At 47.8% G+C, this 72,089-nt stretch overlaps 2 pseudogenes; both read right to left on the reverse strand.

Annotated features, from left to right (window-relative positions):
• Positions 1 to 12,676: 12,676 nt before the first annotated feature.
• Positions 12,677 to 33,820, reverse strand: LOC149371079 (uncharacterized; annotated as a pseudogene).
• Positions 33,821 to 34,594: 774 nt separating this feature from the next.
• LOC149371080 (uncharacterized) lies at positions 34,595 to 36,263 on the reverse strand (annotated as a pseudogene).
• Between the last annotated feature and the right edge of the window lie 35,826 nt (positions 36,264 to 72,089).

The following is a 72,089-nucleotide window of genomic DNA, read 5'->3' on the forward strand; positions in this document are numbered from 1 at the left end:
CAATTATGTGCCTGGCAGAGTATCTGGTACGTTAAGAAATTCTTGCCGGCTTTATTTTTGTGGAAAGAGGTTTTGTTTATGACAGCTTCCTAAACCCTTATTCATGTGCTCTACTTCATTGTCAGGGTTTCTAGTGTCTCATTACCCGAGCGTTTAATTTTTCCGCCAGGAAGCATGGCAGCTTGGAGGACGTTCCGGAAAGCGCGGCTCTGAAACTTGTATATGAAAGGGAAAAAGCAAGCATAGGCACCAGGTGTTAGACATATTTAGTTGCAAAGCAAGATGAACGTATGAACTGAGGCAGGAAAAAGGCCTTCAGAAACAAGATCGTCGCTTTACAGAAAGATTATTCTTTTAGAAAAGGGTGAAACTAGCGTTCAATGAAAGGAGTATAGAGGTGACGGTTTGTGCGCCGTTATAACCACCGCGATTATCAGATACACTATCCTCAGGAATGATTCTTGCCTGCGGAATCCTAAAATACCTGTGTTCTGGTCGGTATCGGCGCAGGTTATAAAACACAAGGTCATAAAAATTAATCCTGAGCACTCCACTACGGCGTCCCCAATAGCCTCATCCCTGACGTGTCACTTCAGGAAATTAAACCACATGAACCGATAGAAATCATTATAAATAAGTGCTTTTAAGAACAGTGCTCTACCCAGTGATCTGCAATTACATTTTGTGCCCAGCCATTACCGTTTTTTGAAATAATATCTAATATTTTGCTCAACCCCTCCAACCTCATTATGCCCACAGGCAAAGGCCTCTCTAATATCTCTCCAATTAACCTAGACTTGCGCCAGCTTCAGCCCTCTTAATCGCTGAAACTTCCTAATCTAATCCGCCCATAGAACTTTCTGCCAGCACTCACTAAGCTTGCCTTTTCTTTGTACCGATACCCTTCACCCTCAACGGCCATATATTATTTTGCCTTCGCTATTATACTTGTCATTATTAGTAAAGCATAGTTATTCCAATAATCATGGTTGGTATTAGTTAAGTGACTAACAGACGACGACAGCTTAGAAATGTAGTATCTTGAATGCGCTCCTCCGCGTTATGGGAACTCTTGGAAATGCAAGAGAGGATGAAGAAAAAAGAAAACATTAATTATTAGTTGGTGTTTTGAGAGGCACTATTCCCGTGATTCTTATCATTTGTTTCAGTATTGATGCAGATTTAAGTCTTCTTATACGCTTATTATTCAAATCAGCTGATTTTTCGAAGCTGACGCGTATGTCAACAACAGAGCTTCGAAGGCAGAGATTTTCTCCTCCTAGTTTTGGCGACACTATTTAGTATTCGAGCCTGTGCCATATATGAGGACCAGGGTAGCACATTGCAAGTTTTACGTGTTGGGGGTTGGATCTGCGGGGAACAATGTATTGTATGCTGTCTTAGAGGTGTGTAGAAAGCTCTCCCTTGTGCCAGTCGAAATAGTGATTTTTGTTCCGTGCTGAGTGGTTTGTGCAAAACGAACGCACAGTTAAAATACTGCTGTGCTTTGAGTGGGCTCTGTTACTTCTCATTTTGTTTGTGGAGAATACTTCTTATCTATTGCATTCATCGATTAACAGCTAGTGTGCATATTTAAGAAATACCACTCTAGCCATTACTTTGTCTTCAGCTAGCATTTCTACCTCCTTTCATGCAGTTCCCAAACCTAAATGGTCACCAAAAACGCTAACTGCATTGCATTTTAGGTTTTCAAAAATTGGGACTGAGGTCGCTGATTGCGGAACTTTCTTGCTTGCAAGGCAAAGTGCCACTGAGCTCGAGGGCCTATGGTGCAAAATTTAGGCTTAGGGAGACATTTTCCAGGCCTTTTCTGATAATCTCTCAGTCTTCCCCTTTTGTGCGTTCCCTTTCTTGTCCATGTTTGTTGTGTGCGCAAAACTTCCATCCACTTCCTCGTGACGCTCAGCCTATGAGAGGCTTTACAGAAAATAAATTCGCGCAGGAAAGGTGCTTAGAAATTATGCCGAAATGCATTTCCGCAGGGATATACCTTGCTCAATTTTGGCATGCATTTAACCTCACAATTATTACGGTCCCCCCTCTCCTAAAACATTGAGATCAGTCAGTAACAGTCGTTGCAAGTGAAAACAGCAAGGCACCGATTGAGGAAAAGCTCAGATCTTGCAAGCAGCTGCAATGCACCAAAAGCGAAGCACAAATTGCCGCTGAGGAGAACACACGATGGCAGCAGGCATTCAAGAGAAAGGACGCAGCGACGAAATCGCCCGCGGCTATTACGTCATGATATAGAGAGGGTGTTAGGTAACGGGCCCGAGAGAGCTGGGATGAAATAAGAGCGGATCTCCGCCAAGCTCGGCATCTGACGACAGCGGCTGTCTCCCACGGTATGCACCTCCTAGAGAAGATACGGACGCTCCCGCTGCCCGAGTAACGAGGAACCCGCCGGATGTAAACAGGTGATCGGGAAAAGGGGAAAGAAGGGAGGGTCTCAAGGAATGCCGTCGAAGGAAACTTACATTTATGCGTGTCACATCACCATTTAAGGACCATGCCTTGCACTGAGACGCCAATGTTTCTCGAAGACCAAGGATGAGGACTAAAAACGAAAAGCCATAATCACCGAAAGTTCGCAAGGCAACGAAAAGAAGGATGATGGACGGAATACGGGAAACGCAGACTTAACAAGGGTGCTGAAATGTCCATCGTTAAAACTCCTGCCGTTCGTGCGGAATCTGCGGCTCTTTGTTTTTCCTGCTCGCGGCACAGAGGCTTTGTACGACGGGTATTCCAAGAATTATCGTCTTGAGAACTCTGACTTCCTCTTTCAGCCAAAAGGCTTATTATGAATTTTTCTTCCTTGTCAATGCAAGAAAACATGCCTCGCCGATGGTAGGGGAGAAACCATGATACGCAGCATTATTCTTAAACCAGGGCAACGGTTAAGAGCTAGATTAAAGAATTCGAGAAAACACTTTCGTGGCAGAATTACAAGAGGGAAACTAGCATTTACCGAACGGCATAATTTCATGCAACCCAAGGTGACTCGGACAGTATGGACAGATGCTCAAGCGGTTGTGAATGTAGTACCACTATCGATTATTCTAATAGGACATGGAAAAACATAGAAACGGGAGACAAGACAAACTGTCTCATTACTACGGCAGATGTGACAGAAAGTGTGCTGTCAAATCATTATCTGCGAACTTCAAAGTTGGCCGACCGAAAAGCTGGAGCTTCGTCTAAAGCTAAACTCATATGCACCATCACACGTACACACGTAGTTGCACGTGCGCAGTGAATAAGAAGGGCTATATCTTTGAATAAAACTGAAGAAAGCTACTCAAAGCAGCTGAGGAGTAGAATCAGCCGCTGCGTTACTGGAACAATTTTATAATCTCATTTCAGCAAGTAAGACGACGGGCGACAGGAAACGCTCTGTTTTAGCAGGATGGACAGAAATGGCAATAGGAAGAAGAAATCAGTGCGAATACACTGGACTTTCAAAACAGTATAAATGGTGCAACGATAACATAGCTTCTCAAAATTAATAAATTACAATGCAATAGTGTTAATATTCACTTAGTGTGACCTGTACGTAACCTGCTCGAAACATCATACCGCTTGTTCTAGCCATCTGTCTTAGTGGAGAAGGGCAGAGTACCGCCGAGGCGGTACTGACATCCGCCTGGCGACAATATTCGAAAGAACTGACAGGATATCATTTGCCGCTTTTCCTTAGTCTTTGTTCGAGTTGATGACGTTCTGGCTCCCATTTATTGCTGTATAGGGTTCCTGTACGTTACCTGTACTGTGTCAGTGGCACAAGAGGTGCAGGCTGGCTTAAAATTTGCATTGTTGATCATCATGCAGGCTTGTTGTATAATACGACATATGTTACGTCCCAGGTGTCGCTGAGACAAACTTAGGGAAGAGGATCTTAGCTCCACTTGGAGCATTTGGCTAACTCGGCCTAACACTTCAACGGACCGATTTGCTGTTCCTTCTTTATATTTCGGCTTCACTCATGCTTTGCGATGACCAGTCATGTGCGCATAATTAATCTCACGCACACAAATGCAACGCGAAAGGCTGCTGCGGCTGGCTCCCCTTTCAGACGTACCTAGGAAGTCCGCCGCCACCAGCGCGTATAGCCATTTCATATGGGGTGTAACATGCTTGCTAACTCTGGAAGTTTACTAACCGCTTACAGCGTCTACATGACAGGCGTGTAAAGGAGTGCGGTTCAGTCATTGCCACACAGAGGTGCATGCTTCTGGCGTATCTTTTCTTTCGTTTCGTTCGTTCCTTTGCTCGCACTGTACACCCACAAAAAGCCATTCACTGAAGCGATAAGAAAAAATAAGAAAGGAAACGGCCGGAGTAAATTTTCTTAACGCAGTTGCTTTTTGAGCGTTAATACAAAAACTTTTAAGAACTCCGTTACCTGTCTAAGCTGCTGACTTTCCTTTGCCGCTTCACTCGAGCAGTTTTCGAGCGATAAAGGGAGCCAACTTTGGCAACCAGCTGAAACGGGTCGTCAAGAGCAGCTGCCAAACGCAGCCAAGACGCCGTTCGGTGACGTTTGTGCGAAGCAGTTAATATCCCTGGCTCGAGAGACGGGAGCGAAACAAAAAGTAAAGAAAAGATAAAGCGGTAAACGGTACTGACGTTCGACTCAATGCCTTCGGGTAAATAACGTCTCTGTATATCACCAACAGCAGCGGTGACGACAGGGACTTGGGCGGCGTCAGACGGTCCGGATATACTCCGAGTGAAAAAAGAAGTAGAAAGAGCAGCGGCGAAATGGACGGTAGGAGCACGCAACACAAACATACGCATTCGCCATTGTAACAGCGGTGATACATCTATCCTCCCTAAGGACGAGGAGCCTATCGGAGCCACGTCCAAAGAGCCAATGTTCCAAGGTCCAATCAAGCTGCTGTTTCTTTCGCCATAATAGGACAGCTAAGGTTCTCTTCTCCTCTCCACCCATGAGTACCATTCGCCTTTCCTTCTGCCCCTACGCAATGAGGGAATCTTCAATGCTGGGGCACCTTTTCTTTGTTTCATCGGAGTGCCGGAGACCGCGCCTGGATATGCGTGCATTCCTACGTTGGGTGTCAATGGTCGGTCGTAGATATTTCGGTGAGCAAGCTCAAGTTGTGGACTCTAAAAACCCAAAAAGAGGACAAATCACGTAATACTGACTAAGGAGAATCGCGAATAATTTATTGCCCGTATGCTATGACTGCCTCTTTCCGGAAAGTCTGTTTTCTTCAAGGCCTCTCGCGTGACCATTTTTCTTTTGACCTCTGGGCTTCCATCCCCTTCGAAGGAACGTTTGATGCCGATAGCAGCTAGAGTTGAAGCTGCGATTTGACGAGCAGTAACACAGCCCGACCCACCTCGGGACAGTGACAATGCGCTTGAAGGTGAAAAGGAAGAGCAGTGCAGAGAAGAGGTATAAAAGAGGGCGAAATAAAAAGCAGTAGGGACTGAAAGCGGCTGGCGCCAATATTGGAGCCATGGCCACACACTGTTCACAAGCACCAGCCTAAAGTAAGACGGATAGTCGCTTTGTTCTTCTTTCTTTCTCTTCGCCCGATTTTCTTGCTTCTTCTTTCTTGTTTAATCTTCTCAGTGAACGCCTTATTGGGAAAGCGCCGGGGCCTTCAGTGGAGCATTGTACTTACGGCCAGAGGTCATGACTCTACACACTGTCACCTATGTGAGCGCTAGACAGAATTGGGTCTGCTTGACGTCGTGCCAGCAGTAAACACACACCACGCTAAGGGGAAAGGGACAGCGAGGAATCAAACTCTTAATCGAGATGTGGTAGATAGGAAGGGGGGACGCAAAAAAGAGACAGGTGCTAGAGGGAATGGTCCAAGGAATTCCCGATTGACGTCCGAAAGAAGTGTTTGGACGACTCGCCAGTGTCTCGACTCTACAGGACGGCAGAAAGAGAAAATCTTGTCTGTACGCAAAATGGCGCAGAGGCGGCAGCCGTAGAGCGTGAATGATGACGGCGACGAATTCCAGGGGGCGCAAACAATGGAGAGGTGACAACGGAGACGGCCTTATTGAGTGAAATGATGAAATGGGCTAGTTTCAATTTTTTTGTTCTATGATAATTCCATTTGCCCTTCTCATTTTCTTGAAGCACCGTATAAGGCGAAAATGATGTTGTTAGCGTCGGTGCTTCCTTTAGTGGTTGGTTGGGAACTAAAGCAAGAGGACGAGGATAACATGCGCTCTTTTATTTCGGTTATCAGAAAGATAAAACAATGGTTCAAAAGAACGACTCAGTTGGAAAGGAGTACTGAGTGATTCAGCTCTCCGTTCATGAACTGGTAATGAACGCAGACCACAATACTCACAGCGAATGTTAATCAAATAAAACTTAAAGGGAAGTGCACACTTTCTTCATTTTTGTGATCAAACGGGGCAAAACTGTCTTTTATTGCATTCGAAGTTGTCTTCGTTAGACCAGAACCAGCGACGACCATTTCTATGACTTCTTCTTACCAGTTATGCTATTATCACATACACTGGGTGATAGCTTCAGCGGCCCAATGAAAAAAATAATGAGAAAATTTCTTCTTCCGTACATCTCACCTTGCACAGATAATTTTATCAGGGACAGATACTCTCACCTCGGGAGATCGTGCTTCTTATGAGGTCCTGGTGCAATTAACTCCTGAGTGTTGTCTATTAGTTTTCGTTAGCGCTGTCTTACTTATCCCCACGCAGATAAGTTACCTAGCAAATAACTGAAATCATAATAACAAACCAATTCAAAATATTAACACCAGCATTGAAACATCACCGGCTCTTGACAGAAGTTAGAGCCAGTTTTAATTTCCCATCCCTGCTTACACCAGGTTGTCATCTAAGACATCCAAGAATTTTTAAGAGGGTCCTTTTGAGTTAGAGAGCGAATTTTACGGCATAATATTGTCAGTGGTGCAGTGCACCTTAATACAGCTAAGGCGCACTAACTAGTGGAATGGTCGACTAATACTGAGTGGTTAACTTTTTAAATCTAACGTTCAGTCTGCTTATATAATGAGAAGTGTGTAGCCAACCGTAACTAATATTCATATCTGCTTTTAGAATTAGGAAAACGCAGTTACTCTCGGCACTGCAGTCCAACAAATGTTTGCTATTTCGATGATTTACACTGAGTTACATGGCAGTTCGATGAGCTTGTTGAAAGTACTCCGCTCGTCCCGTTCCCTCACTACGCCCGTGTTCGTATTTAGCGCTCCTGTGTCTTCCGCGATAATGCACCAACATGCCGCGATTCAAATAGTTCTCTCTACACCTTAGGTAAAACACTCGGTACAATCTCGGAAACAGTAATTCTCTTTCCTGTTCGGAAAATAGTATGAAAGAAATAAAAACATCACGCTCTCTTTTTGTCATTCAAAAGGTGAACGTATATTTGTCACGAACAGTGCGATCACAGCGAAAACCTAATCGGAAACGAGCAATCTCGTAGAGCGCGTTCTCTAGAGCATCCTCGCCTCGACTCACTTGGAAAACATTTTCTTTGGCATGCCGGTGAGGCTGGGTGCCTTTCGCGACGATGTACGATGCCCCCACAGTTTTTCCAACGAAACTCCCCTTTTCTTTATTTTCATGATGCGGACTCCTCATCTCCTAACAGTCGCGGACCACTGAATGCAAGATCGAAGCAAGCGGAAGAGCTTTTTTTGCTGTGTAGCATAAGCAAATTGGAAGCATTCGGACGTAGTAGTCAGAATTTCCAGGCGAAAACAATATTGATAAAGCGCCACTGCAAGGACGCTTGAAAGATAACGAGTTGAAGCAGTTGGGAGTTGTCACTTTGCGGGTCCTCTTATGCAGTTACTCGAAAAGACAGAAGCTCCGAAAACAGAAACTTTTGACGCTGTCTGCAATGAAACGCAAGCGCGATTTCATCGACGGGAGATGGCATGCCCCAGATTACCTTAGTGTGGTTTGCTTTCCCCGGAAAGCCAGAGAAACTTCAATACAGACACGTCAGCAAAGAAGTCGCTAAAAAAAAGGAATGGTCAACAATCATAGCTACTCATGGTCTCATTCAAAAAAAGTGTGCTTGCCCGGTAAGTTACCTACTCATAGATCCTGTGTAGCAAAATTGCAGGGAAATAACGACGGGGTGCATACTATGCCACAAAAATGCACACCCGAGAGAGGAGAGAATAAAACAGAACAAAAGTAAGCACCAACGGAAAGACCAACCGCTTGTTTTTTCGCATGTGTGAGCACAGCCACGAGTGGCAGGTCTAATTCTAAAGCCTTAGCATCGTAGGAAAATACAGTTGCTTTCAATTCAAACGACCAATGAAGATTCCACTTCCACATCCAAGATATCAATTTATCGGCGCTCTATCTTATCAGAAACACGAACGGAATGTTGAGAATGGTTCCATTCAATATATCTGGCGTAGAGTCTATCTGTCTTAAGGGTGTCAACGATGCCATCCTCCTCGCATTGAAATGCCTCCAGAGTCAGTCGAGGAGGCTGTTCCGTCGAAGCTTGAGCTAGCCCTGGCTACAAGGCCCTTCTGAGCGTTGTCGGAGGTGTAGTTGGAGGTTGCAGGCTCGGTGCGTAGCTGCCGTAGCCTCTATTTAGCCACGTGAGGTATCGAACGGCCTCTAGCAAGAGGGAAAATAAAGGCTCTGCTGCCTGCAGAGCACACATTAGGAAACACTGCTAGATCATACGGAACGTTGAGGTTAGCGCACAACAGAAGTAAGTGTATTAAGGCGGAAGCCTTTAATGCCTCGTCATTGTAAGCAGGAGTTGTCGACAGAAATGTCACGCTTTTTAATTGGTCCAAATGGTCGTGTCGTCACAGTGCGTCAATTTCAAACGAGGCCAATTGTAGTTCCGGATTCACGTCGAGGCAGCGGTAGGGAGCGGACGTATGGTCGATGGGCTCCGTCGACCACGGCCACTTCGTACGAAAATATTGCGGTGCGGAAACCGAAAGCCTTCCGAATCGACAGAAGACGACGAGCGTCCACTGCGGATATCAAATTTTCTGGGGTGGGAGCCTTTTTTGTTTCGTCTGTCATTTCTGGAACTTTTCCGCGGAGAGCGTCCGAGCCGAACGCTAGGCCCAGTGAGGTGCAGCCACCGACGGCGGCCCAGTCCCGCCCAACGGCTGATGCACGATGATGGAAACCGTCGAAGGGACGGAGATTGATCCGAGCGAGCTAAATCTTCCAGGGCAGTGGTACACTAGCAAGAAAAAAGGCAAAGCGGCGCCGAAGGAGGCTAATCCTAACCTTAGCCCCAACCAAGAGACGCGCATCGTGGAGCGGTGGCGGGCTGCCGAGAAGCTCGCGAGAAGGAAAATGGCGGCGAAGTCGGTGGAAAGGCAAAACATCAGGCTCCCCAGCGACGCCGAAAAGATAATCATGAGACCCAGCGGCGGCGTCACGAGGCTGACGAAACACGGGAACGCGCACTTGGCGAACGCTATAATCCAGGCTGCCGGAGTCGACAAAAACGCAGCGGGAGAGGACATCGTCTCCATAAACACACGCCAACAGACCATTCTCGTGGCGACGAGAGACGCCGGGTGAAAAAAAATGGCTGAGGCTTAACTTGGTTAAGCCTGGAGAATGCGAAGCATCATCGTGTCGCGTAATTTGGAGGCGCACAACCACAGCGACGGCGTGAGGTGGGCCCCCGTTTCTCCACTGTCGTGACGTCATCGTGTCACGTGGTGTGACGTCATGTATCACGTGATTTGGAGGCGCAAAACCACAGCGACGGCGCGAGGTGGGACCCCGTTTCTCCACTGCCGTGACGTCATCGAGTCACGTGGTGTGACGTCATGTATCACGTGATTTGGAGGCGCAAAACCACAGCGACGGCGCGAGGTGGGCCCCCGTTTCTCTACTGTCGTGACGTCATCGTGTCACGTGGTGTGACGTCATGTATCACGTGATTTGGAGGCGCATAACCACGGTGAAGGGCTGAAGTGGTAGCTAAAGTAGTATGCTTCGCATAAAAAAAAATACGTAGAGCTGAAGCACCTCACTTTCGAAGGGGAGCGAATAGATATGACTACCTATGTTGCCATGCCGCAGGAATGCTGAAAGGGCGTAATCCACGACGTTCCCCTCTACTTCTCGGACGCGGACATATTGCACCGTCTCAAGACGCACGGCAACCCCCCGGTTGTGGAGGTTCGATGATTAGGCAAGGAATCGAAGACAGTACTGATTAGAGATGTAAAGTTTCAAGAAATTTTGAATGGCATGAAAAAAAACCATTCTTTTCAGGGTTTTTTTTCATGAAAAATTGGAAATTTTGCAAAACGTGTCAAAAACAGATTTATTTGCAACAGCCCAACGATCAATAATAATGCTCCGAAGTTCAGTCGAATATGCAGTTATAGATGACATATTGTGAAACGAACTTGTTCTATTGCACCGAGAAGATAAATAATGATTTCCACTTCAGGCGAATATGGAGATCTAAATATGATATTTGTGGAACGAACTTCTTGTTCTATTGCGCCGAGAAAGGGAACATGAAAACTGATCTATAAGTCACTCCATATCGCACTCAGAGTCACTGTCGCTGGATGCGGCACTACGCGCAGCAGCATGGATTGAAGTTGTGTCCACAGCTAGGTTCGACTGCACATACACGAGCTTTCGTACGCGTTCCCCTGAAAGCGTGTTGCGAATCCTTGTTCGCACGTTTCCGAAACGGGAACAGTTTCGTTCGCAGCTGGCGGTTGATTGTGGCATCTGCAGCAGTCGGCAAGCCAGTGAGTTAGCGGCTGGTTGGTGCAAAGGCCTTGCCACCAGGTAGATGGGGCCACGTGCTTCGCTGAGTCCCAGACCCCTGTCCTGGATCAAATTCCTGCGGATGTCCTGTACTCTGCTGCGTTGGAAATCAAGAAGCTGGGCTTGTATTTGGCTAAAACCGCTTACGTGCACAGCAGCCTATGTTATTTATGCTGTGTGTTTTGCGCTGTAAAATGTGCAGCCATTTTGTTCTACTTCATCCGTGAGTTCAAGTATTAGTGTGTTTTTAAGTCAAGCCTGGATCTTACATGTGACCTGGCCTTCAACCCGCGTACTCGCAGCACGAACATTTTAAAAGCACTACCTGGCGCCGGCGATGACGACTGCTCTCCAATCGTTCAACGATGCACACTGTAATGGTTATCAAATAAAAACAAAAACCTCAACTGAAAGCAAGCAATCATAAGACCTTGGAATTGCATTGAGAAATTTTCGATGTTTCTTTCCATTTTTTCTCGTCTGAAAAAACGAAAAAAAAAACGTTTTTTTTTTCAAAATTGCAATGCTTTTTTCATGTCTTCACATCTCTAGTCCTGATACTGTTCAAAGATAGCAAAGTCCCGAGGTGGGTGCGCATCACGCCATTGGCTCAACGGTGCGCGCTCACCGGAAAAAATACGAAGTGTGCAACGCATGCGGAAGAATGGGCCACCGAGCCGACGTCTGCCCGGACCCTAAAAACGTAAAGTTCCGCGGTTGTGGGGCGGAAAACCCGCCCGAAAACCATCAATGCGAGACCAAGTGTCAGCTGTGCGGCAATGCACACCTGCTCGGCGATAAGAAATGCAAGGAGCTCTTCCGCACGCCCTACGAGGTGAAGAAGAGGCGGTGGGAGCAAAGCGGTGGCAGTTCGCCAAAACACAGGACCCAGCAAACATTGGAGGGGAATTCCACCCGCCAAGGTCGCCCCAGAGACAAGCGCGGCAACAACTACGAGGATTTCCGTGCCGATGATTTCCCGAGCATGGAAGAGACCACGGGAAGGCACCCCGGACAGCACCATCGTCGGGGCAGCTCGCGCTCCAACAGCAGAGGGCACTCCGGATCCAGAGGGCCTGCGTCACCTCCTAGACCCAAGGAGGAGGACACTACAGGAAGCAAGCCGCAGCAGCGCGGCCGCTCGAGCTCCCGCACCAGGGGCCGCTCGGGATCCAGAACCAGGGGGAGATCGTGTTCCAGGGACCCGGCGAACCCATGGACTAAGAAGCGGAGCCCGAGCGGGGACCGTAAAAGTGTAAGCTTTGACAGGGGGGCTTCCTAGGCTAAAGACAAGGACGAGGAGATCGATAAATTAAGGAAAGAGGTTGGGGAGCTTAAAGCGATCATTAATGAACTCACTCTGGAACTGAATAAACCAAAATTGCAGGCGCGTACGGAGTCCCCCTCCCCCCAGTGAGGGCCACCAAAATTGGTTTCCAGATCAACACCCCGGCGCCTAAGGCTGTGACTCCCACACAGCCTGCGACACCGGAGGAGGAAAAAATGATAGTAGAATCGGCTAGGCCGCCTCCTACTAAACGCAAAGGGGAGGACGCTGATCCGTTGGTGGCACTAGAGAAAAGATTAGAAGCCAAAATCGAAGCTAAATTTGATTCGTTCATGGCCCAAATTCTGTGAGCAATAAATCAGACTCAAAGCCAGATACAAGCCCTTACGGTTGAAGTTCAAAGGCAACGGGCAGAATTAATTGCCATCGGAGAATGGCAACAAAAAGCAGAGGAACAATTTGACCAGCTCCAAAATGGCCAGAGGCCCACCAACTGAGTCTTTAATCTGGCAGTGGAACTGTCGCGGATTCCAACGCAATCGGGCGTTAGTGCAACAATATCTGACGCTATTACATGAGAAACCGCTAGGTATAGCCCTGCAGGAGACGGGCAAAACACCAAAACTCTCAGGATACCAAGCTTTTTCAAGTGACAGAGGTGAGAAATCTCGCGTCACAACGTTGATTAAGAGGAACATTGCGGCTATCGAGCACGAAGTCAACTCGAGCGAAATTGAAACAGTGTTGTTAGAAATTATTACGGGAGGAAAAGAGGAGCCGAGCGTGTTCCTCTTAATTCTGTACAGTACACCACAGCAGAGAAAGGTGAGATTCAGGGCCCTCTTTCGCAAAGCGATTAAGGCAGCCGGGACTAACCCCTTGCTAATAGTCGGTGACTTTAATGCCGCGCACCCGGAATGGGTTACGCTAAACAAGATCCCAAAGGCAGGCAGCTGTTGGAGGACGCGCATGAGCTGGGACTCACCCTACACACGGACCCTAGTAGTCCATCTAGGGTGGGCAACAGCGTGAGTGCAGACACCTCCCCTGACGTGACCTTCTCTAAAAATGTGACAGATGTAAAATGGCACAATTCAGACGAAAATTTTCGCTTCGATCATTTCATTTTGGCCTCAATCCTTAAAAAAGGAGTTAAGACGCGTGGTGCGTGTCAACCACGAGTAACGGAATGGAAAATATTTAGGAAAAAGCGAAAGAAAGCTGCCACTGGGAAGATCACTAACATAGAGGAATGGACGGAGACCCTCATGCGTCACGTTGGAGAGGCAACAAAGACGCTTGAACGGGACGATGCCCCAGAGATAGTTGATAGCAAACTGCTTCACATGTGGGAGGCAAAACGTGGCATAGAGCGCAGACTAAAGAAGAAAAAATGGAACCGTAATCTTAGAAGGGGGGTCGCTAGACATAGCAAGGAAATAGAAAATTATGCGATCAAATTATGCAAACGAAACAGGTGTAGCAGATGTGTCGAGATAGAAGGGAGCATGAGCCTTTCCAGAACGTGGGGTCTGCTGAGACACCTGTTAGATCCGACCAATTCAAAAACCCAATCGGGAATTACATTATCAAAAGCCAGGCACGCATTTGAGGGAACAGATGCGGAATTTATGCGCAAACTAATCAACATGTACATTGGTGATACCCGTAGTACCACCCTCCCAGAATACGACGGCGCTCGCAACGAGGAGCTCGACGCACCCATCACGGAGGCGGAGGTCAGGGCAGAAATATTGGGACTAAAAACGAAATCGGCCCCGGGCCCTGACGGGATAACTAACAAAATTTTAAGAAACCTAGACGACGACTCCATCAGCGCTTTGACGGAATACATGCAAGAAATTTGGACTAAAGGCCACCTGCCTCGACAGTGGAAGTCGGCAAATGTAATTCTAATCCCAAAGCCGGGTAAACTCCTAAACTGGAAAATTTAAGACCTATTTCCCTAATCTCATGCATGGGGAAATTGATGGAGCACGTAGTCCAGAACATACTGACGTGCTTTATGGAGCAAAATGATCAGTGGCCGCACGAGATGGTCGGCTTCCGACCGGGCTTGTGCACGCAGGACGTTATGCTCTGACTGAAACAGGACATAATCGATTCGCGTTCTAGAGACGCCGAAGTAATTCTCGGCCTAGACTTGACAAAGGCTTTTGATAACGTCAAACACGAAGCAATCCTCCGAGGTCTCCATGAAATTGAGGTAGGCGCGCGAACATACGATTACATCAAGGACTTTCTGTCCGGCAGAACTGCCTGCATGAAGTTCCAAGATGATGATGATGATGAAAACTTTATTTGTAACTAGGGAGTTTTGGACACGTCGGTCCTTGTGCCCCCGCACGGCCCCACTGCACTCAAACGTTCATGCCCCGGAGGCTCATGACGCTGGCAGCCCGGCCGGTGGCGATGGCTTGCTTGGCCGGGTCCTCAGAGCGCAGTAGGGTCTCCCAAGCCTCCCAAGTGGTAAGGTGCTCCAAGCCCCGCGGGGGAGGATATGCCGGGCAGAGGAAAAGAATATGGTCGAGAGTGGCTTTGGGGTGGTGGCAGAGGGTACAGGAAGGGTTCGTGTGGACTGGGTGATATCGCGAGCGTATATAAGGGGAGGGCAAAGTGCGTGTTTGGAGCCGCCTCTAAAGTGTCTGATGGTAATTGTCAACATACAGTCTCGCACACTCAAGTTAGGGAGCAGGGGCACGCCGAAGGGCTCGGTTCTCTCCCCGTTCATCTTCAACGTGGCAATGAGGGCCCTCCCCGAAGCTCTGCGGAGCATAGAGGGACTAAATTTCAGTATGTATGCGGATGACATCAACCTCTGGTTTAACCAGGGGAGCGATGCCAGTATCGAGGAGCGCCTGCAGGCTGCGGCGGACACTGTCGTCGACTATGCGCCCAGTAGGGGTCTCTCATGCTCTCCTCAAAAATCAGAATTCTTCGTCTATAACCCGAAGTCACTACGATGCAAGCGCAGCTGGAAGTTTGACATCACAGTAGAGGGGAAACCAGTTCCAAAGGTAGATCAAATCAGAATCTTAGGGCTATTTATTCAGGATAATGGATATAATGATGTGACACTCAAAAGACTCGAGGGATTTGCCACGCAAGCCCTTGGCATATTTAGAAGGGTCGCGCTAAAAGGACGAGGCCTGAAGGAAAGAAGCTTGCTTAAACTAACTCAAGCATACGTAATAAGCTGCGTGAGTCATGCCACACCTTTCTTAAACATTATGGCTGCGGAGAAGAAACTAGACTCGCTCATTCGACGGTGCATAAAGAGGGCCCTGGGATTACCGATTAGCACCTCCACAGAGAAGCTGCTCTCTATGGGAGTGCGCAATACCTGGCACGAAATAGCGGAGGCTGTCAGAATTTCACAGCTCGAAAGATTAAGCCGAACAATCACAGGCAGAGCCATCCTTGTAATTGCAGGCCTGCAAACAGATAGGGGACTGCGAGTCAAATCGAGCATTCCGCAGGACTACCGAGGAAATCTAATCATTCCGCCACTCCCTCGTAACATGCATCCCATATTCAACACTGAAAGGAGAAAGAAGAGGGCAGAAGCACTTATCAGACGCTTCGATCCGATGGACAGCAAGTCCGTTGCGTACGTGGACGCAGCAAGAGGCAAGTCGGGTGCGGCGGTCGCCTCGGCGGTTGGCGGCCGCGGTGCCCCCCTATCGGCAGCCACCATTAGAAGCCGCAACGCGGAAACAGCTGAAGAAGTTGCGATAGCGCTCGGTTGCGTTGGAACGGAAGCCAATTTTATAATTAGCGATAGCAAAACGGCCATCTATAATTTTGGAAAGGGTAGAATCTCGCCGGAAGCGGCAAGGATTATGGCCAGTAGACAGCTAAACAGAAAAGTTAGCCTAATTTGGACTCCCGCACACGTGTCCATTCCTGGCAACGACGCGGCCCACGAGTTAGCCCGAGCTCTCTACTTCCGGGTAGCTGTGGAGCCGCCCGACTGCCAGAACATGGACGAGCTTCTGGAGAATTATACGGAAATTGTTGAAAATTATAGGTTACAGAGGAGACTGGTGCCACCACCGGATAAAAGTCTAAACAATAGGGAGGCAATCGCATGGCGACGCCTCCAAGCTGGGAACTTCGTAAACCCGGTCTGGGCCTTGTTGAGACGCAAGGTAGCAGATCCCACCGCTGCCACCAGTTGTTACGACCATTGTCGAAGACCTGTTGAGCCTCCTCACTAGGCGGTAACTCATCGTGGCACAAAAGATCGCCACCACACGTCACTGCCAACTAAGACACCTGCTTAGAGCCCGCACGTGGGAACTGGCGAGTCCGCATTCCTAAGTCCGCAGTCCGCATTCCGCATTCCTATAGCATTGTGTCGTGTTGACGTCACAGCCGCAGCTGCGCAGGCTTCCTCTGATTCGTTCCGGGTTTTTTTCTCAAGACGAGGGACACCCTTTCTTCTCCTGTCGTCGGTTGTTTCTCGAAGGGAGGTCGTTTTCGCCGAGCCGAGTGTGGGAAGAGCCTCGTCGGCCACTTCCCAGAAAGCCACCCTTTTTCGTGAGGTCATCGTGGGGTCAAGTTGAAGTCAAACGACCCGTCAAAATTGCCGCTACGTTGAATCTCCCTCCGATTCATCTCAGGTCTCAAGATGGGTCGTAACAGCCTATCATGTTCATAGAGATAAAGAAAACGATAAGTGGAAACACTGTGGGGCGAGAGCGACCCTCGACCACATAATCTGGGAATGTGCTAGCTCCCCAGGGGCTAACGAAAACATAAATTGCAGAGAAACCTCGGAAGCCCTGCTGCGGAGCGAGGCCCCAGCTTCACAGCAACAAGCCATCCGCCTGGCGGAAGAAGCCGCGAGGAATCAAGACCTCTTCGCCTGCTTCTAATTGCGCAGGTCCCGGCCCCCGTCACCAAGGCCCGCGTGCCGGGGACGGGGAGTAGGGGGCTTCCTTATATGGCGGAAAATAAAGTTGTTATCATCATCATCATCAGGCCAATTGTACTTTGGCTAGTAACCATGCAACCAAATAAAGTGATGGTATAGTCATGCGCCAACAAAGTAGGAATGAGTTTACTTAATTAGATAATTAACCAATTAGCATAATTATTCTTTCTAGTAAAACCAGATAAATAAATAAAACCGAGTAGGAAATAGGTCGAGCTGGGGAATCCAAACAGGGTCCCCGGAGTGCGAGAAAGTATGCTTACCACTCCGCCATGCCAGCACGATGGTTTGGAGTGAACAAACGCGCCTCTAGTAAATACGGTGTCTTCGTTCACTCCCATCTCCCTCCCTTCCCTTACGAGGAGGTTCAGGTGTCTACCGAGATATGCGACAGATGCATTTTCTTTCCTCGCAAACCAATTTACCGACAAGCAAAGCTCACAGCCGTACGGCAATCGCGTTCTGCGGACTCCCTGGCAGCGTTGCAAGACTCAGTTGCGTTCCATTTTTAGAGGCGGAGCTTAACACCTTAACCACACATCAGTGACACAAGCAGCGACACAAGCAGCAACACCGCGCTTAAGGCTTTCGCCTTACCGCACTTTATCCACCCCGAGATTTTCTGTGCTAACCTGCTTTTATTGCGCTTCGAAGAGACGGCAGCCAGAAGTATTTTTTTTTTTTGCCGCTGGGTTACAGCAGATCTCTAATACTAGGATGTATGGATGGAAACAACTTTATTACAGAAAAAAAAAACTTCCAGGGTGGTCCCCTACTGGTTCAGGAGTCCACGGGCTTGTGCTTCACGTAAAGCCAGATCCACCAGCCATAGGAGTCATGGGGTCAAAGTTTGGTACCATCGTGCAGTGGCCAATAAGCCTCAGCTATATTATCTTTAGCAGTAGACACCTACAAACGACTTTACCATGTGTACTCTACGTGAGAGAAGCTTCACAAAACTTCTGCTTAATGCCAAGTCATTGTAGGAATCATTATAAGCCGTATGGCAGCAGGTCATTAATCGAAGAAACCTGTCAACGTAAGGTGCGCTAGAAGAAATCACTCGAAGCCATTCTGCTTGGTATTGGAGATCGTGTAAACACCACAGGCACAGAACGCAAAGGTCAGCGGGCAGAGACTTCACGTTCATGTGTTGTTTGAAGAACCAGGTAGATGGTGGTTTCCGCCCAGCCCTTGAGATAGCGAGCTGGAGGAGTCGCTTTGGCTCAAGAGTAGGGCAAGCAAATGGCAGCGGCTAAAACGAAGTCAGCGAACATTGCCAATTAGGTTGGTTACAAGGCGTAGATAAAACAGGCGATTCAGTTTCCTAACAACTTTTTTTTTTTGCGGGATGGGGAAGGATGAAGTAGTGAAGGCCCGGTACAGTGCCAATTTTCAATTGTTTTCTTGATATTCGCAAGACGCGCACAACATTGGGGTCCCTATCCTTTCAAAAAGCGCTCCTACAGTGATCGCGTTTGGAGAGAAAGCACTGCGCAGATATCAAATTTGCTTGGGCTACAGGAGCTCACCGCGCTGGTACCAGAGATACGCCGGAAGGAAAAAACAAAGTATAAAATTCAGGGGGGCGCTTTGTTGACCTCAGGTGCGGTGAGTTGGAAGCCTTAAGTGAGGTGGTGGTGCTTGTGTCACTGATGTGTGGTTAAGATGTTAAGCTTCGCCTGTAAGAGTGCAACGCGACAGCGTCTTGCAACGCTGCCAGAGAGTCCACAGAACACCATCGCCCGTTTGGCTATACACCTTGCTCGTCGGTAATTTGGTTTTTGAGGAAAGGAAATTATCTGTCTCGCATATCTCGGTGGACACCTGAGGCCCGCCGTAACGGGAAGGGAGGAAGATGGGAGTGAACGAAGACACCGTATTTACTAGACGCGCCTTTGTCCATTCCCGTCCATCGAGCTGGCATGGCGGAGGGGTAGCGTGCTCGTCTCGCACTACGGAGGCCCTGGTTCGATTCCTCAACTCGACCAATTTCCTACTCGGTTTTATTAAGGTGAAAGCCTTTAATGGATCATACTGTCGTGACCAGCAGGTGTTAGCAAATTTGTACGTGTTTCAGATTGGTCGAAATAATCGTGACGTCACTGCGCACGAATTTTGACGGGTGTCCACCGAAATGTGTGAGACAGTTCCTGCTCAATTTCCTTTCCTCAAATACAATTCTCATTTCCTTTATTACGGCCCCCCTTCCTCCTTCCTCTTTCACTCTACTTCCTCCCTTCTTGTACGGTGCGGTTCAGGAGTCCACCTAGATGACAGAGAATTACAGCGCCATTTCCTTTCCCCAAAAAACGTTGCGTTCAGAATGCAACCCATCGCGCCGAACGGGTGGTGGCGTTCCGTTGACTCCCTGGCAGCGCTACAACAGGCTGTCGCGTTCCACTCCTAAAGGCAAAGATTAAGCGTCATTAATTGGCAGTTAATTAATGCACGAACAGAATGTGAAGTGAACAATCGCGTAGCAGCATGCAGCACTCAGGCTTTCGCCTTTCACCTCTTTAGCCGCTAATATTCCTCCTAAAGGGCGTGGCGACTCCGGCAACACACCGTATTCTTACCACGGCCACCTCTCTCGACCGAACGGTTACTCTGTCGTGGGTCCCTGGGCATGCCTCGATCCCCGGTAATGAGCGCGTTCATGCGCCGGCCCAACCCTGCGAAAGAAGCCCCTTCGGTCCTCTCTACATATCACCAAATTACCACATTTTACAAATTCAGCCGCATGACACTGCCACCACCCCACAGTACCTTGTCGCCCTTATCCAGCGCAACATGGCGGCAATTACAGACAGGCTGCTTTATTTCACCCCACCGCCTCTCATGCTTTCATCCCACCTTTCCTCCTGATTGTAACACCTGTGGCGTGCTTAAATCCACACTTTTCCATTACCTTTGGGAATGCCCTTCCCCAAAGACAGTATCCCCCATCCCCAATCCCACTCACTCCTCCTGGGAGGCTGCTTTACGGACCGCTCAGCCCGCCGGCCAGAAATGGCTAGTGGATCGGGCTTTACGCGAAGCACTAGCCCGTGGACTCCTGGACCAGTAGGGGACCACCCTGGAAGATTTTTTTTTTGTGTGTGTAATAAAGTTGTTTCCATCCATCCTTCCTCGTAATGTTTTTATTAAGGCGAAAGCCTTTAATGGCTCCTACTGTCGTGACGAAGACGTGTTAGCAAATTTGTCCGCGTTTCAGATTGGTTTGAAATGGTCGGACGTCACTGCGCGCGAATTTTGACGGGTGTCCACCGAAATATGCGAGAGTTACTGCGCAACTTCCTTTCCTCAAATACTATTTCATTTTCTTTATTACGGCGCTCTTTCTTCTTTCTCTCCACTTCCTTCCTTCCTGTACGCTGCGGGTCAGGTGTCCACAGAGATGACAGAGAATTAGAGCGCCATTTCCTTTCCCCAAAAAGCGTTGCGTTCAAAGGGAAACGCATCGCGCCGAACGGGTGGTGGCGTTCCTTAGAGTGCCTGGCAGCACTACAACACGCTGTCACGTTCCACTCCTAAAGGTAAGATTAAGCGTCATTAATAGGCAGTTAATTAATGCACCAACAAATTGTGAAGTAAACAATGGCGTAAAATAATGCAGTACTCAGGCTTTCGCCTTTCAGCACTTTAGCCGCTAAAGTTCCTCGTAATTTTTTATCTGGTCAGACAAGAAAGGTTAATTAGGCTATTTGGTCAATTAATACCCCTGTCACACGGCCAGTTTCAATGGCCATCGAGTCGAGGGCCTTCGAGATTTTCCGTGCACAGATACCTGGTCTTGAGCTTTTCCATCAACTCTGTGTCCGTACCAGGGGTGGCGTGTACGATCTTCGTGAGCCTGTCTTTAGTGGCCGACTTGCTGCTGCTGGGGTCGATTAGGACACGTAGGAGCTTCCAAGTCTTTGACACCCCTAACTTCCCCTGAATACCATCACAGAGCGAATTCCAGTTCTGTCTGGTTAAGGATATGGCATAGGCTTCTGCCTTTTTGTTTATCTCCTCTATTTTTTTCTTGAGTTTGCGGTTAAGCCGTTGTCTGCGCCATCTCTTTGTCAATGAGTGCCTCGCTTCCCATAAATGTAGAAGGTGCGGATCGACCGCTGGGCAGTCCTCTGTCGTGCAGACCTCTTTTGTAAAGGCTTTCAAAGTGTGCACCTCATGTTTAACCCATTCCTCTAGGTCGGTAATAGGGTTTGCAGTAGATGTGTGGGCCTTTCTCCACCTGTCCCAGTTCGTAACTCTTGCGATGCCTATTTTGCGCTTGCACGCATTTGTGCTTATCTCCAGAGAGAGTATGAAGTGATCGCTTCCCAGGTGCTGTTCGGTATTCTTCCAAATGGCGCTTTGTATGTTCTTGGTGAACGTCAGGTCAGGACACGTATCTCTACTGACACTGTTTCCCAGCCTCGTAGGGTAAGTGGGATCGGTGAGGGTCGATAACCCTTCTTGCGTCACTACTTCTTCCAGTTTTCTGCCTTTTGGTGTCGCTGCCGGGTAGCCCCATGAAGGGTGTGGTGCGTTGAAGTCGCCCCCAATCACGCAGGGGGAATGGCCCGCTAAGGTCAGAAATTTCTTTATGAGGGAACCCAATTTTGCGTGCCTGTCTTTAGGAGGGCTGTATACGTTCAATACGTGCGTGCTTGCCGCTCCTCTTTGGAGAGGAAGAATAGTTATATAGCAGTGCGCAATATCCGGCTCGAAAGGGTCGTGCAATATGGCAGTGTATAATTTGTGCACTAACGTGGCAGTTAACTGGTCGTGCTGGTAAGTCACATAGTCTTGGAGTTTAATAGGTATTAGGTGGGGTTCTTGAATTAGGATAGCTGCCGGTGGGTCAGATTCCTGAGATATAAGGAGATTTAGAGCAGCCTGCTTTCTCCTGTATCCCCGGCAGTTCCACTGCCAGATCTTTACTCTAGGTTTGGCTGGCATGTTGAATCCGTATCGGATGGCTCGTCCACTTGCATTGTACGAGCGAATTTCGACTTATGTCTTTTATACGCATGTTCCTTCCGAAGTGCAGAAATTGCCGTCTCCGTGTATCGTCGGTTGTTTGCAATCTGCTCTCGAATTTCTTGGAATTGGGCGTTCACGTAAATTGGAAAAGCGGACCAAGTCGTGGAACAGCCGGAGTATTCTGGGCTGCCGAATCCCGAGCTGGACATCCCACTCACGAAAGAAGAAATCAAAGCAGAAATCGCGGCCATGAGAAAAAAATGCAGCTCCAGGTCCAGATCAGATAACAGCGAAGCTCTTATTTAACCTCAGCGATGACACCATCACCTCGCTGGTGGAATGCTTCAACGAGCAGCATTGGGCTACTGGAACGTTACCAATATCCTGGAAGACAGCCGAGGTTCGGTTCATTCCGAAGCCGAACAAACCCCTTAAACTGGATAATCTAAGGCCGATATCGCTGACCTCGTGTTTGGGGAAACTCATAGAGAGGGTCATCAACACGAGACTGAGTAGATACTTAGAAGATAACAACCTCCTACCTAACACTCAATTCGGCTTTCGCCCTCACCTATCAACACAGGACGTCCTATTGTATTTGTACAAAGACCTCCTTGAGACACCTCCCAAGTCACAGACAAGGGCCATCCTGGCACTAGATTTGAAAGGAGCGTTCGATAACGTTCTACATAAAAATATCCTGCAAAGCCTCGCCGATACCAACTGTGGCGCAAGAACCTACAACTATATCAAAAACTTCTTATCAGCCAGGCAAGCCACTATAAACTTCGGTGGAATAAAATCAGATCCCATCACTCTAGGCCCGAGGGGAACTCCGCAAGGGGCGGTACTGTCACCCCTCTTGTTCAACTTGGCTATGAAAGATCTACCAGGCCTTCTTTCCGAAATTCCTGGCATCAAACACACATTGTATGCGGATGATATCACTGTCTGGTGCAACTCGGGGAGTGACGCCGAGATCGAGGAGCGTCTTCAAGCAGCAGCGGACACGGTGGCCCGGTACGCCAGAGAGAGAGGCCTCCAGTGTGCGCCGGACAAGTCCGAGTTGCTAATTCTGAAGAACCCGAGGGCACCCCTAGCGCAGAACATCTCGGTGTATATAGAGAGCCACCCAGTACAGAAACCCACGGAGATCAAGATCCTAGGGCAGTATATCCCGCAGGGGCGACAGAACACCACCACAATGAAGAAGCTTACAACATCCACCGAGCAAATCCTCCGGATGATACATCGTATCAGAAATAAACACCATGGCATGAAGGAAAGGGACACCATCCGCTTAGTGCAAGCTTTCGTGATCTCGCGGATAATGTACGGGACGGCATTCCTTAACCTCTCCAGGTCGGAAATTGAAAAGTTAGAGACACTCATCAGGAAAGCCTACAAGACGGCACTGGGGCTACCGAATTCCACGCCAACGGCCAAGCTCATGGCTCTAGGAATACATAATACCCTCAAAGAGATGTGGGAAGCACAATGGCTCTCACAGCTCAATAGGCTCGCACTCACAACACCCGGCAGAGAATTGCTCGAGAAGATCCATGTTAATCAGCCCTTTACAATTGACCAAAGGGAAGAGGTCCCACGCGATGTAAGAAGACGCATCAACGTGCACCCCATTCCGCGGAATATGCATCCCGCATATAACATCGAGAGGAGGAAGGCAAGAGGGGAAGCCCTGCAGAAGAAATGGGACAAGCAGACTAACACCCTTTACGTGGACGCAGCAGGACCACAGAATGGAGTCATGACTATTGTAGTCTCAACGCCTTCAGGGTCGATGGTGAACTGCGCCTCGGTGAAAACATCTAACCCCACTCACGCAGAGGAGGCAGCTATTGCATTAGCTGTAGCATATAACCCCAACGCCGTTGTGCTCACTGATTCCCAGAACGCCTGTCGCAACTTCAATTCCGAATTAATTCATAAGTCAGGGTTGTCATTGCTGACTAAGCATCCACCCAACCAAGCCTCAATCATCTGGTTTCCCGGTCACCTGGAACTACCAGGAGGAAACGAAGCCGCTCACAGGCATGCCCGAGCTCTTCTATACCGGGCGTCTCCCCCTGATGACCATGAAGGGTGCCGTGACCTGATAGGTTTAGCAGTGTATACTGACAATCTCGCGCCGTACAGAACAGCCAGAAAGGAGTACCCAACACCACACAAATCCCTCAATAAGTTAGAAGAGAACACCCTTAGGAGACTACAAACCAACACATACCCAACACCAGCTAAATTACACCTGTGGTACCCTACACTATACTCTCCGCAGTGCCCACACTGTGGAGAGGTAGCTAACCTCTATCATATGGTGTGGGCATGCCAATTTAATCCCTTACTTGACCCCATTCCCAACCCCTCGGAGGAGCAGTGGGAGGCTATTCTGCTCAGCGATGATCCTGACCGTCAGCACTGGCTGGTGGGGAGGGCCACCGCAGCAGCAGCAGCCAATGGACTACCGGACTAGGCGGCCCACCCACATGTTCTGAAAATACTGAATAAATAAAGATGTTTTCAATCAATCAATCAATCGAGATTTTCGATCGCCATCGAACTCGAGGGAGTTGTGGTGCTGCTACACGGCAAATCTCAATGGCCATTGAAATCGTTCTCGCGTCTTACGCCAAGTTCGTGTGGCGCCACAATCGCTACGTTCGGTTTCGCGCAAATAACAAAAATATATTGACGAAACTTAACTAAATGTTGAAATACACTTTTTGCAGTCATAAGGCGCGTACACACTTGTTAAAAAATCCGGCAAGCGAAGCGGATTCGCTCGCCGCAAGAACTAGGACCTGTTCTCATCTTTTGACGCCCGGGCGAGTTGGAACGGCCGCGCCGCTGCTGCTTCTCGCTGTGCGCACCACTTCACGCTCGCGGCGTACACAGATACAGTGAGAAAAGAGCATAAATTTATGCTGTCTACGTACCACGAGCGTATGCACGCTTACGTACGCTAAACGCAGGCGCATTCCCACATTTAGTTCAGCGTACGCTAGCAGAGACGCTAAAATAAACTCAGCCTCTAGTGGCGCCATCTGGTCAAAATGGGAACCATTACTGTCAACAAACCGACTCTCTTAGGCCTAGCAGCGGCAGAATTGCCACTCTAAATAAAAAATAAAGCAAATTTTTCACTTATACGTTTTCTTGTAGGCAAGATGAGACGAAGCGAAAGACCGGTGCCCCATTTATGACCAGTGAACGGACAGACAAAGGCAGCAACAACGAGAATTCAGTCCGAAGCGAGGGGTCCGGCTTTGAAGGGAGCCGCCATGTTTGTTGTCGTTCGAAGCAATGCTAGCAACCTTGGGCAACGCTCGAAGGCCCTCGAAATCTCGATAGAGTTCCGGGCTGCTCCGTCGACTCGATAGACTATTGACTCGATGGGCATTCAAACTGGCCGTGTAGCAGCGCTCGATCGCCTTCGAGTCGATAGACTATCGATTCGAGGGCCTTCGAAATGCCCGTGTGACAGGGGTATAAGCAATTAACTAACCTCAGTCCCACCTACTTGGAGCATTAACTATACCATCCCTTTAATAGGCTGCATGGTTACTAGCCAAAGTACAATAGCCCGTTTGAAATTCGCGCAGTGTGACGTCACGACTATTTCGATCAATTGAAAAGCGTGAAATTTCTGTCCACAACTCCTGCTTACAATGATGAGGCATTAAATGCTTCGGCCTTAAAAGTCGCGAAGGAAAGAGCAATGGTGAAGAATGATAGCGACTCATGGTCTCATTGAAAAAAGTGTACTTGCCCAGTGAGTTAATTACTCGCAGTTCCTGTGTCGAAGGATTGCAGAAAATTAACGACGGGGTGCATAATACGCCACAAAAATGCACCACGGAACAAAGGAGCGAATAAAACAGAACAAAAGCAAGCACCAACGGAAAGAGCAACCGCTTGTTTTTGCGGACAAATGTCCCTGGTGCGACGAAAAACCTACTCTATACCACATCACATGGGCCTGCCAAAGCATAGACGGGGTCTCCAAAATACAAAACCCGAGTGCGGAGCAGTGGGAGACTCTGCTGTCCAGCGACCGCTGTGAATACCAACGAGGTCTGGTACAGCGACCTCAATGGGCGGCAGTGGCCAGCGGAGCCCTGGACTGAGGGCAACCGACCACTGATTAGAGGCGGACGACTTCGACATAGAGGGCTCCTGGGGGTAGAACGAAGACGTCTCTGAAGATGCCCCCAAACCGCAGGAAAAACCATTAGTGGAAATAAAGTTTTCCCTTCCCTTCGCATGAATGGGCACAACCACGAGTGGCAGGTCTAATTCTAAAGACTTAGCACCGCAGGAAAATACAGTTGCTTTCTATTCAAACGACCAATGCAGATTCTACTTCCACATCCAAGATATCAATTTATCGGCGTTCTACTTATCAGAAACATGAACGGAATGTTGAGAACGGTTCCTTTCAACATATCTGGCGTAGAGTCGACGAGGCTGTTCCGTCGAAGCTTGAGCTAGCCCTGGCTGCAAGGCCCTTCGGCGAGTTGCCGTAGGTGTGCTTAGAAGCTGCTGGCCCAGTGCGTAGCTGCCGTAGCCTTTATTTAGCCACTTGAGGTATCGAACTGCCTCCATAGCAAGAGGGAAAATGAAGGCTCTGCGGCTTGCAGAGCACACATTAGGAAGCACCCCTAGATCATATGGAACGTTGAGGTTAGTGCACAACTGAAGTAAGTGTATTAAGGCGGAAGCCTTTAATGCCTTGTCGTTGTAAGCAGGAGTTGTCGACAGAAATTTCACGCTTTTCAATTGGTCCCAATGGTCGTGACGTCACACTGAGTGAATTTCAAACGAGGCCAATTGTACTTTGGCTAGTAACCATGCAACCAATTAAAGGGATGGTATAGTGATGCTCCAAGTAAGTGGGACTGAGTTTACTTATTTAGTTACTTAACCAATTAGCCTAATTAACCTTTCTAGTCAAACCAGATAAATAAATTAAACCGAGTAGGAAATTGGTCGAGCTGGGGAATCGAAGCAAGGTCACCGGAGTGCTAGAAAGCACGATAATCACTCCGCCATGCCAAAAGGCGCCTCTAGTGAATACGGTGTCTTCGTTCACTCCCATCTTCCTCCCTTTCCTTACGAGGAGATACCGCTGTCTACCGAGATATGCGACAGATGCATTTCCTTTCCTCGCAAACCAATTTACCGACAAGCAAAGCTCACAGCCGAACGGCTATCGCGTTCTGCGGACTCCCTGGCAGCGTTGCAAGACTCAGTCGCGTTCCATTCTTAGAGGCGAAGTTTTACACCTTAACCACACATCAGTGACACAAGCAGCAACACCGCACTTAAGGCTTTCGCCTCACCGCACTTTATCCACCCCGAGATTTTCTGTGCTAACCTGCTTTTATTGCGCTTCGAAGAGACGGCAGCCAGAAGTATTTTTTTTTTGCCGCTGGGTTACAGCAGATCTCTAATACTAGGATGCATGGATAGAAACAACTTTATTACAAAAAAAAATCTTCCAGGGTGGTCCCCTACTGGTCCAGGAGTCCACGGGCTTGTGCTTCACGGAAAGCCCTATCAACCAGCCATAGGAGTCATGGGGTCAAAGTTTGGTACCATCGTGCAGTGGCTAATAAGCCTCAGCTATATTATCTTTAGCAGTAGACACCTACAAACGACTTTGCCATGCACTCTACTTGAGAAAAACTTCACACAAATTCTGCTTAATGCCAAGTCATTGTAGGAATGATTATAAGCCGTATGGCAGCAGGTCATTAATCGAAGAAAGCTGTCAACGTAAGCGGCGCTCGAAGAAATCACTCGAAGCCATTCTGCCTGGCATTCGAGTTCGTCTAAACACCAGCGGAACAGAACGCAAAACTCAGCGGGTAGACACTTCACGTTCATGTGTTGGAAGAACCAGGTAGATGGTGGTCTCCGCCCAGCCCTTGAGATAGCGAGTTAGAGGAGTCGTTTGGCTCAAGAGTAGGGCAAGCAAATGGCAGCGACTAAGGCGAAGTCAGCGAAGAGAGAGAGAGAGAAAAACTTTTTTTATGCAGGAATTCGGGGCACGCCCCAGGGTCCCCGCACGACCCCACTGCACTCAAGTGTTTATGTTCCTGAGGTCCATAACACTGGCAGCACGGCCGGTGGCGATGGTCTGCACGGCCAGGTCCTCCGAGCGCAGCAGGGTCTCCCAGTCCTTGAGGTTCTCCGAACATGGCCAGTTAGGTTGAGTACAAGGCGAAGATAAAAGAGGCGCTTCAGTCTCCTAAGAACTTTTTTTTTTTTGGGGGGGGGGGGGGGGACTAGTATTGAAGTGCCGCAGAGTGCGCCCTTTGTCGATTTTCAATTGTTTTTTAATACTCGCAAGATGCGCACAACAACGGGGTCCCTATCCTTTCATAAGCGCTCCTACAGTGATCGAGACTGGAGGGAAAGCACGAAAGCACTACGCAGATATCAAATTTGCTTGAGCTACAGGAGCTCACCGCGCTGGTACAAGAGATACGCCGGAAGGAAAAAACAAAGTCTAAAATTCAGGGGGGCGCTTTGTTGACCTCAGGTGCGGTGAGTCGGAAACCTTAAGCGCGATGGTGGTGCTTATGTCACTGATGTGTGGTTAAGGTGTTAAGCTTCGCCTCTGAGTGGAACGCGGCAGCGTCTTGCAACGTTGCCAGGGAGTCCACAGAAAGCCATCGCCCGTTTGGCTATACGCCTTGCTCGTCGGTAATTTGGTTTTTGAGGAATGGAAATGTATCTGTCTCGCCTATCTCGGTGGACACCTGAACCCCGCCGTAACGGGAAAGGAGGAAGATGGGAGTGAACGAAGACACCGTATTTACTAGACGCGCCTTTGTTCATTCCCATCCATCGAGCTGGCATGGCGGAGCGGTAGCGTGCTCGTCTCGCACTCCGTAGGCCATGGTTCGATTCCCCAACTCGACCAATTTCCTACTTGGTTTATTAAGGTGAAAGCCTTTAATGGATCATACTTTCGTGACCAGGAGGTGTTAGCAAAGTCATCCGTGTTTGAGAGAACTTCTTTGGAGCAGAAATTCTAGAGGCCCGTGTACTGTGCGATGTCAGTGCACGTTGAAGAACCCCAGGTGGTCGAAATTTCCGGAGCCCTCCACTGTGGAGTCTCTCATAGCCTTAGTTGCTTTGGGACGTTAAACCCCCTAAACCAAACCAGATTGGTCGAAATGGTCGTGACGTCCCTGCGCGCGAATTTTGACGGGTGTCCACCGAAATGTGTGAGACCATTCCTGCGCAATTTCCTTTCCTCAAATACAATTTTCATTTCCTTAGTTACGGCTCCCCTTCCTCTTCCCTCCACTTCCTCCCTTCTTGTACGGTGCGGTGCAGGAGTCCACCTAGATGACAGAGAATTACAGCGCCATTTCCTTTCCTCAAAAAACGTTGCGTTCAAAAGGCAACCCATCGCGCCGAATGGGTGGTGGCGTTCCGTTGACTCCCTGGCAGCGCTACAACAGGCTGTAGCAGCATTCAGCACTCAGGCTTCCGCCTTTCACCTCTTTAGCCGCTAATGTTGCTCGTAATTTTTTTTATTAAGGCGAAAGCCTTTAATGGCTCATGCTGTCGTGATGAAGACGTGTTAGCAAATTTGTCCTCCTTTCAGATTGGTTGTTGTGGATAAACCTTTATTTTCCATCAGAATGGAGGCCCCCTACTCCCTACCTCCGGCAAGCAGGCCGAGGGGCAGGGGCCGGGACCTCCGCGACTAGAGACAGGCAAGGAGCTTCTGGCTCCTCGCGGCAGCTATCGCCAGATGGACCGCTTCGGAATGGTCGTGACGTCACTGCGGGGGATTTTTGACGGGTGTGTAACATAGCCGCGGACGATAGGCCACGGCAGGAACGAAACGAGCGTACACGCCTGGGAACGAGAAAAGCGAAAACCCACGTTTATTGCAACAGAGGGTGATTATATAGTATTCCAGGGGAGAGGGGAAATGGAAAGGGGGGAACATGGCGAGGTACAAAGAAAACTTCACGCTTGCGCAGTGTGTAGCCCGCACAATGACACAGCGGCCGATACAACACTTCTTCCTCCTAAAATCGGTCAACTGGTTTCCTCGACCTCGTCGAGCGTCGCAAGGCTTGAGCGGGTCCGCTTGGCACTACTGCTCCGGATGACGGAAATGCCGGAAATGCGCCGTTAGCATGATGATCCCCAACTGCAGGCGGCAAAGTAGATCCTTCTAGTCTCATATCGAGCTGTGATGCGGATTCCTCTGGCCTGAATGTATCGCCGTCCGGTCGCGCGTCTTCCGCAGTGTCGGGTGACTGTTTCTGTAGCGCCGTCCGGGCGTGCCTCTTCCGCAGTGTCGGGTGACTGCGTTTTTGCATGCCGAAGACGTACCTGGTCCACGTCCCGCCCTACAATTGCTCCGGGTGTTTCTACTGTAACCATTCTGGTCCCAGAAGTAGACGTCACATGCCCTGGTATCCATTTGTCTCCTGTCCCATAGTTGCGAACGTGCACACGGCTCTTCAGTTGCGAGGAATTCCGCTCGGCTTTAGGAAGAGTCCTTGAACGGAATCCGATCGGTCTGTGGACGCTGCCTACTGTGTGAAACAGAACTGCGCCAATGCCGTGTGGCGAAGCGTCGCACTCTAGCTTCAGCTCCTTTAACGGGTCAAAATGGGCAAGCACTTCGGCATTCTTGAGGCACTGTTTGACCTTGACGAACGCAGTTTCCTGGGGGTGGTTCCACTGCCATCGCGTATTCTTTTCCAGTAACTGGTATAACGGGGACAACACGGTTGACATGTTCGGCAGAAACCTTGAATAAAATGTTATCATTCCGACGAACGAACGCAGCTCGCTCACGTTACGAGGGCTCGGTGCTTTCATGATAGCTTCCACGTTCTTTTCCGTCGGGTGAAGACCGAGACGATCGATACGGTGTCCAAGATAAGTAACCGATGGCTGGCTGAAATTGCATTTGTCATATCGCAGCTTTACGCCGTGCTCTCGAAATCGCTGCAACACAGTTTTCAGCCGAGCTCCGTTGTCTGCCGCCTTTTCAGACACAAGCACGTCATCTAAGTATGCCTGAACTCCAGGAAGGCCCGCTAGAATGGTGTCCATCTTCCTTTGAAATATAGCAGGAGCAGAGGAAATGCCGAACGGCAGCCTGTTATAACAGAAGAGCCCTTGGTGCGTATTAATCACGCACAGCTTGCGTGAAGCTTCGTCTAGTGGCACCTGGTTGTAGGCGTCTTTCAGGTCGAGTGTACTAAAAACTTCACCACCGCTTAACGACGCGAACATGTCTTCAATCACCGGAAGGGGATACTGCTCAAGTGCACAAGCCTGATTCAAGGTGGCTTTAAAATCCCCGCAAATCCGCACTGTGCCTTCTTTTTTAAGCACTGGTACTATGGGGGTCGCCCAGTCCGAATATTTTATGGGAGATAGTATGCCTAGCGACACTAGCCGATCCAACTCTCTTGACACTTTGTCGCGGAGCGCGTACGGAAGCGGTCTTGCCTTGCAAAACTTGCTAACTGCACCGTCCCTCAGCACCAAGCTGGCTGGGGGTCCCTTCATCAGGCCCAATTCCTCCGAGAATACATGCTCGTAGTTGCTCCGTAAGGCATTGATGCGGCTGGTGGCTTCTCCCGCCACTGGCACTTCACCTCTACTGACTTGCAGTACCGGAACTCCAGCTCTATCCAGCAGGGTTAACAGGTCTCGCCCGCACAGGCTTGGTCCGTTGCAGTCTAGCACTATGAGTGTGCATTCAACTGACACACCTTGGTGCGCAACAACTAGCTGAAGCTCGCCTAACACAGGCAGCCTTCCAGCGTAGCACGAAAGTTTCAGATGTGAAGGCTTCAATTTTGGCCAGTGTTTGCAATGCTTATCGAAAACCTGTCGCGCTATGACGCATACTGGTGATCCTGTGTCTACTTCCATTGCCAGTTCTACACCGCCCCAATTGATTGTGCGGCGAAGTGGCGGCTCGAGAGACTTCGTTCGCGCCGACAGCAAAGTACAGATATGAGCATTTTCATAGCAATCTTCCGAAGTGGTTTCTTGCACTGTTAATGTTTGGCCATGAGACGCAGGTGCAGCAGCCCCGAGTTGCTTGTCACGGCGATTGGGACACAATTTTGCGAGGTGGCCACGTTGACCACAGTGATAACAGCGCGATTTGGCCCAGCTGCAGCTGTTAGCGTCATGCTTCAAGCTTCCACATCTGCCGCACTGCCGACACGCTGCATTTTCGGCGCTTTGTCTCGGTGTTGGCCGGCGTCGCGCTTGCATTTTCAGTAGTGGTGTTACTTCTGGAGAAATTTTTTTCGCATCGTTTTCCGCGGCTTCAGCAGCTATCGCTATCGCTTCGGCTTCGTCTAGTTTTAACTCTTTTTTGCCAGGAGTTGTTTCCGTACTGCACCTGAGCGTACACCGCAGACAATTCTATCTCGGATCATCCTGTCAAGGCAACTGCCGAAGTTGCAGTTGTCTCCGATGCGGCGGATCTCGACGAGGAAAGCATGAATAGATTCTCCCTCCAGTTGGCAACGACTGAAGAATTTGTAGCTCTGCGAAATTTAATTCCGTTTTGGGTCATAGTATTCATTCAGGGCTTTGATAACTTCATGATAACTCAAAGAGTTCGGCGCCTGAGGAGCCACCCTTCCGGCAAGGATCTGAATAGTCTGCGTGCTCAATGCAGCCACAAGAAGTGCTCTCTTCTTACTTGACTCAGCGATGCCATTTGCTTCGAAATACGCCTCCAGTTTGATCAAGTACGGCTTCCACTTATCTGTGCTTTTGTCGAAGCTCGGGAGCTCCAGCAGGCCATGGGAAGGCCATGGAAGTCGCTGGCAGTGCTGTCTTCAGGGCCGGAGTGTCTGGGTCTGCCTTGACAGCATGGGTGTCGTTTTGACTCGTCGCCACTGTAACATAGCCGCGGCCGATAGGCCACGGCAGGAACGGAACGAGCGTACACGCCTGGGAACGAGACAAGCGAAAACCCACGTTTATTGCAACAGAGGGTGATTATATAGTATTCCAGAGGAGAGGGGAAATAGAAAGGGGGGACATGGCGAGGTACAATGAAAACTTCACGCTTGCGCAGTGTGTAGCCCACACAATGACACAGCGGCTGATACAACAGGTGTCCACCGAAATATGTGAGAGTTACTGCGCAATTTCCTTTTCCCAAATACAATTTTCAATTTCTTCATTACGGCCCTCTTTCATCTTTAGTCGCCTTAGTCGCTTTGGGACGTTAAACCCCATAAACCAACCAAACCAACCAATCTTTCATCTTTCTCTCCACTTCCTCCCTTCCTGTATAGTGCAGTTCAGGTGTCCACCGAGATGACAGAGAATTAGAGCGCCATTTCCTTTCCTCAAAAAGCGTTGCGTTCAAAGGGAAACGCATCGCGCCGAACGGGTGGTAGCGTTCCGTGGTGGTGGTGGTGGTGGAAACTTTTAATTAATGAAATAGAGTTTGGGAGCCACAGAGTGGCCCTCCTACATGGTCGGCGTCCTTCCTGGCAGCACTACAACACGCTGTCACGTTCCACCCCTAAAGGTAAGATTAAGCGTCATTAAATGGCAGTTAATTAATGCACTAACAGATTGTGAAGTGAACAATCGCGTAGCAGAATGCAGTACTCAGGCTTTCGCCTTTCAGTACTCTAGCCGCTAAAGTTCCTCGTAATTTTTTATCTGGTGAGACAAGAAAGGTTAATTAGGCTACTTAGTCAATTAAGCAATCAATTAACCTCAGCCACACTGACTTGGAGCATTACTATACCATCCCTTTAATTGGTTGCATGGTTACTAGCTAAAGTACAATTAGCCCGTTTGAAATTCGCGCACTGTGACGTCACGACCATTTCGACCAATTGAAAAGCGTGACATTTCTGTCGACAACTCCTGTTTACAACGATGAGGCATTAAAGGCTTCCGCCTTAAAAGAAAGTGACTGAGTACCTGGATGTGGAACTTCTTCTGTGCAGTTAGGGAAGAGAAACACACCGAACTCTGTCCGAAATCCAGTTTCTCCGAAGGATGGCGCGCAGTGCAATGGCGAGATAAAGCCCCGACAATAGCCTTTATTGCGAAAGCAATACTACTCGCACTTTCTAGTTTTCGCGTGATCCGGCCGCAGTTACGATTGACCTTTAGCGGAGTGAATATGGGCGACCAACGCGATGCTTCAGATAGCCCGGCTGCAGTTAGGTGTTCGCTTGCCGCGCTGCGCACCTGTGGCGCTACTGCCGCTGTGACCTGTAGATTATCTTTTCTTTCTCTCAGTCACAACAACATAAAAAACAAGATATAAAAAAATTACTGAAGATGCTTTTAGTCGTCGAGCAGCGGCGGGCGGTAGCCACGCGTGACCTGTAGACGCGGCGCACTGCGTTCCAAGACGCTTTCAGGCGTCGCGCAGCGGCGGCCGGTAGCCACGCGTGACCTGTAGACGCGGCGCACCGCGTTCCTTCAATTGGTGGTGGTGAAAAGTTTGATGAAATAGAGTTTGGGAGCCACAGAGTGGCCCCGTTACATGGTCGGCGTCATTAGTCCGGCACACCGCATGACAAGGCGTCGTCTCTCGCCCGTTTCACCAGAGCCCTTTGGGACTCAAGCGAGGAGCAGTTGAGGAGGGCGGTCTCCCATGCCTCTCTGGAAGGGGTAGGGGAAGATGGTAGGTGGGGATTTTGAGTACATGCCCACACCATGTGGAAGATATCACAGATCTCCCCACAGTACGGGCATCGCCCATCCGTGTTAGGATCGTAATTTTTTATGATTGCAGGACACAGTAGAGTACCTGTCTGCAGGCGCCTTAAAGTTCCCTCCTCCTTCTTACTCAGCCCCTTTGCAGGGGCCAGGAAAAGTCGGTGGTTGTCGCTATAATGCGTTATTATTTCCATGAATCGCAGCAGCGGCTGGTTAGTCTCCTAGCCAGAAGAGCTGGGATGAGGAGTCCGGTGAAGAAGCGCTCGGGCAGCCGCGTCGGCGGCCTCATTACCTCGTAAGCCCTGGTGGCCAGGAGCCCAAACGATTCTTTTCGGTGTTGGATCAGCGGCAGTCCGTCTCAGAATGCAAGCAGCTAAGAGGGAGATCTCCCCTGCCAAGTAATGTTCTCATGCTATTCGGGAGTCCGTGATGATCATTCTCGAATTGGCGTGGGCGGCAGGAAGCGCTATCGCTGCTTCCTCGGCTCGCATTGAATTCGGGGCTCGAAAGGAGAGTCCATCGACGTGCATTTCCTGGTGAACGACAGCGGCTGTGTAAAATCCCGTAGGCGATGGACCTGCTACGCCTACATAATATACACCCGTTCGGGAGCCGTGTTGTCTCTCAAGAGCCCGAGCCCGCGCTTGTCGTCTGTTTTCGTGCATGTCGGTGTCCATGTTACGGGGGAGCTGGGAGACCCAGAGCATTTGGCGCCACAGTACTGGGATACGCTCCGCCTCTCCTGGAGTGCAGTCGTGTTGGATATGTAAGCGGTTTAGCAGGCGTTGCCCAGGGGCCGCCTGCATGAGCCGCGTGTATTGGTCCACGAGGCGGGCCACCCGGAGCTCGTGGTAGGAGTTTAGCACCCCCAATGCCTTGAGTTTGGCATTAGAGGTAGCCACCGGGAGATCCAGGGCTCGCTTAGTTGCCTTGCGGATGCTGGCGTCTATTCGCGCCTCGTCTTGCTTAGTAGTGCGGAGATATGGCACGGCGTAGAGGATCCGGCTAGTCACGAAGGCATAGACGAGCCGAAGCGCGTCCCTGCCCCGCAGACCGCCCCGCTTGTTGGAAACGCGGCGGATCATGCGCGCTACCTGTTCGCCTACTCTCTTGAGTTTCACAATGGTGGTGTCCGGTCTGAGTCTGTGGTGAATGAAAAGGCCCAGAATACGGAGCTCCTCCCCCTCTCTAATAGGACCTCCTGACAGAGAGATGTGAATTGCTGTCCTATCCTTTGGGTTCGCTCTGACATGCAGAAGCTCAGATTTCGCTGGAGCACATTGGAGCTCAGTCAATAGCATACGCATCAACTATGGAAGCGGCCTGCTGAAGGCCGTCCTCCATGTCCCCAAGGCTCCCCTCAGTGGTCCAAATTGTAATGTCATCTGCATATAACACGTGTTGAATGCCTTCCACCCGGGCCAGTTGGCTTGGGAGGTGCATCATAGCTATGTTGAACAGGAGAGGTGATAACACCGCTCCCTGAGGGGTACCCCGTATTCCCATCATGTAAGGGTCGTATTCCTTGCCTTCAATCCGAAGAAAGGCCTGGCGATTAGTCAAGAAATCTCTTATATACGAGTGGGCCCTAGCCCCACAATCGGTAGAACTCAATTTATCCAGGATGGTTCCGTGTTTAACATTGTCGAAAGCCCCTTTCAGATCAAGAGCCAGAATGGCTTTGTCATTGTGTTGCATAGTTGTGGGTCGTATTACATCCCTGTGCAGCTGGAGAAGGACGTCCTGTGCAGACACGTGGGGGCGAAACCCGTGTATGGTGACTGCAAAGAAGCCTTTACTCTCCAGGCATGGAGAGAGGCGATCCCGTACCATCGTCTCCATAAGCTTGCCTGCACATGAGGTGAGTGATATAAGCCTCAGGTTGTCTGTATTCACGGCCTTACCTGTTTTAGGACAGCACTTTTGCTTTCGCAACCTACCAGGCTTAACCAAAGCTAAAGCCCCACCAATTTTTTATGAATTCGCTTGGAAAATAACGGGATCGATTTTTCTGATTTTTCTCTTCCTGTTCGGATTCTTTGGACCGCAGACAAAATGTGTGATAGGACTCCACGCCCACTGAGATGCTTGCCTTGGCATAGCTGCTTTGCTTTCTCATTTACTTGTTCAGATCTCTACATCGGCTGTGAATTCCATGTTCCTGAGACCCTGCGTATTTACCTACGCGGAGTTAAAGAAAATTGGTTTAAAACGCAATAACACTTCGTGTGCATATCGGCCAAGAAGGCAGTTTGCTGTATATCAAATACAAGGACTTTCTCTTTCATTGCACGCCATTTCCTTTTAATTTTCGTTTTTTCTCCTCCAGCTCTCTACCTTTACTCCATGCTGAGCGGGTCGTGCCTGCGACAGTGTTGATTGCTAAGCAACAGTTTAAAACGGTTTGGTTTTTTGGGGTTTAAAGAAAGCCCCAAGCAACTGAGGCTATGAGGTAAGCCGTAGTGAAGGGCTCCGGAAATTTAGACCACCTGGGGTTGTTTAACGTGCACTGACAAAAAGGGAGTCAGCTGCTTCGAGTTTTAATTTCACTCTTCGGTCTTCGACCCCGCGAGAGAGACTAGCGAAAGGGCGTCCTGTAGAAGAATCGGCAGAAAAGAAAGGACTAGTTAGAAGGCGTGTTCCTATCTAAGGAACACATGACGGAACTTTATGAAGGCAGAAAAAAGAAAACAGAAATATAAAAGAAATGAAACAACTCGTTGAAGAACATTGGAAGGAAGTTTGGAAAGCAGCTTTCGGGACGCATTATAAGTATGCCGGCGCAAACGAGCATAAGTTCAATAATTTAATGTTTCAGACCCTGTTCGCTGCAGAATATGAGCCCTGTACATCCACAAAGTGCGCAAATGGATCCGCATCGCCCGTTCCTTTATCTCCTTCCCTCTCCTCTAATCTCTCTTTCTTTAATGGCCATTGAGCAGCACCGGGGCAGGAAAGGGTGAAAAATTTGCCGACGAGGGCGCGTAAATTTTGTTGTTTTCCCTCCTGCCGTCAGCCAAGCGAGGAATTTCGTCTCCACGCCACTGAGTTGGCGTTCCTTCTAAGGCCTAGAGAAGAGACCAGCCAGAGAGCGTGAATTTGTCGTCGAGAAGGAGAGTCTCGTATGTATTGGCCACATTTACATTTCCGCCGCCTGTGGATATACAAAAGGGCCGTTCTACGCTGGATTGCTCCTTCTCCTTTTCTTTTGTTACGAATACCCGTTTTCCCGGCGGCGCCTGATTCGACCCCGGGCAAGGTAATGTATATCGTTCTTGACAAGAGAGGAGATTTTGATGAACTCAAACACACGCTTAAAGGGGATCTTTTCACTCCTCTCATTTCTCAAATTCGATATTAGCACTCTCTAACTCAATCCTCTTCCCCCCCCCCCCCCTCTCTTTACACTGGCTTCACACCAGCATATTAGAGCTTTCCAAGATGTCCAATGTCATTTTGCATATCTAAATGATATTGGACATCTCGGAAAGCTCTAATTTCACCTTGCAAGTTACCTTCACTCATTCTTCACGGAGTGAACTTTGTTAGCCTATCTTTCCGACAATGCACTTGATCATTAAAAACATTACATCATTACTCGCCAATGCATCATAACAAGTTCTTAATGGTCGCATTCCATCTTAACCCTTTTTTATTTTCTTTCATTTTAGCTTTTTTCCACTGCTCTCCTTTCGTCTCTCTCTCAAATTCAATTCCCCACGCTGAGTAGCATGCCATTGAAGTTTTAACGCTGTGCTAAATTCTCTGTTGTTGATTCAAGCGTTTCTCTCTCTCTTTCTTTATTAAAGACTTCCTCCGTCTCACATTTTTGCAGACCGTTCTTTATGCTGTCTTCAATGTGTCTCACGGCGCTTGTTGTTTTGTGCGCCTCAGTTTTGCTTTGACGAGTGAGAAATGGCGCAAATGTATTACAGCGTCCACTTGTGTTGCCCATGAAAAATGCAACCGCGCCCGGGGTGACGGCAGGAGAAGATGGACTGAACAGGCTTTATACACGGCATCATACCATGAAACTACTGTTTCTTTATTGCTGGTAAGGTGGCCGTTATTCGCGCGAAATTCTGTGTGCGTGTGCGCGTCCGGCAGCGTCACAGGCGAAGCTCGCAGAGACGCTTTATGAGTGGTACCGAGTTCAAGCCGGCACATCAATAATGCGCCAGATGTTCGGCTCAGCGTTCCCTCCTTTACACTTCGCGGCCTTTGCTGGACGGACGGACGTAGCTCGATGGAAGACGTACGGCGCTGCTAGTCGTCCTGATTTATTTTCTCTGTTCAGTGAGCGGGGTCAAGCAACGGGGAGTGGGCAGCAGGACACATCTGCGTAGGCGACGAGTTCTTAGTTGATGGCTTGGCAGCGGAAACCGGGTTCTGCGTTGGGAAGAGTTTTCGCTAGTTGGTCCATAGGCGGCGAAGAGAGACGTGATTCGAATGGCAGGAATGATGATGATGCCTACTTGGGGTATATTTGTGGTGGCTGGGGCCTGAATACCGAAGTAGCAACATAATGGCAACATTTAAAGTGATAAGCTGCCTCATCATCAGCGTCATTTTTTACACTTCAAGGCTCCTATTGGCGTTTAAATAAGAGGCGAGGACAAAATGCATACACTGCGAAAATGTTATTAAAATACTCATGGGATACAAGATGATTTAATAAAATACAGTGGTATGTGATACAACAGAGCACAGTGTAAACTAATGTGACGAAATGCTGATGAATACAAATTGACAGAACGTTTACAGTCGTGCGGGAACAACAGCAAAAATGAGAAAAATGCATTACTAGTCAATGTACTGGGTTAGAAACAGGTACTGTGTGCTGTTTAGTCATCGTAGTGATCGTTTAAGGCCTTTCTACATATATTAGTGTTGTCCTCGTTTACAGTATGGTAGGTAGTTGGTTCCAATTTTTTTTTCCCATTAACAAGATAAATTTCATAAGGACTGTTGTTCATTCGTGTAAACTCTGAACGCTGAGGGAATTACTAAAGAGAAAACGCGATGTTCTGAAGGAAGCTAGAAATAATGCGTCGCGAAGATCTCGAAGGTTGATAGATAATTTATTTGCCCAGCATAGCCGCACGATCTCCGTCGGTACACTAGTGACTGCCGTTTAACCAACATTTATTCCTTGAGATACTGTGGTCTTGATCATAATCTGAGGCTATGAGACGGGCTTCGCGCTCATGAACGGTCTCTAGTGTGAAAACCAATGTGCTTCATTAGGGCTTCTATGAGAGAGAATTATTCGAGCTTAGTAAGGGTGAATATTTAATATGCTAATTTTCAAACACAAGGAGAGGTTATGCAAAGGGATTGTCTGTTGAGGCCGAGTGATTTTTAGGCGCTACCTGCTGGTTTCAAAATACGTCCAGACCAGTTAATATGCTTCGAGGCACCAGTTAATATGCCTTCGAGGTACCGGTAGGATTGAATTTGGGGAGGTGTATTCGAGTAATCCCCGCGAGGAGAGCAAAAACGTAGGGAGCAAAGACGCGTTAAAAAAACCTGTGCAGATTACACTGCCTTGTGGGCTCAACATCTCATCCAAGTCACTATCGAATGCAGCGCCATTGTTGGTATGTTTCTGTCGAGATATGTAATCGCACGAAAAAGACAGAACAACGAAAGAACATACGCGAAGAAACACGTCATACTTGTTTCTTCGTTGCGTCTTGTCTTCGTCGCGCAAGTACATGCCTTATTAGAAATGAGACAATGCGCCCAAAAAAGATAGGTTTCTTTCAGTTTCCGTAAAATCTGTACATGCGGGCGCTTGTAGGAATTTCACTACCCGGCGGACATTGTTTAGCGAAGCAGCAAATTGCATATGTGCCCAAAGAGCCGCTCAGCTATGCTTGCTGCTCTTATTATAGCCGCTCCTTTATTACGTTTTAGAGTGCTCGTTCAGACCTAAATACAAAAATCATCATCATCATCATCATCAGCCTGACTACACCCACTGCAGGGCAAAGGCCTCTCCCATGTCTCTCCAATTAACCCTGTCCTTTGTCAGTTGCCGCCACTGTATCCCCGCAAACTTCTTAATCTCATCCGCCCACCTAACTTTCTGCCGTCCCCTGCTACGTTTGCTTTCTCTTGGAATCCACTCCGTTACCCTTAAGGACCAGCGGTTATCTTGCCTTCGCATTACATGCCCTGCCCAAGCCCATTTCTTCCTCTTGATTTCAACTAAGATGTCATTAACCCGCGTTTGTTCCCTCACCCACTCCGCCCGCTTTCGATCTCTTAACGTTACACCTATCATTTTCCTTTCCATAGCTCGCTGCGTTGTTCTTAACTTAAGCTGAACCCTCTTTGTTAGCCTCCACGTTTCTGCCCCATAGGTGAGTACCGGTAGGATACAGCTGTTGTATACTTTTCTCTTCAGGGATATTGGTAAGCTACCATTCATGATCTGAGAGAACCTGCCATATGCGCTCCACCCCATTCTTATTCTTCTAGTTATTTCCCTCTCATGATCCGGATCTGCGGTCACTACCTGCCCTAAGTAGACATATTCTCTTACTACTTCCAGCACCTCGCTACCAATGGAGAACTGCTGTTCCCTTGCTAGGCTGTTGAACATTACTTTGGTTTTCTGCATGTTAATTCTTAGCCCCACCGTTCTGCTCTGCCTGTCTAACTGATTGATCATGCTTTGCAGTTCTTGTCCTGAGTGGCTTAGCAAGACAATGTCATCAGTGAATCGCAAATTACTCAGGTATTCTCCATTAACTCTTATCCCCAACTGTTCCCATTCCAGTCCCCGGAATACCTCCTGTAAATACAAAAATGATTTCTACTATATTAGCCGCTGTGGTGCCTGAGTGGTTATGGGGCTTGGCTGCTGACCCGAAAGATGCGGGTTCGATCCCGGCCGCGGCGGTTGAATTTCTTTAGAGGCGAAATTCTAGAGGCCCGTGTACTATGCGATGTCAGTGCACGTTAAAGAACCCCAGGCGGTCGAAATTTCCGGAGCCCTCCACTACGGCGTCTCTCATAGCCTGAGTCGCTTTGGGACGTTAAACCCCATAAACCAAGCCAAACCAAACCAAACCAAACCAAACCAAACCAAAGCTTTCTAGTATATTTATTATGGACTCGCCGCTCCGGCAGCCCCAACACCGATATGCTAGTATCGACAAGCCTAACATTAATCCTCTTGCCTTGAGAATTTAATTTCGCTGGTGCGGCCAGAGCGTTAGCCAACGCCGGTGCTAGATATTGGCCCAGCAGCAACACCGACTGGTTCTTTGGTACCAGATATATCGGTGCAGGGCTCAGGTAGACAAAGGCCCTTTTATGTTTGTTGGCTCAATATCATTTTACCAAAATCTTGAGCTTAAAACAAAACCGATGTGACAAGCTTTCGAAAAAGTTTGCCTCACAGACCCTCTAATTTTGAATAAATTCGTTTTCTTCTTTTTTCCTAAGCGTTGCTAACTTCCTTTAGTTTTTCAATGACTCGCCATACACAGCAGGTGACTGCTAAGGAAAGTGTACTGATAGGCCCCAAGATAGCCGAGCAACACATACAGGTGTTTCATCCTAGATGTTATAGAATTTTAAAAATTCCCTCTTTAAGTTACCGGAGCCCTTTTTTTCGACATAGCATTCTCAGCGGTGTTGCGCATCAGAATACAGCTGCGATGTGCTAACTTGTATGGTGCTAACTGATGTTGAGTAAACATTTCAACGATTACTGTTACAGTCTGCGTATTTATTGAGGCGTGTCGGTTTCCATGTCTCGCTGTCGGTTTTCATCATTTGGAAAACGCAGTTTCACTTGGCGCTATGACCAAACATGTTTTGTTTACATCGTGCCAAAATATATGCGCTTTCGAGAAGCTTTCAGGGAAAGCAACCACTCCAGTGCGCGTAACTCGTCGAAATGGCGGAAATTGGTTGGACGACAGCGGAAGGGGAAGTGCTTTCTCAAAATCCTGAAAGCTGCTATGCATAATAATTACGCTGGACTGCACTCCTCTGAATAAATAAGGAGACTCTAGCAGTAATTGTAAAAAGTCAATTAATTTAACTACTCAATATCAGTTAACCAACCTAGTGGTTCGGAAGTACTAGCAGTATTCTTATGTCTTACATCGCTGACTATGCTATGCCACAAAAAGTGTTGTTCAAACTCAAAAAGACTATTTCGAAAATTGTAGCGCACGTTAGGTGGAACGCAGGTAGAGCGAGAAGATAGCCACGGGTATTGCATATAACGGTCGATGGCGGCTTAGAAGGTTTGAATACATGTGCTGGTCGAAGGCCATGAACAGTATTAAGGCGACAGTGTTAAGGACCTCATGTTGCAGATAAGCCGAGGTCGTTGTCTTCAACGTCTGTTGTCGGCATCCGTTGTTGTCGTCGGCGTCATTGATCGCGAGAGTCGCAACCTACGTAGCCTACCTAAGTGGCAGACGGGCCACTTAGGTGCCATGACCTTATGGCATAGTCACAACCTGCCCACCAGGTTGTGATCCAACTGCCCACATCGGCAGGTAGTAGTTAAACCAATGATTGGTCGTCGGGAAAATTTGCACAAGATCAACCGGGGTCGCACAATCCCCGCCCGGTGCAGCACTAGCCGTCACAGTGAAGTGGCCCGTCGTTTAACTGTTGGGCCACTAAGCCAAGAAAAGTATGAGCACTCCCAGGAATCTTTCTCTCATTCTTAATTTCCAAACAAGTGATACATGCTCGAGGAATGAATGGTACTACTAAGCCGCATCATGCGGCCTGACAACAGCCCATCATCTACGCGTATTTGGCTGGACAATGCAGGTAACAAGACAACACTGAAAAACACATACTTAGTGTACCCAGTTTTGGAAATTATTGCGAAATGAAGCAGCAAAATTACACTTATTATCATAAGGAAGCGCTTCATAGAGAAGAGATTCAAAGAAACCCAGCAAACACTTCTGAAGGATATCACAGAACGCGTGTATCTCGTCGTGAACTATCAACTAAGTGCTACTAATTGATCAATATGCTATTTGCTATTAATTGAGCAATATGTTTGATAGCAAGCAGCTGTTGTGGAAACTGGGACTTGTATAAGGTTTGTATACGGCACTCATATATGTTGGTAACTTTCATGACCTGATATATGAAGAATAAATGACTCGATGGCGAACTTATTTGGACATTAGTTATAGCTTTTACTGAGCTTTCATTCATTGTAAAGAGGAGAAAGATCAATTACACGTACATGTTCTTAACCCATTAACTGTACCGTGCCAAACCTTAAGGTGGAGCTTAAGTGTCCCCTCCATTTTTTTACACGCAATCAAATGTCAATGTGCTTGCATTATTAGAGACGATAGCATCAGCAGCAGGTGTGATTAGTTCGCGCAGCCAATCACCTTGTTTCATCGAGAGGATAGCCCAGACGTTGCTCAGTTGAGGAACAATATTGCGTCTAGTAAGCCTTGTGAACCCATAACCTGAGTTCTTACCAATGCTCACCTCTTGCTTGCGTTCATAAAACGGCAACGACCACTTCCCGGTCAGGATAAATGGATACCATTGATGCCAAATCTGCATTTTACCTAAAATACCCGGGTGAAAACGGGTCTGTAACCTTTGCCTGCAATGAACACTATTACCAAGAGAGTGCCCACTCCGAAATCAACTGAGCCCTCGTGATCTCAGATAGTGTGCTACCTGCTCACCCCGGCCAGCATAAAACTCTTTAGGCCGAGGGTCACCCGGCCAAAATTCTCATGTTTCAGAAAGTGAACGCGGGAATCTCAGTTCATATCATGCGACGAAAGCGACGCGGACAGATCTTTACGTAAGGTAGCGTCCCACTAAATGGGCAATGGTTACACATTAAAGCTGGCCTTTACCGGGCAGGCTAACCCCTACTATATCGCAAAGAGAAAACTATGAATTGCATGGGTAGACCTTACTCCAGCCACGGCTGTCACATTCTAGGCAACTCCTGATATACTTCGAAACGGTAGCAAATTGATTTTGTCGGTAAGGATATCTCGAGTTCAATCGACCGGCGGGAATATTTTTAAACCAAATTTTCTCTGCTGTAAATGCGTCATTTGTGGCCGACAAGCGTCTACACACCCAGAAGGAGCTAGATAATTAAGTGTTACTTATACTGCTATTTGCATGGAGTTTTTCCTAGTATCTGTTTAAGATATATTTTCCTCTCGCTCGCAGTTTAATAGCACTCTTTAAAGAGAAAGTACGCCGGCAGAGCTAGATTCCGAAAGAACACCGCCACAATTACGCCGTTGATCCAGACCCTGAAAATACCGTAAAGGCAATACGTTTCGGTGTGATGTAGTGTTGAAACCTTCCGTAGCTATTACCCTGCACACCATAAAGTTCCTCACGCCAGCGCGTCCTCTGGTAACGGTTTGCGTGGCCTGGGGAGGCCCGTATATTCACTAGGTTTAACTGCTGAATAAGTCTAGGCTTTTTACGAGCATCGAAAAAAACCTGCGCGTGGTGTGTCATCACTAATAAAAATGATACAAGGGGAAGGAAACGGTGGTCGAGGAGCTCTGCTTCTACACTGCAGATGAAAGTAGGAACAAAGTTGCGATGCCCTAAAGAAATCCCAACACAGCGGAGTCATCGCGTAAGCAGGACGTGGCCGGCTCGTTTTCTGAGGAACCGTCCTCTTCGTGGTAGACAGTTAAGGGGGCAGTGATTTGTGAGCCGTAAAGCAGTTTCTTACCGACTCCGGACAAATCCCTTGTGTGGTCTCACGCCGGCAGGCTGGCTTTATCGCGGCCTATACGCGTGACTCTCCCCGCGTGCAGGCCTCCCTCTCTACCTCGCCCCGCTGGCTATGCCAGTTGCATACGCCTCACGCAGCCCAACAGGATCCCCCCTTTGCAAGATGCATTACGTTGGGCGCGTGCACCGACAGGGGCACAGAGATAAGCTGCGAAAAGTAAAGGCGGACTGGCTGCACCCCCGCGCAGCGCACGTTGAACTTATATGTGTACGAGAGCTTCCAGAAGCCTTCTGCGCAGGGCAACACCAAGGTATAAATCAGTGAGAAGGAATGGGCCACAGCATGAGATAATTTTAGCAGTAGCTGGTTATACAGGATTGCTGTCCGCCCCCAAATATGCGCAGGCAAACCAAACTGTGGGTAACGCAGGCAGGCATTTTGGGTCGTCAAGGCGTGAGCTCTAAGAGGTGAGCCGTGGAACATTCTTGACGCGACCGTATTTAAGCGGACATACCGAGAAAAAGCTGTGCGTTTTGTCACAGTTATTCCGGATTTGTCGAGAGGGTTGCGACGTCAGAGGATGAACTGGCGAATGAAAATGATAACACTCGAGATAAAGTCTTCCTATGAGGTCTTTAAATGGCTGAAATGTCAAAATTACATGTAAAGGCATGAAATAAATAAGTACTGGAAAATGAAAATTGGGATAATTATTTGGGAATCAAACCCATGACCCTCCGGTTGCGATGCCCACACGCTACCGCCAGGTCACTGAGAAAGGTGCATTTGATATGGTTCAAGAGAGAGGTTATGTATCTTGTGCTGTATTACACAGTCTAGTGTACCTACTAACAAATGCTAATTACGGTGTGTAATTAGAAACTGCTGATAATTAGGAGAGAAAATAGCAGGCAACCATTAACACTTTTACTTCATACCCTTAAGGTGCAGCTTAAGTGCCCCCTAATTTTAAACAGCGCTCTAATGAGAAAAGGCGTAAGTCTGAGAACGGCAAACCCTGTTGGCATTCTCATTAAAGGCTACAGAAGCTCCGCCAAAAATCAGCCTATCTTAAAGTGTAAGTACTTTTACTACGCCATGCAGAGTGAGCGCTAAGAAGAAAATTGCAGGAAAGTCACCCAAATTAAATTATAAGGAGGCACTCGACACTAGGGGGTAAGCAAAAGAGACAAAAGAACTGCTAGGTTGAAAAATCTTGTTTGTATATAAGGTGTGAACATGCAGATCCTTGCCAAAGAATAAAAATAACATATTAATGGTTGATCGCGAGAGTTCGCTTACCGTTGCCAGCGCTAACGCATGCACTCCTGATCTCTCTCTCATTACCCCACGTACCTATATGCGCGATTCAGGCATCTGCTGACCCAGAGAGCCTGTTACGCGCACTTGCTTTCCTTAAAACGATCGGAGTGTAAAACGTCAACGCTAACGCCAATGAACACAATGAACGCCGATGGCCTATAGCTTCAGCGCCGCGTTTCTGGCAAAACGTTGTCAATGCCTGCAGCCCACATCTATCTCTCATCACCCCACGTACCTATAACCGCTATTAAGGCGGCCACTGACCCTGGGAGCCAGTTATGCCCTTCTTTTCCTTAAAATGGCACTACGTTGTCAGTGCCAACGCATGCAGAACACACCTGTCACTACCGCCACATAGCTTAAAGCACAAGTGAGGTGTCCACTGCTTCACAACGGTAGTTGAGCGCCTTTCCGTTGCTTTCGAAGCCACTGCTCCATTTGGTTTCGCAGCTTAAAGCGCGACTAAGGTGACCAATTCTGGTCACAGCGGACAACGGCGACGGCGACGCCGCGAAACGCAGAAACGGGCGCCAGAAAGCTGCGCTCTAAAATGGCGTCGTCATGCAATTTGTCAGGTGGCGGTTAAATTAATGATTCCCAAAGCGAGGTACTTTAAATACAGCCCTGCTCCACCCCATTCACTAGAACGAATTTTTTGGGAAGTATTGAACATATGTGTACAGTCTTTGTCAAAAGTAACCAGGCTGCGTGGTTTGCTTCTAGCTCGTACAGTGGAGCCCTCACGGCTTCCCTGAAGCTGAAATCTTCGTTAAAGGTAAGGAGTGGGGGGTCTTCTCAACTTCCATCATCTTTTGGTCTTTAGGAAAGCCACAAGGGCTCCACTAGACAAGCTAGAAGCGAAACATGCAGCCTGGTTACTTTTGACAAAGACTGTACATGAAAGGAACGGCAGGATATGTTTAAAGCAGAGCGGCAACCGTGCACCGATACCCAGGTCCGCTAGGTCGCGGAGAATCCGAAACCTCCAAGCGGTATTATAAGCCTTCTCCACATCAAAGAATCCTGCCGGGCAGTGTTGTCTTTGTATGAATGGTTCTCGTACTGTATTTTTAAGGCAGTCGGATGGCCAATTGTTGAAAATCTTTTTTTTTAATCCACAATTCTGGATGTCAATAAGTTCAAGAGATTCGAGTGTGAACATTCACCTAATATTGAATAGACTTTTCAGCGACTTTCCATAGCACCTAAAAAAACTTTTAAGTGCTATGGGTCTGTAGCTACGCGAGAGATTGGTGGCTTTCAAAGTTTCAAGAAAGGCATGAGAACTGCTTTTTTTTCTCTGCCTCCGATATTTTTGCCAGTTTCCATATTTTTTTGAGGATTGCAAAAGTGCCTCTACTGCAGCTTGGGAAAGGTATTCCAACATCTCCTAATCTATTTCATCAGGACCGGGTGCTGTCTGTTTAGTAGCCGAAAGTACTTTATGGATTTCTGCAAATGTAACTGAATTATTCTAGGCTCGTTCGAACTGCTGATTTTTGAAAGCCTTTATTTCTCACGTGTGTTTCTGTACTTCAGAAATGACTCAGTGTAATGTGCCGAACTGGAAATTGTAGAAGAATGTTCCGCTAGTATGTGTACCTGTTCTTGAGTACTTGTTTTGTGTACCTGGGCCTGTGAGAAGAAGATTGCGAGGGAGCGTTGCGGCCGTTTATTTCATAACTTGCTCCCACGTTTCCTTCGAAGATATATAGTTTTGCATCATTTTTTTTCAGCGCTTCGATAGATCTACCTTGATCTACCTCTCGTCTTACTGAAATTTATAAGGTTTTCATGTGTTGGGTATCTACGAAAACTTCGACATACTTTATTTTGTTTCCTTTTTGCTTCTCTACATGTTTATGTATACCAAACCTTATGATTTTGCCGCACCGCGCCCGACGACTGAGGAAAAGATATCCGTGCAGCGGTAATTATACGTTGTGAACATTTCATTAAGTTCGTCACCATCTAGGTAAGGTTATCCTAAAACTGTTTCTGCAGACTGGAATTTTCACACAACAGGGGCTAGTCCGCGAATGTTACTTCCAGCGATGAGCTTTCCTCGGAATTATTAACAATGATGGAATGATTAACAATAAGTATTGCAGGCAAATAATGACAGGAAGATGATCACTTCCGCACGGACAATCTACAACATCCCATTTTAAAATCGGCAAAAAGAGATGGTGAACTAAAAGATAATGTTAAGCAGCTCATTTTTCCAGTGCTTGGGGAGTAGTATGTGCCCATTCCTGAATTGTATAGGCAGGTATTATTAAGGAGAATAAAACGTTTTAAAATGCGAGCTCTAGCGTCAGCTTTCTTACTTCCCCAGAAAGAGGAGTGGGCATTAAAATTCCCGATTTCCAGATATGGCTCTGGTAGCTGTTCTAAAGGTTTTTCTAAGCCATTAAGTGTAACTCCTTGGTGTGGCCCAAGATATGAGGAACATTTTGTGATAGTTTTAAAATGAACAAGAGTGCACTGCAACACCTTCATATTTGGCTTTTAACTTGATTCTCTGGCTGGAACACCAGACTGGACGACAATAGCAACACCTCCACTGAGCCTACTAGCTTCCTCTAGGTCATTCCGAAACACATATATACTTCTAATGATGCTTGTTTAGAATGTACAAGGATTTACTGTAGGCATAAAGCCACAGGAGAAGTCTGTTTAAAAGATCTGTCATCTCACTGCAGTTCATAAAAGACCCCGACAGTTAAAATGAATTAGGATCGCCATGTTGGTAGAGTTTTGCGGGCGCAAAACCTGTGTCCGGTTTTGACAGTCCTGTTACTGGGATCTTCTCTTTCCTTTTTCGCTCAAGAGAACTGTGCCGCCACTAGAGCGGGGACGAGTTCGGCCTTTTGTCGATCGCCTCACTAGAGGCTACGGAGGCCCACAGAGAACCCGCCAATGCGCATCTTATCTTAGAGACATCTCCCTACTTGGAGAAGCCTTGCGGAAGGCAGACTGAGGGGTGGGAGGCAGTGTTCGCTGCCTCTGCCAGGGGCGCGAGTGGCCATGCCAGAGGCTTTGCCTGGGCAGGGGCCTGAGCTGAGTCTGGCGCTCTGTCGCTACGCGCTATATACACAAATGTTACCTTTACCGTGAAAGCAAATGGATTTTTGAACACCAAATTTGGTGGCTTCTCTGAACGTTATGTTTTCTTTTGTTTTCTGTGTTTTGATTTCTTCTTCGTTTTTCCGTCTTCAGTTCTGTAGCAGGATAGTGCGTCGCAATTCCTAGTTGCGTGACCTTTCGAGGCAGATGTCCCGGAGGTTTTCTGAGCGCGGCATCTGTTTGTGCCATGGCCGTATATTTTACACTTGAGGCATGTGCTGTGGTTAAGCATGTATGGACGGACTTAAAATTTCAGGTATTCCACTTCTATTGTTTCGAGTAGTGTACTTGCATAGTTTTTGAGGATCAGATGCTTCGTAGGAATTTCTTTGTCATCTTTACGGATCGGGGTTCTTTTGACGTTCACCACGTTTTGGTCAGCAAAAACTTTTAGCATTTTCTTCTTCGCTAATGTGGAGAACGTCATTCTCATATTACGTCGCGGTTGGTAAGATAGCGTTCCATGTGCGCTGAAAGTCACAGGGACATCCCCAATGGACTGGATGTTCGAGAGCTTTGCATACTGTTATTCATTCTCAAATTCGAGTAGTAGGTCTGCAATGGCTATTTTTCTCACTTTGCACATCAAGCATAAGGCATTGGTCAAACATTTTGACACTAGGAATACGGACAATATTCAGGCTCTGCCGCCGCGGTGGCTCAGTAGCTATGGTGCTCGGCTGCTGACCCGAAAGACGCGGGTTCGATCCCGGCCGTGGCGGCTGGAATTTCTTTGGAGGAGAAATTCTAGAGGCCCGTGTACTGTGCGATGTCAGTGCACGTTAAAGAACAACAGGTGTTCGAAATTTCCGGAGCCCTTCACTACGGCGTCTCTCATAGCCTCAGTCGCTTTGGGACGTTAAACCCCATAAAACCAAACCAATATTCAGGCTGTTTTTCTTGATCTCGAGAGTGAATTACATGGTATTTAATGAAAGTTTCGTGATCCTTTGGAGGAACTCTGCCGTGACTTCGGCCCGCCCCTTTTCTGTTGTTGTTAGGGACTACATATTACTAAAAATAAAGTGCAAAAGATGTTGCTACCCGCGGTACTTACCATCGAGTCGTATAGTACCTGAGCTGCCCTAGCGGGAATAAAAGGACAGGCAGGGAGAGGGAAAAAAGGGGGCCGCGATAGAAGAAATGATAGAGGTACGGAGGCAATACGTATACATTATGTACAAATGCCGCATATTCCTTTTATTGGGGCGATCAGGTTTCGAGGAATTGGAGGCCGTCGGAGGTATATGTTGTTCGGCCACGGTGCCAACCACCCACCATGGAGCCCAACAAGGAGACAGAACAGGAACTCAAAAAACGGCCCTGCCCATGCCATTTGTAACTATAACCAAATATGGCATAACGCAGTGTGGTAAGCAACACAAAGTAAGCCCTCACCGCCTCAAAGAAGAAAAAATCCAAGAAGAGAGATGGAGACAGTATTGTTGTAAGAAAGGGGTAGTAAGAGGCGACTGCCCATTTCTCTGGTGGCTCAGTCGGGAGGTGCCGTCTGTAGGAAGCTGGGGCTCCGCCTAGCGGCTCTAAAGATCCAAGCGCTTGGCATCGATGCAACCGCCAAAATCCCCTTTTCACCGGACAGCGATGCCACGCACAGCTAAGTGTGGGTGCTCGGGTATGCAGTGGCGCACTGCGCACGATCGTGCTCTGCGGTATATCCCTTTGGATGCTCGAGAAACCAAGGTGTCGCAACTCCCCAACGTCTTTATGTTGCAGACGCCCCTAGGGGGCAATCAATACTGAAAATTACGGTTTTGGAGGAGATTATAACGTCTTCAATGATTTGCTTCAAAAACAGCACCGCACTCTGCACGGCTATATAAAAAATTCCCTGCAGTCCCTGGACGTTTGCCTTGTCGCCTGCCTTCACAGCAAAACGCGACTCTTGGCTGATCACGGTGTCTCCATTTGTGCATCGCACGCATTGTCGATATAAGCGCACAGGCTAAAATACACTATAGTCGGATGCAACTTAAGTCTGCAGTGAAGCTTCGCCCACATTCAGCCTCCGCGCACAGAATTCCTCCACGACGAAAAAGTAGTACGCTGCTTAAACGTTTCTTGTTACCTAAACAAGAAGCTCATCACAAGAAAAAAATTATGAGCTCTAGAATTTTGAGACGCGGTTTGTTCGATATGGTCAAGCATTAAAAAGCTGATTTCCTTTACTATTGCGACTGGCCAGCGAAGTAATACAAGACGCCGCGAACCGCGGCTCAGTGTTACCAACTGCTATCATGCTGCAAAGAAGAAGGTGCGACGACCGAGCAGACTCTTCCCCAAATGTTTCCCAATTTTGCTGCGTTTCTTGATCCAATTCGTCGGACCGACGAGAGGCACTCTGTGCCTCGTGAATTATGCAGCAGTCGCAGATGTAATTAGCGCGGCGGCAGCGGGCGTTCTGATAAAGAAAAGTTTCGAATTAGGTAAAAGGATGCTTGAGGTTTAGGCGCAGCGGTGTGTCAAGCGCGCTACATGGTTGCCTATCCAAGACATCCGCTCTTCACTGTCTCAAGCCTGTCGTCACTTGGCTGTCATCGTTCTTTTGTCTTTAAATAAGAGGCGAAGCTTGGTAGACGCCTTCCAGGGACCGACGGAGCTTAGAAGAGATATTACAGAGTGGAGACTCCAAGCTCTGCTTCGTGGGACATGTGGATGAAAGAGATAAAAGAACACTTCTCGCTCAACTTGGCCCGTCTTCATAGTTTTCACCTTGTTAGTCGTCGCTAATTTTAGTTGTTCTTTTTGTTACACGCCTTTCGTGCACCGACGCGACCTTTTATAGCCCACTTCCAAGTAAACGCATCTTGAATAAAACATTCCATGAGGCAGGCCGACTGACATTACCTTAGCTAAGGAGAGGTTTGGGTATTTGTGGATAATCACGATGAAAAACAATGCAAACTAGGCAAGATAGAAGACGGGACAGCGCTTGTGTTCTTTCTCTTCTGTTCTTTCTGTTTACGCTGTTTATCATCATGATCATGTTAGCTCGTGTCTGTATCTCCCGCGCATCCATGATTGAGGGCTCTTCGTTGCGACCGCATTCGTCGCGCTTAACTGCTTAGAGCTTGGGAACTGTGTTCTGTTGACTGGCCTCAACTTAGTGCGGGGGAAAAATTGAACTCGAAGCGTCAGGAACAAAAATAGCCTCGGCGAGCTTTCAACCACGTCTTGCTCATTTTATGCCCACGTGAGACTTCCATACGTGCTGCAAGTTTAAGATGCGGACTAAAAACGTGAGGCCTTCTCACGCAGCTAGGAGCCAAGCAGACATATTTTGGGACTTGGCGCCTTGCTGCACTAGCTTTTATTGCACAGCCGCAGAAATTTCATTTAGGTGGTGTGAGTAACATTCTGAAAGGGTACTTAAGACCTTCCCCTCAAATTTTTTTTCGTCAGTGAGGTCAGCAGACCCATTGAAAAGAACTATGCATTTGCAGCCTCGAACACATAGCTCCCTGTTGCTGCTGTGCGCACAACTTACAACACCTTTCGTTGTTTTATCCGACCTTAATGCCTGAGGCATAGAATAAAAATACTTCAGCTCTGACGATATTGACGCACTTAAGATATTGCACTGTGTTGTCCGTTTCATTCTTTCTTCCGCTCTCTTCTTTGGCCTTCGGCCTAGCGCTGTTTCAATCATACCATAAAAAAAGACATTGCTCAGGAAATCCAGTTTGTAACAAAGACGCGAACTCCAGGTCCGGAGGCCAAACCGGAGGCAACTACGAAGGTTGAAGAGCAAAGATACATGACGTAGATTTAGCGGAACATCGGTTATTTGCACTGAGTTACACTTTTCTTGGGTGCTATTAAAATATCGCTAGTTTTCTGGAACACAGATACAATTGAGGAAGTCTTCAAAAGGATTTTCAGTCATATTCTATGCTGAACGGGTCACCCGCTGAAATTATACTTGCGGAGGACATTCTTCGGTCGCTTTCACAAATAACCTCATAGTCCTTCATGGTAAATTTTTTTTGGTGAAAGGAAATGGCACAGTATCTGTCTCACATATCTCGGCGAACACCTTGATCTGGTTTTCAGGTAATCAGGTATTGGGCGTCATCAGCAATGCTGTACTCCATTTTCGTGCTTCCTAATATGCTGTGCTGCTTGGGCATATGGTGCTGGGCTGCTGATACGAAAGACGCGGGTTCGATTCCTGCCTTGACGGTCGGGTTTTGATGCAGGCCAAACGCTAGAGGCCCATGTGCTGTGCGATGTTAGTGCACGTCAAACTACTCTCCGCGGTCCAAAATCATCCTGAGCCCTCCAGTGCGGCGTCCATCATAGCCTTAACAGCTTTGGCATATCAAACGCCATGTGCCACCCTCTTCAAGAACAGTCGCCATGAAATGACAGCAGGGTTTGCATAATTTTTTTAGAACAGACAGAGGCCTGCCATCGTCCGCGGGCCCCTGTGTTCCCAAGCATAATGCTTCTATCTGTGCATGAATACATTTAAAGCTTTTTTTGTTAATATCGACTCAGCTTCAGTGCACAAAAGCGGCGACGCAGGTATAGAAAACGTAAGGAAATCCGCGTAACTAGAAGTGTACAGAAAAACCTAGACAAGTATTAAATGAAGACCAACGTCCCTTTTAAATTACAGTGAAGTCCTGACAGCTGGCCCTCTGTATCTCCTAGGCACATCGGCATCATACAAAACAAAACGTACTCGTTTACATTGACACCTTGACATCATTATCTACGGATATCGATTAATGCCAAACCATCCTACAACGCAAGTCGCAAAGCTGCGTTTATGCTGCAGACAGCCCATTCAGGACAGCCCATTAAAGGGCTGTCCTGAAAACGGTGGCTTTTAAGATCATATAAGATAATATCGTAATAAAGGACGTCCTACAATCCGCTGCGTCGCCAAATAACGGTATAGTCCATATCCAGTCCAGCAGCGGTGATCAGTCCAGAGCACGCACGAGCGTCGGAGCGTTCAACGCTTGTCGCCGTCTTTTTCCTGGAGCACGAACCGATGAAGATTTTAGAGCTGAAGGCCTGTCTTACAAATTCTCCCCGGCAAAAAAGCGCCATCCTGACGCCCTAGGGCGGTGTGACAAGGGCGGAGTGGGAGTGTGGTTTCAGGTGGTACTCGTGTACAATATGACGGCCTCGGCGGCGGTGATGTGTGGATGACGTAAGGGGTTCGATGAAGTAAATGAGGGAAGAAGTTCGAAGGAAAGGCTGGGACTTGAGAAAGATACGAATATCCAGACAAAAGAGTCAGGAATACAAGCGGGATGAAGTACACAGTCACGGCTGCTTTCTGCCGCTGCTGGTTGTGAGAAGTGAAACACCTGGCAAGCTGGCGGTAATCCTCGCCATAAGTTGCGGCTTTGGAAACAGTGGTAAATTCAGAAGCATCAGGCCGGCATGTCAGCAGAATGGTGGTCATTACGCAAGAAGGCTCACGGCCGTACAGCGGAAAGTTTCGAGAGAATCCGGTGGTGGCTTGTGCAGCGCAGCTATAAGTATAGGTGACGAAGGGCAGAACGCGGTCACATTTTCAGTGATCGGAAGCAACATACAAGCCCAGCATGTCGCCGAGGGTGCGGATAAAACCCTCAAAACTGCCATTTGTCTGCGTATGGCAGGCGGAGATGGTACGGGCTGCATTCCTGAAGGACAAATGCTACAACTTCAGAGAGGAAGACGGAGGAAGCCGCGATCAGTGGCTGCTGAGAAGGAGGGAGCAGTACCTCATTGCCCTGCTCCTGTATGACACGCTGTAGGTTGAGAGTTAGCGACGGCGCATGCGGGCAGGTTGGCAGTGCAGCTGGCGTGCCACTTCAAGGACAAACTGCTGAATGGGCTAGTAGAGCGAGTGGTGGTCAAGAGCACCGTTCCCAGGAAGAGGCAAGCTCGAAAGTGTGGCCTACTGAAAGCCGGTACGCCGGGTGCAAAGACTCTCTGTGAGTAGCTGATCGAAGCTTTGGCAGTAGCTAATGTCAAAGCACACACCAGGGATTGTTGGCGGCGACCATCTGGAAGGCATCATCATCAATACCTTTCAAAATATTTGTTTCTGCTCTGGTTGGCCTCTCTCATGGAAGTGTTTATACGCTTGCAGGGGTCGACGTCTTCTACATATATTTTATAGATTTTCTCGGTTTGTTGTGCCCGACTACGCTAGCGTTTATCGGCGCGAAGCCAACGCACAGTTGGACAGCCAAAGACTTCTATCAGGCTGATTTTAAGAGCCGCCCAATTTGATATGTCAACCTCATTGTTTCGGTATCACAGTTTGGCAACGTTGCTCAAATAAAATATAACACTGGTGAGCTGGACACTGTCGTTCCACTTGTTATACGCACTTACGCGTTCATAGGATTCCAGCCAGTCCTCCACATCGATGCCATCTGTGCTGCTGAAGATGGCTAGGTCCCGCTACCGCGCTGTGCCGGAACAGATAATAACCGAGGAACGCGGTGATCCAGGTTAATGACGGTCTCTGGCATCACGCAGCCGGTTGTCAGTGCTCGGCTGCGAAGCTCCAGGGTGAGGGAATCGCTTGCACCTCCACCACTTGTAGCTATCAGTCCAAAGCACGCACGAGCATCAGAGTGTTCAGCGCTTGTCGTCTTCTTCTTCAAGCGCCAGCCATTTAAAATTTCGCAGCTGAAGGCCTGTCTTATGATATTTTATTTAAAAATAACTTTTCCTTCTTTTCCTTATTGTTCCTAGCCTCCGTCATGCTACACCGCGAATGAGCACCTTGTAGATTGAGTTGCCACCCTCATAACGATGCTCAACTCCTAAGCAACCCTCTAGAAAAAGAAGCCTTTAAGAGTCCTGAAGCATGGACGGGCAACCCCCAGCTGTCGAGCAACGACCGTATAAGCAATCTGTGCTCACCTTTTCCTTTTCGATTTTCTTCTTCCGTGCTCAAGCTTCCCTGTATTTTGCACGATCAACGCCAGATTTATTTAAAGTGCGGATTTCCAGGATCTCATGATCTGTAGAATGAGATCGTGCGTTTGCCGCAATGCGAAAGACGAGAGCCGTGTCGAAATTCGATCCCGAGGTGCCGTTTGGAGCCGTTCTTCGTGGAGCTAGGCGGCCACAAATTTCGCCAAGAGTCCCGGGTACGAAGTGAGTCTCAGGTCTCCTTTTATTAAATTGCTCCGAAAATAGCAGGCGAGCGTGGCATTTCAGGCGCGCTCGGGATTAAGGGAGACCTACACGAATCAAACCAAGAAAATTTGAACCAATGAAACCTCTACCCATATCTGCGATTATAGACTGCAATGAGGAAAGAGTACTCAAAGTATAGAGTCTCAATATGCGCTCTCTTCTAGGAACATCCGGAAGACTACTCATAACGATGAGACGTGATGAAATATCTCGGGGAAGAGCCGCAGGTTGCAAGATCTATAGGGATGTAATTTCACACTTTTTTCAGCCATTTCCTTGCCAGAGCTCGAAAACAAAAAAAAAAATCCTTAAGATCGGAGCCATTGATTGCAACTAATGTAAGGCAGCACTTTAATTGGTGCGCTCTACTCCTGGGAAAATTACCATAAAGAAATGAATGTGCCTAATGAGGGTAAGCTCGAATGGCACACGGATGGCCGGGTTTCTGCTCGAGCTAAGATTTCCCTCCTAACTAGAACTTACTTAACGGCGGCGACTTGTGGGATCCTTCTTTGTCAACGCGTCCGTTTTCTTCTTGGCTGGCTACTCGCTACTGCTCGGTTTATCATAACGGAAGCGAAAGCAGTGCGAATCAATCAGGGAAACAAGCGACGTGGAAGGCAGAGGACCAAGGAGGTCCATGAAAGGCATGATTGCGTACCGAAGATAAATCGAGCAGCGCGGCGGCGCACCGGCGTGTAGGCGTCGCTGTAATTGCACCGAGTGTTGCGCCATTGTCGTGCTTCGGTGCGCTTTAGCAAAGATGCGCCTTCAGCAAAGCCTTCACAAAGAAAAGCTTCACAACACCGGTGGAGTCTGACGCCAATCGTGAGGATACAGACTCTGCGCCATGGCTTTCATCAGAGGATAGGACTTTTTAATTTCTCATTTCTATTCTCTCTTGTCTAAAAGATAACCACTGCGCCCTGCGTCAGGAGGCGCGAATCTTTCAACGCTTTTCGCTCAGAGATTGCGGACGCTTGACATCGCTTTCCAGCCTCCGAGTCACTCTCTCAAAATGTTTTGCCCTGTTTTCCAGAAAAAGAAGTGAATACGGATTATAAGTTTACTTCGCTATGGCTTGGCGGCTTTCGTTTACCAGACGGGTCGTGCGTTCTCTGTGTTGATTTCTGTGCCTTTCAGTTGCGCCTGTCTCGCAATTCTTATTATGTTTTTTCTGAATTTAACGCTGTATCTAACATTCGAGCACGACTAATGAGCCGAGGAACGAAGTACCACTGAAGGAGTTTGCTCCAGGGAAATTTTCTCTGGCCTTGCAACGTTCTCGAGAGGATCCACGGGTTTCGCAACTTTCGTGAAAAGTTTAGTTAAAGCTTAGGAGAAGAAAATATTTTGCCGGCGCCATCATTCCCACTATGGTACAAACCCGTTGTTGAGCTTCAAGAACCACAAGGGCCCGGTAAGCGCTTATGCGTATTCGCCTCAGAGATAAACCTGGCATTGCAGATGCATGCTTGTGCACTCTGTTTGGAAGTACTTTCGCTGAACAAACAACATACTCTGAGGCTAGACAAAAGTTAACTTCACGCTTAGTCTGATTGCGGGTTGGTTCCAGCTAGGTGGTACTTCAGCGAAACTTTAGTTTTCTAAGTTCTATTTATAGGAATAAACCCGCACTAGAGATGCACGAAGAAATATCGCTGTCACACCGTTATTCCTGCATATTCTGTTACCAGACCTGCCAATAGCAAAATGTTGAAAAGGCTGAGGGCAAACTCTGCCTGAATTAGCAAAGTTGTGTCTGAAATAAAATAGTTTGCTCTATTAACATTCATAAGCAGTTGCTTACCTATACAGACTTCGCTATGGAAGGGTGATTTGTGTATTTATGCACAGATATTAAATATAGAAACGGCGCGCCAACATTTAAGCAGCTGCTGCATTTCTCTTTCAGAAACTTTACTGATTGAAAAACTGCTCAGTGCACATCCAATAAAAATTCTGCACTCGAATTTTATCGTGCAAAGCTTTTCGCCGATGAGGCACGCAACCGAGTGTGGGGCCTGTAAATTTTAGTCAGAACGCTCTTTCACTCACCTTCCTTGCCGTGGAGCATGAGGGTTCCCTGGTCAATTACAGGAATGTGTCATTTTTAAACAGCTCGGGCAACACGTTGAAAGTCTGCAGGCCGATAATCACTATTCTTCCTTTGGTCCCACTGTGTCAATTTCGGAAGCAAATGCTTTACACGAATTTTGCTGTTGGCAAATCAAAAAGTACATACAATAGGTACTACTGGACTCATAATAGTCAATTTCTTAAGTAGGACAGAACACAAAAGTTGTTAAAAGCAGTGAGCCGCTAGAGTATCGTTAACTAAGCCTAAAATAAGCACTTACTTAAAACTGCGAAATTTTCTTTCTACGAACTTGTAAAAACACTGCACTAGAGAGCACTGCATCCTTTGAAAGCACTCTCTCTAATAATTCCGGTTATGACGGAATATAAGCTCCATATTCGCGCTGTTTCAGCAGGTCACCGACTAGTCGCACTTTTTAAAACACTAAGCAAAGACCGACGGTGGAATGGCGACTTCCCACCCTCAGAGCACAGACCAGCGGTAGTCAGGGGGTTAAGCACTAGCTTTATCGGCTATTATAATACAACTATAGTAGGGCGTGCCACTTTCTCTAGGATAAGCAGCGTTTGCCTCGGTGTTGCCAAGGTAAGATGCTGTGATTGGAATCTCACCCTTTTCCTTGCTGCACAAAGACAACACTCCCAACTAGGCCTGCGAGATAGATCAAATGCGTGTTCGCGCTCGATAGCTCCCCGATAGCGAGCGCACACGCTGATCTGATCACCAGCTCTCCCCTCCACAGCAGTCTTTGCAATGTACAGTGGTGAGCAGCCTTGTCTAGAGCGCTCGGGCGGTGCACTTTCTTGCAAACAAATCCAGATTTTGTGGCAGCCTCTAGGGTCCAGCTGCAACGCTTGCACGGAAGTAGCGCCAGATAGCCTCGTAAACAAAGCAGGCACGAAAACTTTGCCCTGTAATGAACGGCTGCTCTCTAATTTCGGTTTTTGTTACCAAGTGCGCACTGCTCAAGCGCTCTAGACAAGGCTGCTCACCACTGTACACGCTGCGACGAGAAAGGCCATTTCCCTCCTCATCTTAGTGCTTTCCTTCACATCCTCGCAACGTTCCTCCGCCACTGAATGTTAGCCCATCGCTACGTCAATCCATAGATCGAGTAAAAGTTCGCCTATGCACCACTCCCGTTTCACGTGCTCGCACCATCCACACTTCGCCCCCGGACGGCACCGCAACATCTTGGCTCCCATCCGAAAAAAAAAAACAAACTACACGCATTAAAACCGAGAAAAGGAATTACAGTACCCATAAACAAGACAGATTCAAACAAGTAATTTCTTGCAGGCTGATAATACGATACACTTATGAAACGCATTCATATCTTCAAACCAACGCCTCGGCACCACATTGCCGGAGATGCGGTGGCCGGCTTAATATTATCCATGTTTGAATCGTGTGTTGGAGGCCAGAACCAGAAAGGAGACGCCAATTTGCAGACCTATATATAAATAAAAAACCTACAAACCTGTACTTCTTTCTAGGTGATGATCAAATGTTTCCTTTAAAAATTTTTGTCAACAGTCGGTTCTCTACATGAAATTTTTTGCCATAGACTATTCCTCATTTTTGAGAAGACGGTTGTGTTTATTTTTATTCACGCATGCCAGCAGCCTTGCAGCCCTTTCTCGGGTAAGGACTTTCACTAGGGCATATTGTCCTTTTAAAGACTATACATGTAGACTGTTAGTAATTTTTCCTCACCTCATAATATACCGCAAATGAGTTTCTTAGGCCCTATACACCATCTCTCTTCTACTGCTCTTTAAAAAACTGCGCACCCATCACATTCCCTTAACCTGAGCAGCTCAGTCACCTTGTGTTTGGCGCTCTTTGACCTCATATGGCCTTGTGACATAAAAATATATTATCATCATCAACATGTCGGCTCCCTATCTGACGCGAGCGCTCGCCCTTATCCCGTGGTGGCATTCACTTCACTTGCTCGGCCGTAGTATACGGCGTGCTAACTGTATATTGTTTACGGGTGCGATGCGGCTCGGCATGTATCTGATGTAAACCATCCCATAAACACAATTCTGTGTAAAAAGTGAATGCTTTTCCAGAAATGAATGATTTACAAAAGTGAATGATTGGTTGTCTGGAAATAAAAGGCGTGGTTATGTCTTACTTCTTGTTGGACACCTCAATGATACATAGCGACGAAAGGAAGGAAGGTGGGAGAGAGAGAAAAGAGATAAACCTGTGCTGTAGTGGAGCGCACCGGAATAATTTCCCCCGCCTGGAGATTTTTGATGTACAGGCGCGGCCATAAGTAAACGAAGCATGCAACTGCCTTCGAATATTTTTTACGCGTCACCTAAGGGAATTTTCTAGCAGTGGTACGCCCATGCTGGTAGAGGAAGTTGGTGGGCCGTCCTGTAGACAAACAACGCTTCTTCATTACCAATGGAGAAAGCGTGATTGCACTTCGAACGAAATAGCGTGCTCCGTTTACTTATGGTCGCGCCTGTACATCAAAAATCTGTACACTGATATTGCGCAGGACACTTGCGCGTCATTGGCGGTAAGATGACGCTGAGTCTCGCAATTTTCTCACAACAGGGTGAACACTGCGTAATTTTTTTCGGCGTGGTCATGTATACAGCCTGATGGAATACAACTTGGTCATCCTTTAATTTAGGCCAACCTGTGCTTACGATTGTTGCTGCACGTGACGAACGCTGAAGATGGTGAATGCAGGTTTTCCGTGTATCAATTATGCTACCACGTAAGCTTTATCACAGCAGCAAAGCGCTGTCATTGCTTAACTTTCGGAGCAATGGTTGGCAGTTTGGCAAAGCGTGTGAGCCGTGTGCTATTTGCCGTCGTCCCCCTACCTCTTTCACGCCATCACACGTCCCTTCCGAGTTGCTAAAAAAGGCCACGCCGTCAGGAATTACGTGGCCACACAGGGCCCATACTTGAGAGCGCCCACGGCGCGAGGACATTTCCACTGGTCTCTAAGGCCACGTGGCAGGTTCCGACGACTCTGCTCCACGCTGATCTAATGAAAGACTGGTGTAAGCGACAACTGAAGGTCTCATACAGCGTGAGGCATGGAAAATATAAACGTGGCGTAGCACAACTTTGGCAGCAGCTCTGCTGGAGATTATTTTTGCTTGCACTTTTACAGCCACATTTCTTTCATTTTAAATCGAAGGGGACTGCTTATTTATTCGATTAATCTGGAACTGAAATAACGGGAACGCGTTTCAGTAAAAGTGATGCGCCAGTTGAAATAAACAGGGTCATTTAATTAAGCGAGTTTGAATTAATTATATTTGCCTGCATCAGGGGTTCTAATAAGTTTCAAGTACTTGACAACACAATATATACCAGGTGTCCCGGCTAAATGTAACCAAGCTTTTAAAAAACACGGGATGTCCTAGCCGTTTGAAACCAAATGAGGGTTGTTTAAAGTCGTGTGACCTAGTCTGCAGTGTTTCTTTCGTTCTTCAAGGTTGACTAATTAGTTAAGCTTAATTAACTAACTTTTTTAATTATTGACTTGAGGAACAAAGTGTCAGTGGAAAAGTTGTAGATCGCTTTGAGAAACAGCTTACTGACACATTTGCAGCGAAGTAATATTTACGTAAAGTAGCTTTTTACTGACCTTTAACCATAACCCGCCCAATAAGAAAAAGCTTCCACATGACAACTGTGCCACTTGAACGTCCCAAGACGCGCCATAAAAAATAAAATCCGTTTTTTTCTGAAGTCCTCTCCTAGATGAGACTTTCGGTGCACATTGGGGCAGAGAAGTGAGCGAGCAGCTGATCACGTGACAACTTTCTTTTGAGGCCAATAAATGAAGCTACGTAAATCTCAACTTGACGGAAACAGCACTACTAGCGGTTTTTCGAGGTGATCTAAAACTTTGTCATTGACACTTTCTTCCTGAAGTCAAAAATTAAAAAGTTAAAAGTTTGGTTACGTTTAGCTGGGACACCCGTAATGGGGGCTTCTTTCGGTAGCTTGGTCATTTGACTCAGGCAAATTCAGTCCACAGGTGATCTCCGTTATAACTTATACTAAAATCTTCGTATGAATAACATATGCATGACGATTAAGTGATGTCTGCGCACTCATCTACCAATATGTTAGTCGCGGTAAACAGGTAATACAGCGACAGTAGCTAATTCACTTTTACGAAGGCCGATATCAATGTCCACATCAACGCCCACCTTCAAGGGCCGCTCAAGCTTTACTCAAGATTTGCAAGCCAAATGAAGCAACCCACCTGATGCGAACTTGGTTGCTCTGGCAACAGAACCAAAAGCGGCATGGTGCAAGCAGCACTTGAAACGAAACCGTACCTGTCATCCGTCAGAGTGTGTTTCTCTGAATAGACACCTTTAGCATACCGTGTACCGTGTTACCGCTACCGTTACCGGGAGCCCGCCCACCGGCGGTGAGTACTCGCTGATTGGTCCCGACGCTGCGGGCACGAGCACAGCTGCCGGGTATGTGGCGCCATCTGGCGACGCCAAGGAGATTTGCGCATGCGCATTGGCTGCGCGCAAGCTCTCGGTACTCCGGTACCGGTACCGGTAACACGGTACACGGTATGCTAAAGGTGTCTAATGTCGTCCTTCAGTGGTTCTTTATTGTATTCATTAAGAATGACTGCTTCAGCAGCTCTTATTTGCAGCTTGTACGATTTCGCGAAAGGCCGCGGCAGCAGTGAAAAAGCGAGCAGCCTCCTGCTTAGCTTAACACTAGAAGAAAAAGTCATCTTCCTGCTGTTTTCTACTGCAAGCCACATACCGAGGAAAATCGTTTTGTACGCAATTTATGACGTACCGCTTTTCCCTCGGCAGCAGAAAAATTATTTGCGCACGTTCTCCTAACGACTCGCGAGTACTGAGGCTGGACTTAAACAAAGTGCAGAGAGGAAGAAACAAGGAGCTGTTCATACGCGGATATGTAGCGAAAGGAAGAAACTGAGAAATAGGATAGCTAGAAGCGTAGAGGCGGCGGACGCCTGGCGAGAACACCTGGCAGAACGAACAGAAATAAGACTCGCGAAATGAGTGCCCAGGCTAAGAGGAAAAGCCGCTTCCCCATTCGTTCTCTTTTTTAAAGTATACATAGAGAAAATAGAAACACAGACTGCACACTTTGCGAGAAGAAAACGTCGTTAGTGCACATCGGTGCCTAAGAACTTAAAAAAAAAAGTAGTGCACATTCGGGACGCCGTGAAAGGAAATAAAGAAAAAATAAACAAGATTTGAGAGCAGTTGTCCAAATGCGCGGCACAAATGAGAGAGGCGTAAGCGGCGACCAGCCGTTGGCGTGCCGAACGTATTGCCCATTTATGCACACACATCGAGAGAAAGCGCTCTCAAACGTGATTCTCCTGAGCGGCAGCAAAGGAACGAAGGAAAGGACCGGGAAAGAAGTAAGTGCGCTGCAAGCGAAGGACGTGCCGCCCCAACTTCGATGAACAGATGCGTTTCTTTAAAGCAGAATTGGGGAAATGAGTACGTATATGTGCTAAAACTTCAGGAAGATCAAGAAAAAGAAGGAGATCTGAGAGTAAAGCAGGAGACACAAATCTGTTTGGGTCTCGTATGCGTGAGAACGTGTTAGGTCTTGTGCGAGAGCAAAAAGCATACGTCACAAATGGTTGCGGCACTCTTTTATTACACAGTATTTTTTTTTGTTCCGTCCACAACGATGCCTCCGCCCGCTCTTCACACGCGCCTCATTGAAGAAGCAATCGCTACACAAACGAGTGCGCACAACACGCCTCACACACCTCGAAAGGAGAGAAAGTAGAAGAGAGAGAAAGAAAGAGGTGGGCGACAAATGACACCGTTATGCGGAAACGCCGGCGCCGCCTATGGGAAGAAAGGAGGCCAAGGCAAACGCTGCGAGCCTGAGGCGAAGGTTGGTTGTTTTCGTATGGGGCGAAGAGAAAGACAAAAAGGCGAACTCAGTTTCAAAATAAAACTGCCTCCCTCCGGCCGAGCGTGAACGAGATAAGACAAATGTGTTGAAATATTTGTCAAAATACTGTGCAGCGTTATCAACGCCATAGGGGTGCTCAGCTTGGATTAGTCGCATGGGGATAAGGTGCACGCATTGGGCACAGCGTTTTCTTTTTCTTAATGCGCGTACCAGAACATTTAGCACCACATTGGACATACAAAGCGTAAGACTCGGGATATATTTTCTAATGGTAGTTGATCGCTAAACACACTAGAAAGGAGTTAGCACATCTCGGCGCAGCATAACTGCATTGCATAGTTTCACATGCACGTGCAGTCTTACTGAGGCACCTTAGCAACCTCTCTTTCTCGTGATCATGTGTTTGTGTTTTCAATATCTTTTTCTTTTCACTTTTTTTGGGAAACTTTTCAGCTAAGTTCAACTAAGATGTGCTATGTCCTACTCTTCGAATGAAACATCAGGAGCTTCGATGCACACTCCCAAATACTCCAGAAAAACTGCTGTACAAGTCGTCCTTTCTCTTTCCTGCAGCTCAACTTTGTCGTTCAACCGTTAAAAGCACTCCATTCGCTCTGAACTTCAAATGTTTTAAAAGCAGCAAAAGCACTGCACAACAGCGAAGAAGGGTGAAAAATTGAAGGCACGTGATTTTTCAATCAAACGATGGCGACAGCTCCAAGATTAAATTCTTGATGGCATCGACCACGGATTCGCTTCTGATGAATTATGTGAAAAGTCAATGCTGTACTTCAAGCTTGCCATCATGTGAGACCTACATTACGGGGTAGCTTTTGAGATAGTGTGGCCCTCTTTGTGAGGAAGACGGGAACGCCGTAATTTATTGCGAAAGCACCACGTCATGGTGTTAAACTGAACCAAGAGGCTCGTTGCGTTTCTCACCTTGAGGCTGCAAAAAAAAAAAAATGGGATAATTTTTCACTAATCTCTATAAGCATACGAAAGCAGAATTCCGTGAATGTTCGCTTGCCTTTTGTACTGATGCCTTTCTAATGTTGGCTTATCATGCTATTTTTGATGTCGCAACTGGTAGGGCGTTAAGTAGTAGGGCGATAGAAAGCAGTTGATGCAAAAACGCCTCAAAGGCAAACGCATGAGAGACATGGCACGAGCAACGCGTGGTTGCTCGCGTGATTACGACGCCAATGGCTCTCGAGCGTCTGGAGCGGGGAAGGCGGCGGCCACCGCCACTGGGGTCCCGTACTAGGGACCTCCACATAGTGTTTGTAAGGATCAGTCCCTTAAGGGCTGATCCAAACATACCTCCTGTCCCTTTTTAATAAATGTTTTCACCACCACCAAGGCGGAGCGCGCCGGCGAAGCGGTGTGGGCAGGAGTATCGGCCAAGTGAGGGCGCTAGGAGTGCAAACGATGTTGTGGGATGGCAGCATCGCCGACACCGATGGCAGGAACCCACAAACATCGCAAGGTCTTGTTAGCAAAAACTCACAAACATCACAAGATCTTGCTCTGGGTTTACCCATCGGCATAGTTCTTTCACACTCATCAAGTAAATATTGCCACAACTTGGTTTCGAACCCCCACCAGTGAGTGCGAACAGATCAGTTTCGCCGGCCACTACACGAGAGCACTATGATATCGCGGAAGCTGATCACGCTTCGCTGTTGTTGTTGTTGTTGCCTTGGTGGCATGGCACATACCCACGACGGGGGATTGGCCAGGGTTCAGTGAGGAGAGCCCAAAGAAGGCAAATTGGTACCAAGCTAATGGATTACCTTTTGGGGCCAAGCTAATGATTAACTTTGGGTACGTATTGCGAGGAATTAAAGATGGAATTATGGATAAAAAGAAATTACGGGAAGAAATGAATGAAAAAAAACGGCATAAAGATTAGAGAACTGAATACCAGAAAAATTCTGAAGGATTTTGCAATGCGGACATTTTGGGTACCATTAGCAAGGGAACCTGCCGGTAGCAATTATGTAATTGTGGAGGAAATCGCAAACTTGATGCAATGCAAAACCTCTGGCGCTAGCACCGAAGGACAGAAGAAGCGGAACCGACAAAGTGAGTCCCATTCGAGAAATTGGAATTTCGAGATACGTCCTTCTCTGAAGTGCAAACCTCCGGCAATAGAGTAGGAAATGGTCCAGTGTTTCCACCTCTCCGCAAGTCGCACAAAGGTTTGAGGGACTGAACCCGCATCTGCATAAATAAAGATTTAAGCTGGGAATTCTGCACCGCAGGAGTGTCATTGCAACCTCACACTGCCGGGATTTACAAGCACGAACCTTCCATGGGTACATGAGGTGGTGGTAGTCAATAGTAGACAGCAAGGGATCGTTGCACATAGTGGAAATATGCTGAAAGCGCTGAAAGCGAGACATTCCGAAAAGGATCAGATTAGGGACGCTACAGGCGACCGGTGCATTGAGAGCAGATTTTGCTAAAAAGTCTGCTGCATCGTTTTGAGAAATACCGCAGTGACCTGGGATCCAAACGAAGCGCACCTCTTTCACCCATCCAGGAATGAAATACTTCAATGAGCGGCTGAATAGATCGTCCCGTTTAGAATCCAGCGCCAACAACACAGAGAGGCAATCTGACAGGAATATCACTTGGGAGACACTGGGGGGAATCTTTAAAGCAGCCAGCCCAAGAGCCATAAACTCCGCTAGAAATATGGGAGTGTAATCCGGGACTCGAAGTGAATAACTCCAAGAGAGATCCTCAGAAAACATGCCAACGGCTGCGTTCTGGCCAGCCCCGGACGCATCTGTAGCAATCACGCTGTGGTGGGGGAAAGAGTCAAGGTGTTCTGAGAGGAGACTAAGTAGGGTCCTGGACGGCAGATGCTTTGAATTAGGTGGGAAAATATAATCAAAAGCAATATCCACAGGGGACGTTGCAGAACCTACTCTACACACAGAACTGAGATCTACACCAATGACCGATAAAAGGTTTTGAGTAAAAACGACCTGAGGGAGGCGAAACCTTGGCCAATGATGACTAAAAAAGAGAGCTGGGTGGGAAACAAAAATAGGTGTAGCCACACCAGAAGCAGACTCAAATGCCCGTAAGACAGTCCTGACAGTTAATAGCTGAAAACGAGAGTTAAGGTCGGGAATACGAGCCTCCAGGTACAGAACTGCGGTGGAAACTGACTGAGGGGGGCCGAGGCAGAGGCGCAGGGCACGCCTTTCTAACAGCAGCAACGGACGGAGCTTGTATTTGGCGGACCCAGAAAAGAGTATGCAGCCAAATTCCAAAATGGGTCTGACATAGGCTTTGTAAAGGAGTAGGAGCGTGTCCCGACGCATGCCAAATCTCCTATTGCTTATTCGAAGTAGCCGACCCAGCGCACGCTCTCCTTTCTCAACGATACTCTTGATGTGGGGCCGCCAGTCCATACTACCATCATAAATTACGCCTAGATACCGCAAGGATTCCACCTGCGGTATAATGTCCGTGCGATATTGTAACGATATATATAAAGGCATGTTAGATTGAAAAACTAACACACTGCTTTTATGCACATTTAACACCAGATTAATGTTATTAAGCCAAACCTCGAGAGCATTGAGGTAAGCCTGAAGACAACGATACAGGGCATGAATGTCGGTTGCCGAGGCAAAGAAGGCAATGTCATCTGCATAAACGTAAACTGTAACGTCAGGGTGGATGGGAATGTCACACAATAGAATATTGAAAAGGAGTGGCGAAAGCACAGAACCTTGTGGCACACCTCTGGTCTGGGCGTAGGTGTCTGAAGTGAAGGAGCCGTCAGTGCAAAAAAACTGCCGTCCCGCTAAAAATTCGCGGATCCACGCATAAACGTAGTACGGCGGGTGTAGTGTTGACAATTTCGTGAGAAGGATAGAATGTTCAACACTGTCGTACGCTTTAGCAATGTCAAGCGTCACTAACGCTGGGACTTCGTTTTTTCGCATAGCAAGGCGGATTCTGCTCTCTAAATCAACATGGGCAGACCATATTGAGCATCCGCGGCGAAAGCCAATCTGGGCTGGACACAATGCATTAATTTCTGAAACATGCTTTGACAGGCGGCTGTGCACAATTCTTTCCACGAGCTTTACCAAATTGGATGTTAGAGCTATCGGCCGAATGTTATCAAGATGGAATCCTTTTTTTGAATCTTTTAAGAGTAATACTATTTTCGCCACCTTCCGGGAGTGCGGCAGCCATGCAGCTTCCAATGAAGCGTTGACCAGATCGAGAAGGTCCTGAGTGAATTCTTCAGCTAAGATTTTCAACATAGCGACCGTAACACCGTCCGAACCCGGAGCCGAAGACTGCATCGCAGAAACTACAGTTAGTAATTCTGATTTATCAACCGCCACATAGTCTGAGCAGGGGAAGGGGTCCAACAAGGGCACTCTGCGCTTCTCCTGAAAGCGTAACGCGAGCCCTTGTGCGATTCGCTCTAACTCATCTTTCGCCTCATGTGGGGACAGTACAGCCGAGCTTGTTAACTGCATTGATGAGGAGTGGATATTCCGTTCCATAAAACGGTACAGAGCCTTCCTATTGTTTGGGGCTGACAAATAGGCATTCAAATTTTGATTGTAGTCATCCTTTGCCTTTGCTGTTGTTCTCTTAAACGAGGCCGAGGAAAATTTATAGTTGATCCAATTAGCAGGGCTCTGATTATGCGAAAGGCTCTTCCATGCTGCTTTCCTACGGCGGAAGGCTGTCTCACACGCAGCGTTCCACCATGGGGATGGTGATTTATTGATAACACCCGACCGCACAATGAACTAGGAACTCTCTGTAGCCTTCAAAACAGAATGAAACACTCGCTGAGCCCTGTCGTTTCCGTTGGAACAAACATCAGATGAAAGGGAAGCGCGCAAAGACGATTTGTAGGCTGCAAGATTAACTAACTTTCGGGCAGAACCCTGCCCATGGAGTGAGCGCACCAAGATAGTGAAAATAATTGGCAAGTGGTCACTAGACTTACCACTGTCAACTGTGGACCATGCCCCTATACCAACCCCACCTGCTGCCAAAGACAAATCGAGAACTGAACTCGAATTTCCACGGATGAAGGTTATGGCCCGAGAATTGCAGCAGCGCACATTATTTACCGACATCCATGTCCATAACATCTGACCATGAGAGTCAGTGTAGGTATCCCAGACAACGTGATGTGAATTAAAGTCTCCAGCAATAATGACCCTATTAGAGTTGCCAAGCAAGCTGTCCAGGTTGTCTGTTCTGTTTACTCCTTCTGGATAATATACGTTAGCAACTGTGACAGGAGCACAGTGCGGCAAAATAAGATCAACAGCTAAGAGCTCGCAGTCGGGAAGCATAACCTTTTTATTAATTGATGCGCGGTGACACAGTTTTGAAGAAATCAGGGTCACTAACCCACCGCCCCTACCATGTATGCGGTCCGCTCGAAAAACACGAAACCTATTTAATGAAAATGATTTTACAGATGAGAGCCAAGTTTCTTGTAAGAGCACTATATCTGGATTATGAGAAGATAAAAGAAGTTTTAAATCTGTAAGAGAAGAAGCAAGAGATCGACAGTTCCATTGTAGAACCTTTACACCAGCCATGTTAACTAGTCGAGAATAGAGGCCGAAACAGCCTCCTTTAGCACATCAGACTTCGAGGAGACTTTAGCAGGCCCTTTTCTAGTCTTGAGCTGGGGAACGGAGGTCTTAGAGGGAGAGGTGGAAGCACGACGCTTCTGTGTAGGGCAGGTCATTTCCACATCAGTAGTACAGACACTGCTGCGAGGAAGACTAACTGGGACGCTATCGAGAGGTGGCTCGGGAGTCGGTATATTGGAAGATGATGGTCCAATCGAACTTTCAGCACACGGTTGAAGTGAAGTTGCCACTGGCGGCACTGCAGGTGGGAGATGACAAACTGCCTGACTCGCAGCAATCTCAGACAAATACTCTGGTCCTGTGACCGTTTTTCGCAAATGGCATCATCAGCACTGTGGGCGTTACTGCACAAGCAACAGACAGGTTCACCAGCAGTGCAGCTGTCGGAGGAGTGACCTTCACCACACACCCGGCATCTAGTCGCCGACTTGCAGGCTTTACCACTATGTCCAAATCTTCAGTTCGGGCTGGATCGCTTTGGAATTCTTCATTTTTAGTACTCCATCACCTAACGGTACAAGCGCCACCGGAATTGCATCTACACCATTCCTCCCAAATGAAGTCAGAGGCAAGCTTTCGACCGGCAGACTGGCGAACCAGGCTGCCGAGCCCCCACCCGGGGAGGTGAAAGCCATGCCTATAGCCGGCGCAAAGGCAACCTCACATAACTCAAATCTACAGTGCTACCCTGAATACTGACGAAAAAACCCCCGAACGTGGAACGGCCTCACCAAACAGACACGCCCGGCACCACCAGGAACCAAAGCAGATAGGCAGGCAGTCCGAGATCAGATCGGTCAGACGAGGTCACCTTCCTGTATGTTCGATGAAATTCTTCTTTGATCCACCACCGTGTCTTCCTTGCAACACACCCTCGCGCTGTGCATTGCACATCGTCTTCATCAGCCTCCACCTTCGGCTCGAACAGGTTATCTCAACATAACGTCGGTCTGTGGTTAACCTCAGTCTAAAATATCGCGGCCAGGCGTACCGACGATCCAGCAAAGCAAAAAAGCAAAACCATAAGCCAATCAGGCTAATATGTGCTTTCTTACCTGTACACGGTTTTAACACGTTGAAACCCTACCACTTTTTCCTATAGACAGAAAATATCTTGAACACACAAACTTCAGGCTGTCTTAAATATGTTTTCACAGACAGATTTCTTACGTAGATCGTTTCTAAACCCAACTTACCACACACAATGAAGCCATCTGGATTACATTCACTTTTCTCCTTTGTGTGCGATATAACCGAGCTTCCTGCCTGCA

Source organism: Amblyomma mixtum, chromosome 1 (assembly GCF_055824585.1).
Source record: "Amblyomma mixtum isolate Tamu chromosome 1, ASM5582458v1, whole genome shotgun sequence".
In the NCBI taxonomy this organism is placed as follows: Eukaryota; Metazoa; Arthropoda; class Arachnida; order Ixodida; family Ixodidae; genus Amblyomma; species Amblyomma mixtum.